This window comes from Prorops nasuta, unplaced genomic scaffold (genome assembly GCF_024137725.1).
Source record: "Prorops nasuta isolate Cenicafe-Biocafe unplaced genomic scaffold, Cenicafe_Pnas_1.2 PNAS00022, whole genome shotgun sequence".
Taxonomy (NCBI): domain Eukaryota; kingdom Metazoa; phylum Arthropoda; class Insecta; order Hymenoptera; family Bethylidae; genus Prorops; species Prorops nasuta.
In genome coordinates this window covers 2,691,048-2,763,136 of record NW_027116819.1, presented here as the reverse complement: position 1 = coordinate 2,763,136, position 72,089 = coordinate 2,691,048, and the positions used below count along the sequence as shown (strand labels likewise).

At 37.1% G+C, this 72,089-nt stretch overlaps 1 protein-coding gene across 1 annotated transcript; it reads left to right on the top strand.

Moving 5' to 3' along the window:
- Positions 1-45,615: 45,615 nt before the first annotated feature.
- Positions 45,616-48,368, top strand: LOC136781307 (uncharacterized). Its single transcript, XM_066740158.1, has 4 exons — positions 45,616-45,815; positions 46,177-47,425; positions 47,498-47,724; positions 47,810-48,368. The coding sequence occupies exons 1-4, from the start codon at positions 45,616-45,618 to the stop codon at positions 48,366-48,368; spliced, it is 2,235 nt and encodes a 744-aa protein (XP_066596255.1).
- The last annotated feature ends 23,721 nt before the right edge of the window (positions 48,369-72,089 follow it).

Here is a 72,089-nt window from a genome sequence, read left to right as displayed (position 1 = left end):
CGAGAATGCATTTCGTAAAGCAACCATTAAGTATCAATATCTCTAATACCGATTATCACACTGCCACCGTTAGTGATATGAAACGCCATGGAACTCTGCTACCGTCAACTATACGCTGTATAGTTTGCGGACCCTCAAATTGTGGGAAAACAAATGTATTGCTAAGTCTTATTGAGAGTCCTCACGGTGTAAGATTTGACAACCTGTACGTTTACTCGAAATCGTTACAGCAACCGAAGTACCGTTACTTGGAACAGCTATTGACAGATATGGAGGAAATTGGTTATCATCAATTTTCAAATAATAGTGAGGTTATAAATGTGACAGATGCATTACCAAATTCAATCTTTATATTTGATGATGTGGCAAGCGATAAGCAGGACAATATAAGAGACTACTTTTCAATGGGTCGGCACTCGAGCATCGATTGCTTCTATCTTTGTCAGACCTATACCAATATCCCAAAACATCTGATTCGTGACAATGCAAGTATGATAATCATTTTTAAGCAGGATGGGACTAACTTGAAGCATGTTTACAAAGATCACGTAAACACTGATATGACATTTGAAAAATTTTGTAAATTGTGTTCAAAGTGTTGGCAGGAATATTATGGATTTTTAGTAATTGATAAGGACAGTGGTATGCAAAATGGTCGATATCGGAAGGGATTCGATGAGTATGCAACCATCGAGTAGCATAAAGCATCATATCAGTGCTGGAAAGTGTTAGTTTAACGTAGAGCATTGAACAGTGTAAAGCTTTTAATTACATAAAACGGACCGGTTACATTATTAAGCAAACCATTAAACAGATAAACGGGTCACTTGAATCGGTAAACCGGTCGGTCGAATCGTTAAAGAGGTCGGTTAACCGCTAAACCGATTGATTGAACCGCTAAACAGATCGGTCGAACCACTAAACTGGTCAGGTGAACCGTTGAACCGGTCGATTGACCCGCTAAACAGGTCGGTTGAACCGCTGAACAGCTCGATTGAACCGCTAAACAGTTCGATTGAACCGCTAAACAGGTCGGTTGAACAGCTAAACAGCTCAATTGAACCGCTGAACCGGTCGGTCGAACCGCTAAACCGGTCAGGTGAACCGTTGAACAGGTCGGTCGAACCGCTAAACCGGTCAATCGAACCGCTGAACAGCTCGATTGAACCGCTAAACAGCTCGATTGAACCGCTAAACAGGTCGGTTGAACCGCTAAACAGCTCAATTGAATCGCTGAACCGGTCGGTCGAACCGCTAAGCCAGTCAGGTGAACCGTTGAACTGGTCGGTCGAACCGCTAAACCGGTCAATCGAACCGCTGAACAGCTCAATTGAACCGCTAAACAGGTCGGTTGAACCGCTAAATAGCTTGATTGAACCGCTAAACAGGTCGGTTGAACCGCTAAACCGGTCAATCGAACCGCTGAACAGCTCAATTGAACCGCTAAACAGGTCGGTTGAACCGCTAAACAGCTCGATTGAACCGCTAAACAGGTCGGTTGAACCGCTAAACCGGTCAGGTGAACCGTTGAACCGGTCGGTCGAACCGCTAAACCGGTCAATCGAACCCCTGAACAGCTCGATTGAACCGCTAAACAGATCGGTTGAACCGCTGAACCTGTCGGTCGAACTACTATACTAGTTGATTGAATAGTTTTAAAGATCGATTGAACTAGGACATTGACTGCTTAAACAATTAAAAGTTTACAATAAAAAATGGATGAAAAGTCACTACTTAAGAAGATTGCTGAAACGAGTGAGGTGATTCGTGAAAAACATCGCGCATTGAAATCGGAAAGATGAATGGTGGAAAGTAGATTGAATGAAACTTTTAAACCAATAGTTGATCCACTGAAAAAACTAGTTATGCAAACAGATAATAGCAAAGAAGAATCTTATGACTTAAACATTGATATAAATCATGACAAGAAGCAGAAGCGTTATCATACTTCAACCCCCAATGAGTATATTATCAAGAAAAAAAAGAAATTACATAAAAATGACGGTACTCTTACAAATAAATCATTGATGATCTATGATAATGATAATGATGAAAAATCTACTTTTGATAAATCAATATTACCAATGAAATCAATGCCAGAATCTACATCATTACATTCAGAGCCTGGACAAGAGTCTGCATCATCACATTTAACATCAAGACAGGAAACCTTAGGATTGCTCAAAAAACAAATAAATCATTCCATAGATTGGAGATCATTTCCACCTATTGCACGTCATTATATGCAGTTGTTCCTTTTCGGTAGTAAAGATCAAATCGATCATGGTTTCGGAGTTACATTAGATGAAAGGAACCAATATGTGATGGGAAGATGTACATTTGATATTAGTCATGAAGGTGATATTTTAATTGATAAAAAGCGCTATATTGGTACGAGAGGTCTTTTTGAATTAATCTTCATGTAAGAGCCTGATAGAAAACTCTACAGCATTGATTACAAGATCATATATAAGCAAATCCTTGAACAAACTAAATCATATAAAAGAGCAAATGATAGTTACCAACAGGTTCAAGGGAATAAGGGTCCAAAGTATAAGAAAATTATTCAACCACTAATTTACAATAAAGTACCATCACAACAAGCGATAGCTGGTAGTGGATTTATGCGTGTTACTGATGAGCCTACAAACTATATACATTGGAACGATCCTAATGAATTAATTGATCGATTGCGACTTTTAATTGCATCAACCACCGCAGGTCATACAAACCACCATAATGAAATACAGTCAATAATAGAAGAGTTGCGTGAAGAGGATCTTATTCTATAAAAGGGTACAGTTTATAAAAGTTTCTTCAGTTGCGTACCACACGTCAATATGTCAATTAACAAATTTGGTAGTGGTTTTAACGTAAGGAAAGAATTTAATATTGGTACATTAAATGTGACTAAAAGAGCACTGGATTTGAATAATAAAAAAATAGTAAATTTAACTATTGATTCTGATAATAATACATGTGCTGTGAATATAAAGTTCTTGCAACACAGTTTAGCTAAATTGGAAGAGAAAATTGAAGAGAGAATAAATAAAAAAATACAGTAGATTGAGGCAAAACTTTTGCATACAAACAGCAAGATTAATGATGGATCCAAAAAGTGAATGTTTAGGATGCATCATACATTTTATACTCATGATAATCGATTGCTTTCGAAAGAAAAAGAATCATGAGTGAAGAAAAGAAACAGAAATTATATGTGCCTGGGGGAAAGGTTGTAAAAAGAGAATCAGGGAAAATCGTGAGTGAAGAAAAGAAACAACTGGTGCAAGAGTTACATGTCCCTGCGAGAAAAAATTTTCCACGACGAAAAGTCATAATACGTGGTTTCGATGATCTCTGGCAGGCTGACTTGGTAGACATGCGTTCTTATGCTGACACTGGTTACCACTATATTCTGACAGTGATTGATACCTTATCGAAGTATGGTTGGGCAATAGCTCTTAAGACAAAAAGCGGTAAGAAAGTGACCACAGCTATGGGAAAAATCTTAAAGAGTGGAAGATGTCCCGAAAGTTTGCAAACTGATAACGGTAAAGAATTTTACAACAGCGAGTTTCAATTGCTTATGAAAAAACGGGGAATAAATCATTACTCCACGTATAGCACGTTAAAAGCGTCAATAGTCGAGCGTTGGAATCGAACGTTAAAAACCGAGATGTGGAAACGTTTTACACTGGACGGTAGTTACAAATGGCGAAATATACTGCAACGGCTGGTGGATGAATATAACGCGCGAAGACATCGTACTGTAGGAATGCGACCCGTTGACGTGAAACCTGAGCATGCTGAGCATCTGCTTGCTACTGTATATAGCAACATTAAGATCGTTGGACGTACCAAGTTCAAGGCTGGTGATTTCGTGCGAATCAGTAAATACAAAAATGCGTTTGCTAAAGGTTACACACCGAACTGGACTACTGAAATATTTCAAATTACAAAAGTGCAAAGGACAAATCCTGCCACGTATCTACTTAGAGATTCTCGTGGTACAGACATACATGGTGGATTTTATGAATATGAACTTTTAAAAACAGCTAATCCTGACGTATACATGGTAGAGAAGATATTGAGTAAGAAAGGGAATAAGGTATTTGTAAAATGGTTAGGAATGGATAAAACGCATAATTCGTGGATAAATAAGAATAATGTTTTGTAATAATAATAATAATAATTTATGTAATATAATATAATACAATAAATACAGCTATTAAAATCTAGTCTTTTAACCTATGATGTCCCTAAGGTAGAGTCGCTACGCAACCGGGTGTTATGTGACGCTTATCGTAATACGGACTGAGAGCAATTTTTCGCTGAGTAGTGGAAAACACCTTGTGCAATTTCGAACGAATTAAATTTTGGTTACGGGACTGTACGGTGAAATTATCCAAACAATCCTTGTAGTCGTCAAAGGTTATGTTTCTATCGATAACATAACCTTTGACCCCCTTAGCCTTTTTGGTAATTTTCGTACAGTCCTGCACCTTAAAGGTATACATTTTCGCTCTCAGTCCAACGAACTCGGTCATGATCTTTCCATTGTTCTCGTCCTTCATTAGCCCAGGCACTTTTTTATTGACTCGAGGTAAGCCGTACCGATTATCAGCAGGGTAATCGCTGGTGTCGAATTTGACCAGATCACGTTTCATGACCGAGTAAACATCATCACACTCGATACTGTACACTAGACTGTCCGTGTCGGTATACATCGCTTTACATTTACTGCCGAATGTAGGAAGCATATAATCGTAATGGAATTCATACAGACAGGTGTTTGAAATATCTAAAATGCTCATGCCTACGTACACGGGCTTATCAAACTTCGCGGATAATTTCGACAATTTAATAGCGACCAAATTCTCTTTAAATATCGCACGACTGTGAAAATTCGGTTGGGAAATCAACGCTTCCGCCCCGTATCTTCCCTCCCACTTGGTTACGAGCCTCACGTCAACTCTATTCCTAACATTTTCCATAGTCTTACCATATACTGCGTTGTTCATTAGCTTGAAGAGATTGTTCTCGAAATCGTTTTTTGAGGCTGTCCGCAAGCGTGTATTTAATTCGATATACGACTTCAGCCAGGTGGACTCCTGGAACTTTAAACCTCGATAAATGCGTTTTAAGACGATACCGTTACGTATACACTGCTGTAGAGCACGGTAGTGTATCACATAACGCGTCTTATCGTCGACGGTTGCGAGCAGTTTCTCCTGGTGTGAACCTGGCGGCTTCTCACGCACCGGGCAGAATGGTAGATCGGAGTGTTTGTCGTGAAGCTCGCGTGGATATTCCAAGTCCACCTCCAAAATATAACCTTCGGACGAATCCTCGGACACATTAAGGATGTCGAGTTTGGCAGCGTCATCGATCCGTTGGAAACCGTGGGTAGGCAACGGTTGACACATTGCCCATCCATATAGATTATTAACGTCGTAATACATCAAGTATTTCGACGGTTCCGCCGGATCGTAGTTTCGCATGTACCGATTGTTGGCTTTCTCGTAGCAGTGGGAGCACTGGCTCAAACCACCGCGTATACCGCGTTCAACAAAAAGCAACATGTCCACGTCTGTGAAGAGTTCCAGACGGATTCCCGTATGCTTGAGCATCGCGTCCCAAGTGAAGCCTGGAAGCGTATAATAGTGAGCGGGATCTAAACTATAATTTTTCATGCAGCTATCTCGAAAACTCTCGAAAACATCGGTCAACAATAGGACATATGTCTTTAAATAAAGATCGCTGTACTCCCCGAGTGTTGTCACAGAGAATTTGGTCCATACCTCTTTGGCATGATTATATGCTTCTTCCGTGATTTCGCTATCGGACAGTCTATTGTAGAACAACTCTCGTGCAGGTAAAACCGTTTCTTCCAAGCGAGTAATGTTATCCACATAATCGTAAGGAAAAATACCTTTTCTCGTAAGCAGGCTGAACTGTTCAATACTTAATTCCGAAAATTGTGACTCTAAATTTTTCAGCTGAGATCTATTCAGATATGAACTCAATTTATCCAAACTGGATGCCATAAATTTGAACGAGTCGATGAATCTTAGCTGTATATTATACTTTCGCAGATATTTACTAAATGAAGTGTATTTTTCCTTATTTACAGGCAGCAAATTTACCGATCCCTCAAGCGTATTCACGATCGCCTCAAAAATAAAATGTGAATCATAGCCAGATAAATTACGGAATATTACGTGAATAACATGCGAGTCTTTAAAGTTTATGTTGCAATTATTATGAGCCGGTCCTCTATATCTACCAGTTAGGTGATCATGATCGCGAATACGCACTTGATTTGGAAGAAACGGTTTTCCACAAATGTGACAATTAGGTTCACTGTAGTGCCGCGAAATTTCAACCTCACTAAGAGTATTCATCGGTATTACAGTCTTCAATTTTTCGCTGACGATGCGTGCAATGCTCTCGAGCTCGCATACGAACCATTCGATGCAATTAGCACCTCGATGTGAATTATAAAATGAAAGTGACGCATCACGAGCACTTTTTAAATAGTACCCTACACTAAAAGGTACATGTTTCTGATAATCGTAACTATTTTTACTACTGCTATTACTACTATGGTCAGTTTTCTGTAGTAAACATTCAAAGTCCGCATAGACGACAAACGGCACTCTTTCACTGTTCTTCTGGTTCTTAAAAGATACCCAACAGTCTTCTGCATTCTTTGGCAGTATGACACGGATATTGTCATTAAGCTGCACACAATCCCTCCCATGAACCTGAAGTTTATCTGCCGTATGAAAATAGTGTAGACAGCTAAACAAAAAATGAATATGATTTTAGTATAAATATAATATTTATGTATACATATATTTGTACATCCATTACAAACCGTTCACAAATATGAATAGTATGTCACCTTTTATTTGTCTGGTTGCTTATTAATCTAGAAAGATTTCGTATACATAGAAAGTGTGCATTTCCTTGGTCATCTGTGATAAGAAGGAGGTTAACATGTCTCGATCGCTTCTTCTTCGTTAGCTGAAGAGGTGTGATGTTTATTTCAGTTTTGCTTTCATTTTCCTCCTCCTCCATTGTGAACACATTGACTGAAATGTCATTATCCGATTCAAATTTCTGGATCTGTTTCAGAGTGGTTGGAAAGGTTAAGCTTCCAACGTCTAAAACAGACCGATAATGTGGATAGGAGGATGTGCGGTAGGTTTTGGCAGGTGGTTTTGCAGGAAAAAGCGCTACCGTCACAGCCCATGCAAAACATGCACTATCCTCATTATCAATGTTTATCACAGCTCTTTTATGTATTATACTGGGGGGTAGTTTGACTCCACATCCAGCACGCAGTGGATTATAATGATTTATATTAACTATCAAGTTCAATATTCTTTCCAAAGTCCATCCACTATCGCGTTCTTGAAACTCACTCAAGTCATTCAATATTGTCTCTACAATATTTTGCCTATACCAATCGCTAAAATTATCAGTTTTATATAAAACAGTATTTTTTGTATTAATGTTCTTATCATCACTAATATCCTTACTCATAAATTGACCATTTAACACACAGTTTATTTTTACACAATTTACACTACAGAATACTTTATTTACACGGGTATGTACAATTTCTTGTGCATTTAACAGAAAATCACGTGGTTCTATATAATTTGAGTTTATCACCATACCACTGCATATTCGACTATTAAACGCTGATTCAAGCTCCTCCCAAATGAGTCCTTCCGCAGCATTTGAGCCAGAACCAAATTTAATGAAACTCTTATCCTTTGCCGATCGGAGGAGGAGGCATTTAATGCTCGCGATCTCGGCAAAGTGTTTCTGTCGCGTACCTACTGAAGCATTTCGATCAATGTTTCTTAATTCCTGAATATAATCATGATATTCGCGAACCCATGTAGAGTATTCATCCTCTGTTCTAATTGAGCTAAACTTTTTTCGAAGTTCGGTATACATTTTGTAAATGTATGATCACTGGAAGATCTCTGATAAGTTGCTTCGTGTCCAACAATAAATCGCTGGGTGAAACTATAATGAAACTTTTCACCCGCGATGAATCTTTTTATAATTCGTATGAAGATGAAATTTGATATACTTAGTCATCTATTTATGTGTATGTGTGTATGTTAAAATCGTTTGAAAATGGAAAAAAATCTGGTATCAGATATCCCATATGCTGATTCTTCATTTTAAACACGTGCCGTGAATCAGAACAATAAGAATACTGCAGGAGTTTGATACAATAATGCAAATTGAATTTTCAAGCTGATTTATTTATTCCTTCTTTTTCTCATACATAAATTTCATATAATAAACATTCCTCAACGCACACATAATATTATGGTTTAGACATGTAGGTAGGTGTGTATTGCTATTACTATCTTTCAGTCTAAAATCACCCCACTCATATTCATCGATATCGCTTATAACAAAATCGCAGATATTACTAAGCCAATTCTTCTTTTCGAGTCCCTTCACGAAAATCTCTTCATCCTCATTTGAACTCACATATTTCCTTATAACCTCTTTGTATCTATAGTAAGGCGAATAACCATCCATCCAATTTAAACCGTGATGATTATAATATAACCAGCTAGATCGAATGAAAAACAAGAAACTTATCACTTAAAAAGATATATATTTGGAAAATCAATTATACTTACTTTGATTGCTTTATCTCCGCCTCATTTAACCATGTATATGGAAACGGTGGTGAAAATAAAATGTGAAACACTTTTCCATCGCGTAAGACTGCAAATTCCTTCACTATGAATGATTTATCTTTCAATCGAAAACCTTGAAAATCCACAAATGTTGGAGCCATCGTTTCAATCTTCAGGATTTTTTGGACAAATTGTGTTAAACTGTTGTCCCTGCTCCCTCAACAGATTTATTTACTCGAGAGAGAGTACTGGACAGTAAGTTGCACCCCGAGCACTCAATGAATAAATCAAATATTTGCACATGCTATTATATATTAGTTTAAAAATTGCTGAGCTATGGAAAAAAAGCAACACACTCAGCAACATTTAGGGTAAAGGGGGCTCAGCGGGGTCAGTAATATGCTGCAAAGATTCAAGGTTATGCGAGCGAAAAAATCAACGGAGGGGGAATCTGTTTTACCATCTAGGAAACTGCATTTACCAACTGGGGCCTGAAGTCAGAGGAGTGGGGGTGTGACGTCAAAATGCTGCAAGTATGCTCCCGCAACCCTCTCGCCTCTACCTGCTGCGAGGTCACGTGGAGCCTCCGATTTCCCCCACCACCACCACTTAGCACTTCTTGGCTCCCCCCACTACCTCGCAACCAGGCTCATCCGAGTGGACAGGAGTGGGGGGGGGGGGGCTAGAATCGGCATAGTATGTCTACTATTACGTTTAACGTAAGCGACCCAATGTGTTCCAGGACCTTGTTCGTCATCAAGATTCACAATTGCGCACTCATTGCGTTGCGCATTTTGAGGTAGAGATGTACGCATAAAGACTCCCCGAAAATGCGGTATTTTACGGCAGACGTTTGATAATTGCATATTACTAGTAGGTCCAGATTTAGGAAGTCCATTTATTTTCTTTTCCTTTTCCTTTTCACTCCCTCTCCTATTCGACTGTATGGTGCGAGGTATAAACCTTGTCCCCGTCTCGCTTCCATTAAGCGATTGTGTCGATGCATTTCTTCCAATTGCTTTTGGCTGCTTTGTTGTCGTTTACAGCCTTTGCTATACCTGCCGCACCGCCAGCAAATGCGCCCACCGCACTCAGCAGCGGAAGCAATGGTAATAAACCCCCCGTTTTGTTTTAGTAAGTGACTTTTTTCTCAATAAACCACCTCGTTTTTTCGGTACACGAATTTTTCTTTTCTTCGTACTTTTTCTAGACACTCGCAGTCCTAAGCCGAGTTTCCGTTTTGTATTCATTGATGCCCAGACAGCAGTCGCTGTCGCTCGTTCACCTACGGATGAGTCACTAGCTATGATACGTTGTCGTGCAAGGCGTGTAAGTACTTTATCAGCATGATGACGCGAGGGCAGGTCCTTATATACTGAATATGCGATATCATGATCACGGCAAGCATCATCCAGAGGGTTTATTCCTCGATCACCACGTGCTAACCGTTCATGAAGGCGAGTACCTGGACCGCAATAATTGTAGCCAGGTACATGCAGCTCGAAGGGTAGTTTATTTAGCAGAGTAGTGGTAGCTAGGGGGTTCCTGTGACACGGTGGTGAGGGAAGTGCGGGTGTACGGGGGGAAGTGTCTTGGGTTCCTGTGACATGGGGTGAGGGGGGTGCGGGTGTGCGGGGGGAAGTGTCTTAACAGAGCTGGGGTATATTGGGTGATGAGGGGGAGTGCGGGTGTGCGGGGGGGAAGTGTCTTCTTCAGAGCTAGGGTTCATTGGGATGATGAGGAGGGTGCGGGTGTGCGGAGGAAATGCTTTGGCTGTGGGGAGTGAGAGAGAGAGAGAGAGATCCCTCTCACCCTCTCTTTCTCTCTTAGTCTCTCACCCCTCTCCCATCAGTCTAGGGACCGGATGGTTAATTATCCTACGGGTCCACTAGTTCCCTAAGGCTTACCCCCTCTCCCATGACCCTAGGACCCGGATGGTTAGTTATCCTACGGGTCCACTAGTTCCCTAAGGGTTACCCCTCTCCCATCACCCTAGGGCCCGGATGGTTACTTACCCTGGCAGTTACCCAGAGAACTTTTTTTGTATTTTAGTTGGTGGAGGAAAAAGTTTCATTTTTCTCCACTAGGTGGCGATCACGAAAATTACTGGGTACAGCTACACCGATAGGGGTCCTGAGCATCTTACGGACTGCCATTTTTTTCTTCTTAGACCTGCCCTCGAAGGGTCTTTTCTCCCTCCACATACTTATCCTAGAACCTCCCACTATTTTCCTACTATAGGCCCGCCATTTAACTTGATTTCAAATTTTCTTAAACCTTGAGCACTAGGTAGATTTTTTTCTTTTACACAAGTTAGTAATAATTGAAAAAATATGCAAGTTAGCATTGCTATTATTTTAGGACGTCCAACGGACAGTATATTACAGGAAATGCTTGAATTGTTTCATTTGAATTTCTTTGAAATAAATGAGCGAGAGCCAGAAGATGTGTTGGATATAGATGGTAAGTTATTATAGATGACCACATTATTCATTTTTTTTTTTTTTTGAAAATCTTCTAATTTTTTTGTTTTTATCAACAGTGTTATGCTTCTTACAAATGTTTTTAAGACGTATCAGGGAAATTGAGGAAGGAGGACTTACGATTGACGATGCGTATACGTGATCGGAGGAGGAAGAGGAATAGATTCATATGTTAACAAAAATTTAATTGAATGAGATATAATGTTACAACTTGTAAATAATGAAACAAGTGAATATATTAAAATTTTGTTTAAAACTAAAGTCAATGTTCTTCTTGAAAACTTCCCTAATATTCTTCAACCATTTTTCTCCCCTCTCAAACGACCTCTACGCTATTGAAGGGTCTTTTTCCCTCCACATACCAATTCTAGACCCACCTACTATTTTCCTCCTATGGGTCCTTCTTTTAATTTCACATTATACCTTTCTTGAACCTTGGATACAGATTCCTTTTTTCTTATACAAGCTGTCGATAAATATAAAGTGAAAAAATATGCAGTATCAAGGGATTATTAATTTAGCGTATAGACAGAATTCTCCAGTAATTCATATAATTACAAGAATAATAGATGAAATTATGCAAAATTTATCACGAGCGGTAAATGAAGAAACAATCGAGACGCATGGAATGGAGTATGAAAATAGTAAGTTATTATGAATGAGATTGCATCATACATTTTTCTAAAATCTGATGATTTTTTACAGTAACACGCTGTATACAACTGTTGATGAGAGGTATCAGAATGATTGAGATAGAGACAGGGATAATTCCGCAGGAAGAGGAGAAGGAGCAGGAGGAGGAGGAGGATGAGGAGGAGACAACGATGGAGGTAGCAAGGGCAGAAGAATAGCTTCATATTTTAAAATATTATATGTTAAAACTCTTTTTAGATATATATATATATATATCTTTTTTTTCCTTTTTAATCGAGCTTAACTTATTAATTGTAATGTAAATATTTAAGACTTGATTTTGATATATATAAAATATATAAATTTTTTTTTTTTTTATAAGGTATTAAGTCTGTAATATAAAAATATTGTAAAGTTGATTATTGAATTTTAGTGGTAATTATGAAATAAAATTGTAGTAGGAAGTAGATTAGGGTGATGGGGAAAGGAGATGAGAGAGGATGGTATGTGTGGGTGGTTGAGTCGGTAACTACACGTGATAAGGCTTTAGCCTATTGACGTGGGTTACGATTTTCTTTTTACCCACTGCTAATTCATAATTTAATTCGCTTAGTTTTGCGGTTATGGTATAGGGACCGTCGTATAGGGGTTCTAATTTCTTCGGTCTTCCAGCGCGAATCATTTCTCTCTTCAACAATACTTGGTCTCCTACTTCGTAATTTGATACTTGCGTATTGTGATCATAATAAACCTTCGATTTTTCCTTTTCCAATATTAATTGGTCTTTCATGACGTTACCTGTCGAGCGAATTCTTTCGCGAAGCTCGTTATAGTAATCTTCGAATGTATACGTAGGTTGCGGAGAATATTTGAGCGTAGTCGGTAATTCAACCTCGCATCCAAATAGCAATGAAAAAGGCGTTCGGCCTGTAGCTGTGTGTGGCGTAGTGTTATAGGTGAACATGGTGTAGGGTAACCATTCGTCCCAGTTATCTAAATCTTCGTTGACAAAGTTTTTTAAGTATGACGCCAATGTTCGGTGCGACCTTTCCAGCGTACCATTCGACTGTGGGTGGTATGCCGTGGTCTGTATCTTGTCAATTTTTAATAGCTTACAGACGTCCTTAAAGAGGTTACTTAGAAAGTTAGTGCCCTGGTCAGTTAAAACCTTTTGGGGTAACCCGTAAGAAAAAATGATCCTTTCAACGAACAGTCGCGCCACAGTAGGGGCTGACTGGTCTTGAATTGGTAAGGCTATACTGTATCTTGTAAAAAGGTCTTGAAAGGTCAAGGCGTACTTGTTTCCTTGTTGGGTCGCAGGGTATGGTCCTATTATATTTAGGGCGACCTTTTCGAAGGGTTCTACTGGCGTGTCTGTTATCTGCATTGGTGCACGTCTCACGTTGCCTGTTTTATTGCGTTGGCACTTGTCACATTTTTTTATGTATTCTTCAATATTTTTTTTCATATTTGGCCAGACGTGTTTAATTTTAATTCTTTGCAGGGTTCTATTTATGCCTTCATGTCCTCCGAAAGGAGTATCGTGATACTCGTAAAGGATTTGGCTTATCATTGCGGGAGTATAGGTCGATGATTTCTCATCAGCTGTTTCTTCCTCGGCGTCGGAATTAGCTAAGGTTGCATCTTCGTTTGAGTCGGTTGGCCTTGGGGCGGCTTGCCGTGCTCTTGAGCGCGTGGTCACGTATATACGACTTAGCGCATCTGCGTTTGTATTCTGAGTACCTGGTTTGTATCTAATCTCGTAATCGTTATCGGCTAATTTTAATCCCACAAAAAACAAGCTTCGCTTGTAAAAAATGGACGGCAAGTAAATAAGTCGTATCTAGCATGATTAATATATAATAATATAAAATATTTTAATTAAAAAAAATAGTGAAATCCTAATGTTAGGCAAGTATAAATTTTTACCTTGGCGAAAATTGAAATTTGGAAAAAAGTAAATAGCAATACAAAAATTACTTGCCGGGCCCGTTGTGTGCAGTCGTATTAAATAGCCACATTTATAACTTACGAGAAGCAACGCTTATATAGCAAGATAACGATTTAAACATGGATATTACGGGCCCGGCAAGTAATTTTTGTATTGCTATTTACTTTTTTCCAAATTTCAATTTATGCCATGGTAAAAATTTATACTTGCCTAACATTTGGATTTCACTATTTTTTTTAATTAAAATACTTTATATTATTATATATTAATCATGCTAGATACGACTTATGTACTTGCCGTCCATTTTTTACAAGCGAAGCTTGTTTTTTGTGGGATCTTATAACGTTTTGTAAGAATATAGGAATTAAAACTAAAAAATTGTTTTAACTAATTCAATCTTACAAACATTTTCCAATGTTGTGATCGTTCCATAATGTAACGCTTCAATTCGAGATATTAATTTATTAATCTAATAAGTAAAATACAAAATACTACAATAATGAGTTCTTATCATAATTACACTTTTAGATGCATTTAACATAGGATTCAATGACTGTTTGAATTATATTTTCAACATCTTATAACCAAAATCACCTTAAAGCCTCTCGCTTTCAAAAATTTATTTCTAAATTTACCTTTAAATCCACCTTTTTCTTAGTTGTTGCTCTCCTTATCACCTTTGCATTATGGCTCTTTCCCTGATAAACTAGTGACATTTATATATTCTTTTCATTAATATAATCTGTAAAATATGTACCAGTTAATGTAATGGAAGCCTATGATTTTTAGGTATACTGCTTTCAGTTTCCTGAAGTTACACATCGTATGCTCTATTACATGTGAAATATTGAAATCCTGAATTATTTTTATATTTACACATCTACATGATTTTATTATAATTTTCATCAACTATTGTGATTTCTAATTCCAAAGTTGTATGCCCAAAATCACCTGCAAGTTTTTCCCTCTCAAGGATTTTCTTATGAATTGACTTATTTTTCCACCTTTTTCTTAGCTGTCACTCTCAATATCAACTTTGCATTATGGCACTTTCTCCATCACATTAATGCCATTTATATTTTCCTTTCATTAATATAAACTAGGAAACACACCAACTCCTGCAATGGATGCCTCTCTTCTTTAGATATATAGTTTTCAGCTTCCTAAATTTATTCACTGTATGCCCCATCACATGTTAAATATTGCAATCATGAATTCTTTTCATATTTACAGATCTACATGATTTTGTTATAATTTTCATCAAGCATGTGATTTTTAATTCCAAAATTGTATACCCAAAATCATCTACAAGCCCTTCACTTTTAAGGATTTGCTTAGAAATTCATCTCTTTTTCTTAACTGTTACTCCCAATATCAGCTATGAATCAGGGCTCTTTTTCAAGCAAAATAGTGCCATTTGTATTTTCTTTTCATCAATATAAACTCGAAAATACACAAATTAATGCAATGGAAGCCTCTATTTTAGATATACTGCTTTCATTTTCCCAAATTTATTCACTATATGTTCTATCCTTATAACATTTCCTGTGCCAGAGTCCTCAGATGTTCGTTTCGCTAATTTCTATACACTGTTGAAACTGGTCGGACTTCTGGTGCTACAAAATGGAGTAGAAACCATTAATTTTTGGACTGACTTTCAATTGAGAATAAACATTACATTTTTTTATCCATACCAATGACCAGTATACTGCCTTTGGCTTAGAATACTAACATAGGTAACAGAGGAAAACAATTAATAGTTATTAACTCAATTTTTCAGAATTTCATCCAATGGGTCTCATCCTTTAATTATGGCTGAGCAATTGATGACGTTTTTCTGAATATTGGCTTATTCTTACTTTGCCAATCTTTCCATGCTTTCATCTTTGCCTGTTTCAAGTACCAGAATACAGGAGTGAAAAGCCCAGTTGTTGATTCAACTCCAATAGTCAGTATGTGAGCGAACCTTCTTCCTTGGATTTTTAACTCTATTGTACCAAATGTATTTATGTCAAAGCACAAGTATTACCATTTGCTATAAGAAACTTCCACAGTGACTGTAAAATACTAAATGATAACACTATGAGTAAGCCTGAAATCAAATTCATCATTTAACAATCTTAATCTTCAAAGAAAATAAATATTTGAAGCAACATGAAGCATCTCAGTTACTTACCAGTATTTGATTTTGCCCCATCTCCATTTTCTTTATTGCTTGTTTACCTAACTTCTGTAATATTTGGTTGTCTTCGCATCTTTTGTAAACATCTACTATCGTATAATTTGTTCAAATCCAAATACTGGTCAACTTGTATTTTACGTAAATGAAGATTCTTTAGAATGTTTCATATCTTTCAAATTAGCATTGCCATAATTTAATCTGAAATATTTGTTCGTATATATATGATATAACCTATCGGAAAGTTACAATCAATATCAGTTTAAAGAAAACAAAAAGCAAAACATGCATTTGATTAATGATTTCAATACCTGAAAGTTTAGCATATGATTACCTTAACAATTTCTTTCAATTAATATCCTCCTGATAATGACCGATGCACATTAATGTTGAAAGTATACTTCTCATAGGCACAGAGTTGTAAATATTAATCTTATTTAATCCAGTCAGCTCTATCCTCATCAATGAATATGAAAATGTTCTGTCTTAATTTAATCTGAAAAAGAAATACCACAAAATACCACAAAGTATACTACATCCTGTATTGTAAAATATACTGTTATACTTATCTAATTCGCGAATCCTTCAGTCACTGTTAATTGAATTATTTGTGATTGTAGAAATTAACAGATGCAATATCGCAACACGATGAATAACCTCACTGCATTAAATAAAAATAACCTCACATTACAATTTACACAGTTCAATATAGTCGCCGAATTGACAGTTCACAACCATATAGTTTGATCGTTGAGTATATTATGTTGGAAGCGTTGTGAAAATGACGTCATTTTTCTTAGCGACCAACTTCAGCCCGAGACATACATACATTCTGGCTGGAGAAGAAGAAGATGAAGGAAAATTTTATTTTCGATATATTTATAGCTAACAGAGTATGAGATCTCTGGACTGCGTGAACCGATTTTGATGTTATTAGGCGCAAATGAAAGCTTTTTCAAAACCATTTTAAAAAAAGCTTTACTTAAATAATGGCAATGGATTATTCACGGAGAAAAATCGGTTTGAAAATTGGGACGCCTCAACTAGCTGTATAAGAGAGTAGTGCCTCGACGGCGGTATAGGCATGACTTTTTCTACTTTTATGTACTTGCCGTCGAGACACTACTGTAAGCTCTCACTACTATCCTAAGCTTCTTATGTTGTAAGTCAGAGGGTACAGGAAGATCTTTAAGTTATGAGGAACACATTCTCTTTAGTTTTTCTGAAGTTCTGAACTGTATTTTATTGCTGGGATCTCTTTTCCCTTTTCTGTTACAAGAGTTTACACACCGAGACGTTCTCTTCTCAATCTCTCTCCTTACTGCCTACTCCTTTGCTCTCCTTCTCGCTACATCCCCTCCCCAACGCTATCAGCTAATCAAGAAGGGGATCACTCATCACACTTTTCTGGCTTGAGAAGGAGCGTTCACAAATTCGCTTACAGATTCGGCCATTCTGACAAGAGTGTTCGTCCTCGAACACTTACAATATAATTAGAGCAATACTTGATTACATTTTCGGTCACAAAACAGTGAAGAAGTAAAGAATACAAATTCCTATCTAAGCCGACACCAAGAATACAGTATTGAAACTTATATGATAACGTTACTATTTACAATAATATTACAGATGGCCAACAGCCTGTTATAGTATACTCGAGTTACATTCAACCCCCTTTTCTTGCCAATTATATTTCTTATACTTATCACTTTGGGTTCATCTGCGGTACTTATTCCGATATCGGAGGGGGGTCTCCGACCTTGATCCAGGGCTTGATTTTGTCTGCGGACACTATCGTATTCATAGGTTTTTGCGTCACATTAAATCCAGGAACATCGACTATCACCCACCTATTTTTATTTAATGCAGCCTTTATCATATAGGGACCCCTGTACTTGGGTTTTAATTTGGAGTTTGTTCCCACCTTTTGCTGGAGAATTTTAAGCAACACCAAGTCTCCTACTTTATATTTGGATACTTTCTTATGATTCTGATCATACACCTTTTTATTATATGTTTGTAGCTTGGAGTTTACCTCACGAGCTATTTCTCGAGCTTCCTGTCTACTAGTTGGCAGATCCAAGGCATCCTGTGTACACTCCTGCAGTAGTTTGACCAAAGCTTCATCACCCTTCCCTTTTTGACTATAACCCAGGAGTAATTGACTAGGAGTGGTGTTAATGGACTTATTGAGAGTGTTATTGATAATATATTGCACCTGTTCTAAGCGCTCCTTCCAGTCATCCAGACGATTCACTACTTTAGTTAAGGTCGATTTCAAAAATCGGTTCACTCGCTCTACAGGCCCATTGGCCCAAGGGGAAGCTACAGCAGTCAGCACATGCTTTACACTATATTTTTTCATAAATTCAGCAAAAGTGTGCGCTGTAAATGCTGTTCCTCGGTCGCTAACGATTTGATATGGTTCTCCAAACATTGCAAAAAGACACTTAAGGTGCTCCATTACTTCATTGGTGCCTGTTCATTTGGTTGGGAAGAGCCAGGTAAACTTAGTAAATGAATCTACTACCAGGAAGACATACTTAAATTTATCCTTTGTCTCTTCTAGTGGCCCAAAATGATCGATGTAAAGGCAATAGAAAGGTATCGGAGTTTTATCCACGATCTGCATTTCCCCCTCTGTTTTCCCTGGTGCAATTGTGCTGGACAGGCAGGTGATACAATGATCAATATATTGTCTTGTTTTGAGTTTAAGACATGGAAACCAGTAATGTCGAGTAATTCCATATAAGGTTTTATCAATACCCACATGTCCCACCTCGTCGTGATACAATCTTAGTAGAGAATGTATCATATTGTCAGGGACTACAAATAAATCTCTGTCCTGATATCTATAGAAAAGTAGCCCATTGATTAAAGAGAATTTCTTATCCCCCTGTGTTTCAACCCTTTCAGCTATTTCTTTTAATTTAGTATCCGATAGCTGTTTGAACATGACCTCATCCTCAACAGTGATTGCGTTTACCTCCAGGGATTGTCGACTTAAGAAATCGACGTGTGCCATTTTCCCTCCCGCTCGATGGACTAATTCCACTTGGTAATTCTGAATAGACAGTGTCCATCTGGCTATGCGAGGGTTTATATTCACCTTTTTAATAGCCAAAGCTAGAGCATTGCAGTCCGTGACCACCTTAAAAGGTATGCCCTGCAGATAAAAATGAAATCGCTCGATTGCCCGGACGATGGCCAACGTCTCGAGCTCAAATCTGTGATACCGCTTCTCCGCATCCGAGGTGCATTTACTATAGTAGGCAATTGGAGCCATAGATCCGTCATTCTGGCGCTGCAGCAGAATCGCTCCTAGCCCCAAACTGCTTGCGTCTGTGTGAAGCTCGGTATGAGCTAGGGGATTGGATATGTGTAGTACCGGCGGCGTAGTCATAGCCTCCTTCAATTTACTAAAAGCGTCCAGGTATTCTTTGCTAAAATGATATCCCACCTGCTTGCGAGTCAATTCATGCAAAGGACGGGCGATGAGGGCATAATTAGAGATGAACTTCCTGAAGTATCCTGTGAGTCCCAGAAAACCCCGTAGTTCACGGAGGTTATTCGGGGGTCCATAATCTGTAATAGCCCGAATATGCTTAGGGTTAATGGAGATCCCTTGCGCCGATATTAAAAGCCTAGGTATTCCACTTCATTTTTTAAAGACAAACACTTTGCCCAATTCAACTCCAATTTGTATTTCTTGAGTATAATGAGTACTTCCTTCAGAACTAATAGGTTTTCCTGCACTGACGTAGAGGCAATTAAGGTGTCGTCCATGTACAATAATATTTTCGCTTTTGAAATCAAGGGCTTCAAAATAAAAGCCAATCGCTACGCAAATTCGGCGGGAGCCTCTGAATACCCGAAGGGCATCCTTACAAACTCGAATTGGCCTTCCGGCGTGGCGAACGCAAAATATTTAGTGTCGTTTGGGTCAATTTCCAGCTGGTGGAACCCATCTCGCAAATCTAACTTTGTGAATATTTTCTTGCCGTACAATTGGTCGATTTGGTCCTCGATAATTGGGAAAGGATACTTTTGAGGTTGTATACGTTGGTTAAGGGGTCTTAAGTCGACACACATTCTTTTTGACCCGTTACTCTTATTGACAAGCACGACCCGAGAGCAATATGGGGATATGCTATCTCGTATAATTCCTCGATTAAGTAAGTCGTCGGTAATCGCTTTTAATTCTCTCTTCTCAGTAAAAGAAAATCGCCGTGGCGCATATCTAAACAAGGAGGCATCCTTAAGATGTATCTTAATTCTATAGTTATCTTCTACGTGTTCCACCCGCAGCTCATCCACTTCCTGCAGCAATCTAAACAAGCGATCCCGGCTCGTGGGGTTTAAATCCAGATTTTCCATTACTAACCGGTACTTGTCCTGACTCTCAATCACATCTATCGTTAATATCGGATTGATCCATAAGACACTTGGATTCGGCAACAACAATTCGAGGTGACCTTTACAATATGTAAAATTAAGTTGAGAATCACGCAGGAAATCCCGGCCTAACAACATATCGAATGAGATGGTATTATTATCAACTACAAACAAGGTTACCTTGAACCAATGATCCGGTAAACATTCAAAACAAATTTCGTCGTATACTCTTCCATGAGTGTGAATAATCGAACTATTAACGCCTTTCAGACAAACTCTTGAACTTACTGGGAATAGCCGAGTATTTTGGAAATTTTTAGCGTACGCCGCCTTCGTTACCAGGCTTACAGGGCTGCCAGTATCAAGAGACACGGTAGTGTCTCGACGGCAAGTACATAAAAGTAGGTATAGACATGTCTATACCGCCGTCGAGGCACTACTGTATCTTATACAGCAAGTTTGGCTGTCTCAATTTTTAAATAGATTTTTCTCCGTAAATGAAACACTGTCATGATTTCAGTAAAGCTTTTCTTGAAATGGTTTGGAACAAGCTTTTATTTGAGCCCATAAACATCAAAATTGGTTCACGCAATCCAGAGATCTCATAATCTGTTAGCTATATATATAACGAATTTAATTTCTTTCCGTCATCTTCTTCTTCTCCAGCCAGAATGTATGTCTCGGGCTGAAGTTAATCGCTAAAGAAAATGACGTAATTTTTACAAATGCGACGTTTAAATAATCGATATAATCGATAACTAATATGGCGACTACTGTTAGCTGTCAATTGAATGTCAATTGAATTGTAAGGTTTACCGGTATAACCTTAATATTTTTATAAAAATGAATTGGCTGTAATGATAGTGTAATAGTGTAATATAATCAAAACTACGGATAATTTAAGGAGAAACATGAAGGAGCCAGCAAGATTATCAGATAAGTCACATTGTATTCAAAAATATGTATAAAATTTAATGTTCGGTGGTACTTTGTGGGATTTTTTGTATTGCAGGTTATATAATATTCCTTATATGCATATTCCTTGTATGCAGCTCTGATTTGAAGTCCTACCAATGCCAAATACTCTAACAATTCTTGGAAATATCCTGTTATTGAAGAATGTAGATTGAGGAAGATTGTAAATGAAACAGAGAAGGATGAGGTTGTTACGTTAACTCATAATCAAGACACATGGTAGTGTCTCAACAGCAATTAACATAAACGTTTTTCAGTAAAGTAAGTGCATTGTAAAAAAAATTTGTTTTATTAAAACAAAGTTATATATAAGGCACCATTTCATAGTTTGCAGTTTGATGCCAAACCAGTGCCAAATAATGTAACAATTCTTGGAAATACCCTGATATTGGAAAATGCAGATTAACGAAGATTGTAAATGAAACAAATAACGTAACAATTCTTGGAAATACCCTGTTATTGGAGAATGGAGATTAAGGAAGGTTGTAAATGAAACAGAGAAGGATGAGGTTGTTACGTTCACTCATAATCAAGACACATGGTATTGTCTCAACAGCAATTAACATAAACTTTTTTAAGTAAAGTAAGTGCATTGTAAAAAAAATTTGTTTTATTAAAATAAAGTTATATATAAGGCACCATTTCATAGTTTGCAGTATGATGCCAAACCAGTGCCAAATAATGTATCAAATCTTGGAAATACCCTGTTATTGGAGGATGCAGATTAAGGAAGATTTTAAATAAAACAAATATCATATATGCGTACAAATATTTCAGACTAAATTATAGTAATGCTTGTTTGGAAAATATGAAGCATTCCGATGGACCTTCATTTACGTAGAGTACCAGTTGACTAGTGTTTGGATTTAAGCTAATTATACAATAATAGATATTTACAAAAGACGCAAAGACACCCAAATATTACAGATCTTTAGTCTCAAGGAAGTTAAGTCACCAAGCACTAAAGAAAATGGAGATGGAGCAACATCAAATACTGGTAAGTAACTGAGATGCTTCATGTTTCTTCAAAAATTTATTTTCTTTGAAGATTGAGATTGTTAAATGATGAATTTGATTTTAGGTTTACTCGTAGTGTCAACATTTATTATTTTACAGTCACTGTGCAAGTGTATTATAGCAAATAGTAATACTTGTGCTTTGACTTAAATACATTTGGTACAATTGAATTAAATATCCAAGGAGGAAGGTTCGCATACATACTGGCTATTGGAGTTGAATCAACAATTGTGCTTTTCACTCCTGCATTCTGGTACTTGAAACAGGCAAAGATGAAAGCATTGAAAGATTGGCAAAGTAAGAATAAGCCAATATTCAGAAAAATGTCATCCATTGCACAGTCATAATTTAAGGATGAGACTCATTGGATGAAATTCTGTAAAATTGAGTTAATAACTGTTGATTGTTTTCCTCTGTTACCTATACTAGTATTCTGCGCCAAAGGTAGTATACTGGTCATTGGTATGGATGAAAAAATGAACGTTTATTCTCAATTGAAGCAAAGTCTAAAAATTAATGGTTTTCACTCCATTTTGTAGCACCAGAAATCCGACCAGTTTCAAAAGTGCGTAGAAATTTGCGAAATGAACATCTGAGGACTCTGGCACAGGAAATGTTATAAGGACGACTCGCCAATGTATCTCCCATGCCACCTTTGTCAAGAGTTAGCAGCATAAATCTAACAATGATTGGTGTTAAAAAGAAACGTGGTATACAAAACGACAATGTCTGCTTTGATTATATGCTTAATTGTAGCTTATTCAAAACTTTGCGAATTGCTTGTCCAGCCTTGCCCCAGTATCATCTCAAGCAGTTGATGAAACTAGTGAAGTCTAGCAAAGTCAGATGGTGATAGAAAGTCAAATGTCGGTAAGCAAATAAGATGCTTCATGTACCTTCAAATATTTATTTTCTTTGAGGAATTATAATTCTTAAATGATGAATTTGATTTCAGGCTTACTCATAGTGTTATCATTTAGTATTTTACAGTCACTGTGCAAGTGTATTATAGCAAACAGTAATACTTGTGCTTTGACTTAAATACTTTTGGTACAATTCAATTAAAAATCCAATGAGGATTTTTCGCACACATACTGACTATTGGAGTTGGATCAAAGATTATGCTTTTCGCTCCTGTATTCTGAGACTTGAAATAGGCAAATATAAAAAGTATTGAAAGATTGGCAAAGTAAGAATAAGCCAATTTTCAGATAAACGTCGTCCATTGCTCAGCCACAATTTAAGTATGAGATTTATTGGATGAAATGATATAAAATGCAGTTAATAGCTGCTGATTGTTTTTCTCCATTACCTATGCAAGTAATCAAGACGAGAGGCAGTATACTGGTCATTGGTATGGATGAAAAAATGCACGTTTATTCTCAATGGAAAAAAACTCAGTCTAAAAATTAGTTGTTTCGACTGCATTTTGCAGCACCAGAAATCAGACCAGTTTCAAGTGTATAGAAATTTACGAAACGAAAATTTGAGGACTTTGGCACAGGAAATGTTATAAGGACGACTTGCCAATGTATCTCTCATGTCACCTTTGTCAAGTGTTAGCAGCATAAAGGTGACAATGATTGGTGCTAAAAAGAAACGGCGTATGCAAAACGACAATGCCAACTTCGATTATATGCTTCATTGTATCTTATTTGAAGATTTACGAATTGCTTTTCCTGTATTGCCCCTGTATCACCTAAAGCAGCTGAGGGAGTTACTGAAGTTTGGCAAAGTTAGATGTTGGTAAAAAGTCAAATGTTGATAAACAGAAAATGTAAATTAATTAAAATATATACATTTTATTTCATTATTTTTATATGTTGAAAGTATGTTTATTGATTATGAAAAATTCCAGTCTTGCCCCTGTATCACCTGAAGCAGCTGAGGGAGTTACTGAAGTTTGGCAAAGTTAGATGTTGGTAACAAGTCAAATGTTCATAAACAGAAAATGTAAATTAATTAAAATATATACATTTTATTTCATTATTTTTATATGTTGAAAGTATGTTTATTGATTATGAAAAATTCCAGTCTTGCCCCTGTATCACCTGAAGCAGCTGAGGGAGTTACTGAAGTTTGGCAAAGTTAGATGTTGGTAAAAAGTCAAATGTTGATAAACAGAAAATGTAAATTAATTAAAATATATACATTTTATTTCATTATTTTTATATGTTGAAAGTATGTTTATTGATTATGAAAAATTCCAGTCTTGCCCCTGTATCACCTGAAGCAGCTGAGGGAGTTACTGAAGTTTGGCAAAGTTAGATGTTGGTAACAAGTCAAATGTTCATAAACAGAAAATGTAAATTAATTAAAATATATACATTTTATTTCATTATTTTTATATGTTGAAAGTATGTTTATTGATTATGAAAAATTTAATCATAGTTTTATTATGGTGAAACTGAAAACATTAAAAAACTAGCCTAAGCATTAATTATAAAGTTCATTTATACAAAATACATTACAAATATCAATAAAATCAATGTGTTGACTGCGATATTTTTTCAATATAAATATATATATTTTTATTAGTTAAGCGCTGCTGTTTCAAAACATGAGAAGGGTGGAGATTTTCTTTAAAATCTGTAGAAATTAAAAGAATAATTTAATTTTTTAAATATTATACTCTTACAAAACGTTATGAAATCCCACAAAAAACAGACTTCGCCTGTAAAAAAAGGCGGCAAGTACATAAACCATCTAGCATAAATAATATAGTAAAATTATTTAATTAAAAAAAGTAGTGAAATCCAAATATTAGGCAAGTATATTTTTTCACCTTACCAAAGTTAAATTTTCGAAAAAAAAGGAACAAAAAAGTTACTTGCCGGGCCCGTAATATCCATGCACAGTGAGAAATAGAATCGTATGTGGATCGGCTAACTTCACTCTGTATTTTAACATGACATTTGCTATACTACGCTATAGCTGAATCTCACACACGATTCAATTTCCCACTGTGCATGGACATTACGGGCCCGGCAAGTAACTGTTTTGTTCCTTTTTTTTCGAAAATTTAACTTTGGTAAGGTGAAAAAATATACTTGCCTAATATTTGGATTTCACTACTTTTTTTAATTAGATAATTTTACTATATTATTTATGCTAGATGGTTTATGTACTTGCCGCCTTTTTTTACAGGCGAAGTCTGTTTTTTGTGGGATCTATTAATGCTCGAGTCGCGAATTCCTCCTGCTGGGATACTTTCACCTGCATGTAAGGGGCTAGCGCCTCCACCATATAAACTCCTCCTGAGGTAGACTCCTGCTGATCCGGCTCCCCGGGTGTATCCTCAGTTCCTACATCCTCTTGCTCCCGAGTAAGGTAGTTCAACGATGCCCCTGAAGTAGGTTTCTTCTTAGGGCAAGATGCACTAAAATGGCCCGTAGTTCCACACGAAAAACACGTTGTCTTCGCTGACAGGCATTCTGCCAGGGTGTGCCCTTTTCTTTGGCAATGAGAGCAGACTTTACTTGGGTTACCCACTGACGCCTGAGTTGGGCGATCTGTGCTCGGACCTGCCCGCCTTGTACATGTTACATCCTCTGTTATACGCCTCATGTGCTCTATAAAATCCGAGACCGATGTAGCTCGGCTATCCAGGGCAAATTTCCTCAATAGAGTATCTTTAACCCCATCAGCCAATAATTCGATCTGCTCCTTCTCCGTCAACGAAAGCACCTGCATTAGTCTCAGCTTATCTTCTGCATACACCACAAACCTTTCCGAGAAAGATTTCCAAATCCGACTATTTACACGTGTTAACACTGAAGTTACAGACTCCTTTCTTCCGAAATAGGCTTCAATATGCTTTTTAAAACCCACCCATGATGCCACCTCTTGGACAGGCTGCCGATTGTACCATCCTAGAGCTCTACCGCCTAGTTGGTTAATCACTGCTAACACCAAAACTTCTGGAGGCACCTGATGGATTTGGGCTACCTTACTGATTCGTTCTAACCACTTTGTTACATCTTCATCTTCGTCCGCTGTAAACTTTGGGATGAGTTTTGAAATAAATTTGATTGGTCCCCAACTGTTAAAGAGGCCAACCGTAGATCCCCCTGACCGGCTTCCATCCGACTCCGATAAGGTCCCTCTTGGCAAGTTGCCCTCCCCCGAACGTCCTGACCAGGCCTGCAATACTGCTTGGACCACCGTTTCTATGTTTCTTTGAGACAACCCAAGAGCTTCCTCCGGTACCGGAGTTGTCCTTCCTCGTTCACTCACTCCACTCGTCCCTGCTCCAGTTTCCATCCCCGCGACTCTTGCCTGAGAGTCTAACGTCAACTCATTCCTCGCGTCTTCTCCCACATCGACTAATGCTTCCGGATTCGAACATCCAATTTCTTGATAGCGACTCATTAGTCTATATAAAAGGGTTGCTCGCGGCCCTGAAGAATCTACCTCCAGTTCTCTCGCCACCTTCCGCAGACCTTCAATTTTTAAAAGCTCCAACTTGATCCGTTGCCCACCATGTGCCATGAGGCCCGCACTTCCCAATTCTATGGCCCTTTATCCCACTTCTCAAACAAATCCTGTAAGCTCTCACTACTATCCTAAGCTTCTTATGTTGTAAGTCAGAGGGTACAGGAAGATCTTTAAATTATGAGGAACACATTCTCTTTAGTTTTTCTGAAGTTCTGAACTGTATTTTATTGCTGGGATCTATTTTCCCTTTTCTGTTACAAGAGTTTACACACCGAGACTTTCTCTTCTCAATCTCTTTCCTTACTGCCTACTCCTTTGCTCTCCTTCTCACTACATCCCCTCCCCAACGCTATCAACTAATCAAGAAGGGGATCACTCATCACACTTTTCTGGCTTGAGAAGGAGCGTTCACAAATTCGCTTACACTACCGTGTCTCTTGATCTCCAACGCATCAATCTGGAGCCTGGGTTTTCTACATTGAAAAGCCAAGTGAGTGGTTGATGATCTGTGATGATGGTAAATCTAGTACCATATAAGTAAGGTCGAAAATGTTGTACAGCCCAAACTATAGCTGCTAATTCTTTTTCCGTGGTGCTGTAATTTACTTCGGCCTTGTTAAGCGTTCTGCTGGCGTAAGCAACGGGGAGGTCTTTGCCTACCTCGCCTTGCGATAACACGGCTCCTATTGCTTTATTGGAGGCGTCCGTGGTCAAAATGAAAGGAAGATGAAAGTCTGGGTATTGCAAAAGTGGTGCAATAATTAATCTTTCCTTTAGGTTTTCAAATGACGATTGTTCGAGGGAGATCCAATTGAACTTCACTCCTTTCTTTAATAGGTTCGTCATGGGTTTTGACAGGTCAGCAAAATGATCAATGAACCTTCGGTAATAGCCTGCTAGGCCTAAAAAGGATTGCACGTCCTTTACGCTCTTGGGTGCGGGAAAATTTTTTACAGCTTCTATTTTAGTTGGGTCTGGAGAGATGCCTTTGTCTGTAATTATATGACCCAAGTAGCAAGTTTCCTTGCGAAGGAAACGGCATTTTTCCGGTTGCAGCTTAAGAGTATTTTCACGCAGTCGAATGAACACTTGTTTCAGTCTTTTATTGTGTTCTATTAGAGTAGGGGCGTGAATTACTATATCATCTAGGTAGACGAAATATTGGATTCCTTGGAGTCCGGATAATACGGTGTTCATTAAGCGTTGAAATGTAGCTGGTGCGTTTTTCAATCCAAAGGGCATGCGGTTGTATTCGTAGTGCCCTAGGGGTGTGGAGAAGGCTGTTTTTTCCTTGTCTTCTTCGGCCATGCCTATTTGGTGAAATCCAGAGGCTAGGTCAAGGGTGGTGAAATATTTCGAGTGGCCTAGTTGGTCCAATATTTCGGTGATGTTCGGCAATGGATAGGCATCACCTATAGTAGCTTCATTTAGTTTGCGAAAATCTACGACGATGCGCATTTTTATATTTCCTTGAGCATCGGGTTTCTTGGGTACCACGAGCAGTAGCGCGTTCCACTGGCTTCGGCTCGGCCGTACTATTCCGTCAGCTTCTAGCTGAGAAATTTGTCTATCAATTTCCTGTTTATGCTTTTCAGGTAACCTATAGGGTTTTTTAAAGATAGGTTTGGTATTTTCTACCAAAGTAATGGTATGTTTTACCGCTTCAGTAGTGAGGAGTTTGTCACCTTCTAAATGAAATATATCATTGTATTCCTCACCGAGTTCTGTTAGAGTGCGCAATTCTTCCTGATTTAAATGATTTAGTTCTAATTGAGACTTCAGCCGGGCGAGTCGATCGCTGGCGCAATTATTTACAGCGTATACGGTTATCGGAACCGAAGGGTCGTCGCCCTGAGTCGGTGGACTCGGTATATCTTCTAACACGACTGTAGGCAAGGTTATCTCGAGTTCTTTCTCCGTGATGTTCAAAATGTTGACGCAGCAGGTAGAATTGGTTGGCCTAGTGGCACAGTTACCTATATACACTCCAGGTAGTATTTGGTGTCCGTTTACAATGCCGTCTTGTTTGCTATCCGTTAACGCGGCTACTAATGTTTGGGATATCGGTTTTAGTGACACCGTACGTGGTACTACTTGTTTCATTGGCCAGGTGACTCCCAGCATCGTCAAAGACACGTCCTTTTCATAATGGAAGCTGTTTCTTTTCCAGAAATCCATACCGATTAGTCCGTCGGCTATTAGCGAAAAGGTGTCTGGTACTATTTGAAATTTATGGGTTATAGTGTATTTTCCGACTTTTATGTGTAGGTAAACTGATCCTAGTGTCTTCACAGGTGTTCCACTTATTCCTGTTAGCGTAATCAGAGTTTTGTCAGCTATTGTTTCTTTGCGCAGGACTCTTATTTTACTTATGGAGACATCGGCTCCAGTGTCGAAGAGTAAGGTTGCTGGTCGAATGAATTCAGCGGCTTGTACTTCGATCAAATTTTTTATAGGAGTACATAATACCATATTAGCGGTTAGATTTCCTACAGGTGTTGGTCGATTTATATTTTCGTTAATTGGCTGTTCTGAGTCATTTGCATTTTGTTGAGCCTCTCTTTCTCGCTTTGCTTTTAGGGTGCGGCACTCTTGGACGGTGTGTCCTGGTTTTCTACAGTAATTGCAAGAGGTAGATACCTTGTTAACGGAAGATGAGTGACTCTGAGTCCGTTTAGCGTTGCTAAGTCGCGCGTAGCATTTTTCGGCTACATGTCCTTTCCTATCGCAGCGTTTGCAATGGAGGTGCGAATTATTCCGTTGTCCTGAGGGTCGTTGTTGTCCTTGGTTATCGCGTCTGCAATGGGTCGAGCCCTGTTGAGTTCTGTACTCTTCGTCGGAGCGAGTCAAGGATTCACGATCGATAGCGATAGCAATTGATTCTCTGAGAGTTGCGCGTTCGCAAGATGCTACCATAACTTGGAGTTTAAAATTCAATCCTTTTATGAATTGATGTTTTGCTTGTTGCGTTAACAGTTCTTCTATGGCTTCGTTTTTAGCCGAGTCATTTGCTGGCGTGATGCATCTTTCCTTCAAACCTGATAATATGTCTTCTAGTCGAGAAGCATAGGATCGTACCGATTCATCTTTTCCTTGTCGGCATCGATTTAAACTATTTTGGAGGGTCGCGGTAGACCGTCGGGGTTTGAACGCTTCTTCTAATTCTCGTATTAGTTGCTCGATATTTTCGATTACTTTGTGCTTGGTTTCAGTATAAGCTTTGCCTCTTAGTATTGTGAATCTAACCTGCCGTAGAAATTCTTCTCTATCTAACGGGTGTAGATTTTGATTTGCCATAACTATAGAATTCACAAACGGTTCTAGCTCGTCTGGGTCTCCTTTATACTTTGGAATTCTTCCGAGAGTTACATGTAGGGAAGCATATCCGTGATGAGGTTCTTCTTCTTCCTCATCGTCTAAATCTGGCACGTATCGAGGTCTTTCGCAAGGAGTCACATAGGATGTTCGTTGTGCCGGTCTTGCCGTGGAGGTCCTCGCGGGGAGCCTATTAAAATTTTGGCGTAGTCTGGAGAGTTCGTCTCTCAGTCTCGCGTTTTCTTCTTCAATGCGCTAATTTCGCGGGGCCTTATGCTGTTGTGTAATCTTCTAATTTCAGCATCTATGGCGCTAGGAGGGACGCTTTCGTCATGAGGAATCGTGTTTGTTGGTGCTTCTTCTATTCTGATAGGCAGACGTTCTGCGGTGTAACTATGGTCTAATTCTGGGGCGTCGTTGTTCGCGTTGCCACGGTGAGCCATAGTTAGTCTATTCCGTCTTCGCGTATTTACGTTTCGAAATGGGGTTCCTTCGTCAGTTTCTCTAAGAGTACGTAAGGTTCTATTCCCTAAATGAGAGATGCAACTATCTATCTCTCGGGTGATTGAAACACGATTTGGTCAAGGTACACTATGTATCGCGGGAGTTAAACTAGGTTCAGATTGAGTTCGGTCTAAATTATCGGGATTACGGTACATGGAAGAAATTTATTACTACGAACGCTATGGGCTCGCGGTTACAATGTTCACAAATAAAATTGCTACTGATATGATTGGTACCGTACTCACCAAAAGCTCATTTTCACTGGTTGGCTGGCTGCAAGTTCTGCTGGTTTCCAGTCGTTGATTTCTTGTAGTCGTGAGGTAGTATGCGGGGTGAACCTCGAAGTTGTGGGTTTGTCGCTCCGTTGCTTAAGAAAGGCGAAGTTGGCGAATGTCTCGTTGAGTATCGATGATCATCCACGTTAGTTCGTCCTTGTAGAGGTTGGTCGATCGAGGAAATAAAATTTTCCTGATTTTCCTTAGGATGAAGATTTATGTAGGTTTGATCTTCACCAGTCAACGGATCCCACCGCTGCCACCAGTTTGTTGTGGATCAATCGCTGATTCACGACAAACTTGAAATTCTTTTGTATAATAAGATTTATTGAGATTTGTTTACAATGTTTCTTCTTTATACAAGTTAATAACCAGAGCTATGAGCTAGTTAATAGTGTACTTAATTGGCAAAGGATTGCCTAGAGAAGTCTAAGAGGCAGGAAGACTGAAGGTCCTAAAAGATTCGACTGGTTCTTCTTAGATGTAGACTCGAACTCATTTTTGGGGCTGCACGTTTGGGGCTCTAACCCTCAAAGTGCAGCGTCAAACATTACCTTATATGGTAACATTTGCGGGTCCCAATGGTCAAATGCGTCGTTGTTCTAGAACATTCGACTGCCGTCGAAGTGCATTTGCCACGTGTCGGGACTTAGCCTTGGCGACAGTGTGAACGAGCTGCGTCTGTCGCTTTGTATTACACTCAGGAATTTGTCGCTATTAGGAGTATTTCTCCTTTACAATGAGGCTATTGGTATTTTAGTATAACTATGATAGATTTAGATTTATTAATTATGTCTTCAAATGATAATAATATTAATAATATTAATTATATTGATTATATAATGCTTATTGTAGCAATGAGTTATGTATGTTTATTCTATGTACATAACAAATACAAATAGCTTTAACAAAAATATTAATAAAGAGGAAAAGATAATAATACATGAAATAAATAAAGAGGAAGATGAAAACCATTCTACATTTACTCTTGATTTCATAAAAAAGAACACAAATAAATCTAATTAAAATAATTTATTCAAAGAAAATCCTTCAAATATACGAAATCCAAGCAAATATAAAACGAATGAAAATAATGCAGAGATTAAATTTAATGTACCTGCTACGTATTGGAGAGAATATATTATATTGAAGGAAAATAAAATGAGATTAAAACAAGGTTGGACTGATGAATTTAACTTGTATTGTGAAAAATTTTATCCTATATGTGTGTTAAAATTTTTATGGCAAAAGTTCTACATAGGTAAGAAAGGCAAAACTTTTCAAGCAAAAGCTGTTTGCAAAAACTCAGAATGTCAGATTGAATTAGAATTCATAGCTTTAGAGCCAATCAATGTTGAATCAAATATTAATATTTTCGTACATGCGAATAAAAGTGTGCAACATAAGAAAGGTGAAAATAATGGACGTTTTATAAGGAAAAAACGAAGAAATGAAATAAGGGATGAAATAAGAGGAAAAGAGCCCTGTGCCTATGTACTCGAAAAATTAAGGGAAACTCCAGATCTTTTATTGGAATGGGGAAATTTAAATAAAACTCTAAATTTACAATTGATTCAAAAGATCAAAAGTGAAGGGAATAACCGTTTCAATTTAGATAAAAATGACATAATTGCTTTAATGCAATTAAAAGAAAAACTGAAAGATGAATGGCAAGGAGTTAAATTTAGTGGATACATTCAAGATATATCCTTAGATCCTTTGAGGGTAATCTTATTTTCGGAAAAGGTACTAAGATATATGATATCTTTACCACAGCATCAAACTAAATGTTATTTAGATGCTACGGGATCGATAATTATGCATCCTAGTAATCAAAAAAGTATTAAGGATGTTTTCACAGATAGAGGATGCAAACCTGTATATTATTATGCTTTCATTTTTGCAGGTTTTAATGGATGTGGCCCCATACCGGTAGCTGAATGTATTACTGATAGCCACACTGTACCATCTATATCACATTTCTTAAATACCTTTCAACAAGGTATAAGAGAAATAACAGCTAGAAAAGTCGTGATAAAGAAAATAGAAACAGATTTTAGTTTAGCATTGATTCGATCATGCACAAACATTTAATAATATTGAACTATCACGATATTTAAAATTAGCTTATAGTTATATCTTGAGAAATAGAACAAAGTTATTTACAGAAAGATACACTGTTTTGCACATTTGCTCTGTACATCTATTAAATACAGTTTTAAGAAAAATTACGAGAAGTAAAGACTGTAGAATTTTAGCAGGGATTGCTATAACAAAATTATTACATGCAACTAGCATGGAAGAGGCTGAAGTTATCTTTAATAATGTTATTCTTGTTTTTTGTCGCAAACATGTCATGAATAAAAAACAATGCGACATTAAAAATATAGATTTCGGACGAAAAATTAACAAGAAAAATAAGAAATCTTCAACAGGAATAGATAAACAAATTTTAAATAAATGCTTGAAATTTAACAAGATGAATAACTGGAAAAGCTTAACAAACAGTTCTCCATTCTATCATTTATTCAAAAATATACATGATAGGAAAATAAAAAACCACACTACATTAAATAACAGGAGAAAAAGAAGTGCAATGTTAAGAAAAAGAAAAATGTTTCCAATTATAAATCCATTCTACTGTCCAGAATTTGTTAATAAATATTTAATAAGGTACATAATGCCGTATTATCCACTATGGTCAGCTGTAATATTAACCCATTAACGCCCAAAATGTCAAAATTTCTTGCACGTTTTCAAAGTGATTTTTTCCTATGTAATTGGCGTTGAAAAAATTCTTGAACCACATATTCTGATGTAAAATTGCATGCTCTTTCAGAATCCGTTGCCAGAATCATGATAAAACTCACAGGAAAAGAGATATGCTCGATTGAAACATAAAAAACACCTAAATTTTCGAAAAAAAAAATTTTTAGGATTTTTTTTCGAAGTGTTACGGTGAAGATATCACCTTGCGACCATGATCAAAGGTGATCATGGGAGTTGAAGTTTAACAGGGAATTTTTTTGTTGACCTTGAACCATCGCTTCTTTACAAAATGGCGGAAAAAACGAATTTTTTTTTTTCAATCTTCATCAACTTTTTTCTCGAAATCTATGGTCTTTAGAAAAAAATTCATAAAAACAAAAATGCCTTAGAATCGCTCGAGGAACATTCTCAAATTTTTTCAGAATTTTTTGAGACAATTTTTGATTTTCCGGGAAACTTGTGAAATGGAATTTTCAAAAATGTCTCCAAAAATTCTGAACAAATTTTAGGATGTTTCTCGAGTGCTTCTAAGACATTTTTGTTCTTATGAATTTTTTTCTAAAGTCCATAGATTTCGAGAAAAAAATTGATAAAGTTGAAAAAATAAAAATTCGTTTCGGCCGATGTTTTGAAAACCTATTGGTAAAAAAACGTTCTGTCTACGAAAACTCGGAAAAAATTTTACAATATTGCTCGAATGATTCTAACTTATTTTCATTCTTTTTTCAAAGACTTATAGATTCCGACAAAAATTTCATCCTTTATTTCCATTTCATTTCGGCAGATAAGCGTAATTTTTGGTCTCATGTATTCATGAATATTCGTCTTTTTTTGTTCTCTTCTTTCGTATTTTTGTACATACGGATGAGTGATAAATAAACGAAATCATTAATTTCATACATTATGTCGCGGAAACGTGTAAGATCTTCTGAATATGAATCAGATTCTTCAGATAGTGATTCAGAACGCAACGTATTGATTCCGGATCCTGACTATTCAGGTTGCGATGATTCTGGTTCCGAGTTTGATTCAGATTGCGAACATGAAATACCCAATATCACTTACAATAAAGCTCGTGCAAAATATTCTGAAAAACAAGATAAACTTGAAAAAGGTCATGAATTCACTTGGATTGAGGGTGAAAAGTTACACCCTGATTCTTGTGAAGATAAAGTATTATTGTCCGAATCGCAAAAAAAGAAAATACGTAGGAGCGAACCTTTTCAATTGTGTGAAACCTTTTTTTCTATTGAAATGAAAAAATATATTATTGATGCGCGTAAAGACAATGGTTATGATCTGAAATTGAAAGATCTTGATACTTTTATTGGAATAGTTATTTTTTCTACATTCAATCCCAGAAAATCACAGAGAGATTACTGGTCATCTGATCCGTATTTATCTAATGAAGTAGTTTCTTCTGCAATGTCTCGCCAACAATTTGAAATCACAAAATCTAAATTGAAGTTTTCAAAAAACAAAGACAAAGATTCAAATGATCGAGGATGGCGCGTTCGTTCTCTACTGAAACTTTTTCAAAATAACATCATGAAATTCGGAATATGGAGAACTGCTCTATCCGTTGATGAGATGATGGCCAAATCCTATGCAAAAACTGTTTTGAAACAATTTATTTGAGGAAAACCGATAAGATTTGGTTTGAAATTTTGGGGCTTGTGTACTTCGGACGGCTATCTACTGAATTTGGATCTTTATTGCGGCAAGAATTCTCAAATTGGAGATAAGTTATCTAAATGTGCTTTAGGTTCACTAGTAGTATTATATTTATTACAACCATTTTTTCAAATAATAAGTTATAACAAAATTTCTCAATTTCATCTGTACTTTGACAACTTCTTCACGAACATGGATTTGGTATTACATTTGAAGAAATTGCGTTTGAAGTGCACTGGTACTATCAGAGATAATCGTGTCAAAGAAAAAAATGTGCTTGATAAGAAAGCTCCAAGAGGGACATATGTGGTGAAGCACGACGTAAACAGTGGCATAAATTTCATTACTATCATGGATTCGAAGCCCGTCTCAATAGCTTCAACTGCAGCAGGTGTCAATCCTCTATCTATTTCAAAAAGATACAGCGCAGAGGCTAAATCTAAAATTGAAATACCTTTTCCGCAAGCTTTTCACCTATATAACAAATTCATGGGAGGTGTTGACCTGCATGACGGACATTGCAATGACATACTCCCAAGTATACGATCAAAAAAATGGACATGGGTAGTTTTTATGAGACTTATACAGGCGTCTATTACTAATTCTCTTGTAATTTTCAATGCTGCTAACGATGGAAAGAAAAAAGTTGGAATAAAAGAGTTCACTATTTCGATTGCCAAATACTACTTACAAAAAAGTAGTCGCAAAAGTAAAGCACATGGACGATCTAATAGTGACAAATTGAGGATTTGTTCGAATGGAAACTGTCCAATAAGAACAAGAATTTTCTGCAAAACATGTAATTTAAATATTTGCAATAAAAGTTGGCTAAAAAAGCACACCTAAAAGTATGAATAAGTGAGAGGCAAGGGGACTCACGGAAAACAAGCACCCCGAGACGTGAGAGGCAAGGGGACTCACGGGAAAAAAGCACCCCAAAGGAGACAGAATTTTACCACGTCCACGCCGTAGTCTCTGGGTAACGCTAAGAGTAAAAAAATCTTCCTAAAATTTGCACAGAAATCGTTTTTTACCAATAGGTTTTTAGAACATAGCGGCCGAAACGAATTTTTATTTTTTCAACTTTATCAATTTTTTTCTCGAAATCTATGGACTTTAGAAAAAAATTCATAAGAACAAAAATGTCTTAGAAGCACTCGAGAAACATCCTAAAATTTTTTTAGAATTTTTGGAGACATTTTTGAAAATTCCATTTCACAAGTTTCCCGGAAAATCAAAAATTGTCTCAAAAAATTCTGAAAAAATTTGAGAATGTTCCTCGAGCGATTCTAAGGCATTTTTGTTTTTATGAATTTTTTTCTAAAGACCATAGATTTCGAGAAAAAAGTTGATGAAGATTGAAAAAAAAAATTCGTTTTTTCCGCCATTTTGTAAAGAAGCGATGGTTCAAGGTCAACAAAAAAATTCCCTGTTAAACTTCAACTCCCATGATCACCTTTGATCACGGTCGCAAGGTGATATCTTCACCGTAACACTTCGAAAAAAAATCCTAAAAATTTTTTTTTTCGAAAATTTAGGTGTTTTTTATGTTTCAATCGAGCATATCTCTTTTCCTGTGAGTTTTATCATGATTCTGGCAACGGATTCTGAAAGAGCATGCAATTTTACATCAGAATATGTGGTTCAAGAATTTTTTCAACGCCAATTACATAGGAAAAAATCACTTTGAAAACGTGCAAGAAATTTTGACATTTTGGACGTTAATGGGTTAAAAGAATTTCATGTAAAGAGAGACAGCAATGCAGTAGTGGAAAATTGGTTCAAAATTTTAAAAACTCATATTTTCAACAAAAAATTAAGATTGTCTATTATAAAGTTTATTCAAGAAATGCCTAAAATTATAAGCGGTAAGTACAAAGAACGAAAATATGATTTAAAGACGGAAAGGCAAAGATCTCGTCAGGAAAAAAGAAAATATGCCCCAGACTTAATAAAGGAAAAGTGGGTAGATAAAAAAGTAAAACCGAAATATAACAAAGCAAAGCCGATATTTTTCAATGAAAAACGGAATATTGATAACGCAGAAGTTAAAGAACTATGTCATGCGGACGATATTTTCGAGGACATAACAGAGTCTATTCTTGAAACAAATACAAATTCTTTAACAAACCCAAATAATAATGAAGTTGATTTATTTAATACGACTAAAATTAAAATTATGCAAGATGTTGAAGAAGAAATTGTGACAGTAAATGATGAATTAAACAAAGAAAAAAATGATAATATAAAATTTAATTTAAAACCGTGGCTAGCAATAAAATATTCTCCTGATACTAGCAATGAGTCTCATTTAAATATATGTAATATCACTTTGGATCAACATAGTTTAGATACTTTGAAGCCAAATAATTCAATTGAAGATAATATTATAGACTCATTTCTAAATGTTTTAATTAAGGAGACAAATAATACAAACGTTTTATGTTTTGACTCACATTTCTCTCAGTGGATTTTTGATCCAAAAACGATACGTTGCGGATTTGTGAAATGGGCTGCTTCAGTTAAAGCATGGACTTTTCAAATATGGCTGATACCAGTTTTCAAAAATAGTCACTGGACGTTATTAGTCGTTGACTTTATTAATAAATATTACGTCTACTTAGATTCTATGCACGGAGAACCACCAAAAAATTTAATACAAAATTTAAGCAGCTTCATTGAAAGATTATTTATGAGAAAATATATACCATTTCATTGGAATACATGGACTCTGTGTATTCCAAATGATAATTTACACCAAGGAAATACTTTAAATTGTGGAGTACATATAATGTTATGGTCATATATTATATTGAATGGCCAAGAGTTAGAATTTTCAAATGAGGAAATGGATAGCATTAGAAAATGGATTCATTTTAAGTTAGTTAATGCTAACATGGTTTACACGAACGAAAAAAAAACAAAGTGTATATTTACTTTGCTACCAGATAATATTGCTAAAAAATCAGAAATTGACAAAATGCAAAAATATAAATATATCCCTCTACCAAATGTACCCGATTGTCAATTACAAACAATGTATTACTGCAGAAATATTGTCAAGTCAATAAAAGAAAAGTATATATTATAAATCAAAAATTACCTAACTGTGACCAAAACAAAATACATAATTAAAAAAAATGCAAATAATAATTAAAATATTATTATTATATGAAAAAAATTAAAAAGACAAAACGCTCATGCGATGAACGCATTGTTGGAGCTGTAATATTCAAAAAGTATTACGCTCGTCCAATGCGGGAGCAGGAGCAGTATTAAGAAATAAAAAGACGAAACGCTCATGCGATGAACGCATTGTTGGAGCTGTAATATTGAAAAAAGTATTACGCTCGTCCAATGCGGGAGCAGGAGCAGTATTAAGAAATAAAAAGACGAAACGCTCATGCGATGAACGCATTGTTGGAGCTGTAATATTGAAAAAAGTATTATGCTCGTTCAATGCGGGAGCAGGAGCAGTATTAAAAAATAAAAAGACGAAACGCTCATGCGATGAAAGCATTGTTGGAGCTGTAATATTGAAAAAAGTATTACGCTCGTCCAATGCGGGAGCAGGAGCAGTATTAAAAAAAAAAGACGAAACGTTCATGCGATGAACGCATTGTTTGAGCTGTAAGATTGAAAAAAGTATTACGCTCGTCCAGTGCGGGAGCAGGAGCAGTATTCCAACTTGAAAAAGCAAATGCGTTCATATTATTAAAATAGTATTTGAGCTTCATTACTGGGAAAACCATGATTGTCAAGGAGAGCTATCGGATGACATTAAACAGTATAAAATAGGTAAGTAATTTCTAATTTAAATGGCACAGTGAAATATTTATTCGTAATTATATAAACTATATATTTTTTCAGAAGAATACGAAAATAAATAGCAATGCAATTGCTTCTCTCATTTCTTCTCCATCAAGGGCGTTACAACATATTAGCAGCCTGTTAAAATACAAAATTCTAAAAAAAGGTAAAGCAGATAAAAACACAATATTTTTATTTTAAATGTTAATTTTATTAATAGTAGAATATGCAAAATTTTGAGAGCCAAGTATCTTTATAACAAGTGTTAAGTTTTTCATAATAAATTCCCAATAATTAGCTATAAGGGTTAAAAGGAAAAACTCGTCTGTGTTGGACTTAAGGGTAATCTGTATATCGACATTATAGAGCAAAATTTGCGCCAAAGGAAACGGCCTCATTTCTTAACCGATTATAACGTTTATAGACCTTTTTGGAAACGCCAGAAGATTATCTAGCGATCTTCGTTGGCAGATTTTTAAGAAAATGAAAAACTTAAATAAAAAAAAGTGAAATTTGAAAAATCAACCAAAGTAAATCGCTAAATAATCTTCTGGCATTTCCAAAAAGGTGCATAAACGTTAAAATCGGTTAAGAAATAAGGCCGTTTCGTTTGGCGCAAATTTCGCTCTATAATGTCGATATACAGATTACCCTTAACGGGATACCTCAAGCATCTCTTAAGTCGGAAACTTGAGAAAATAGTACGGTGTTATTTTTGAACCGATTCTTGTTATTCTGCTTTATTACAGACGCCACAATCTGATAATTGTCTTAAGAACATTCTTCTTTCAAGCAAGCAAAAACCTATCATTAAAAAACATTTATATTTTGATTTAACAAAAATCGAATTTCGTCAAGAAAAAGATCAGATCACGGCGTCACTGATAGGTGTTATGGCTGCGGCGTTGAATTTGGGTTTAGTCGCTGCCACCAGTTAATTTTTCATAAAATTAACAAAATTTAATTGTTTAATGTGTGGAGGTCGATCGGTCGAGGCATTCTTGGTAGAATCGCCAACCTTGGCTATAGCTCGGAGATGCTCGTGACGTGTTAATTCTGCTCTGACCGTTTGCTCTGAACAACCAGCCTTACGCAATAGACCTTCAATGGAAACACAACCGTGTAATGCTGTGGCCAGAATATTGTCTTCACATTCCTTGTTCTTCTTTCCTCCTCTCTTTCTCTTCCCCAGAACATGGGTCCGTAGAATGTTTTTAAGTCTGAGCTGTTCCTTTCGAATTAATGCCAAAGGAAACCCAGCGTTATAAAATAATTGATAGGTAACAGAGTCCATAGCATATATATATTTATATCGTTTATTTAACAACACTGTAATTTATAAACTAGATAATGATCTAACTCAGTAGGTTCACAAAGTCAGTAATAACAATGAACTTATAAAACAGTAGTACTGTTATGTATCAAAATAGCTTAAACTTATGTGTCGATAAAAAATATATTATTCGCAGAGAACATATCAAAATATACAATAAACCTTACTATGTCTTTGCGCGATATATATATATAGTTCAATACCCTACTTCAAAATAGCTTAATAAGCATTTAGGAAAAGTGACTTGAATGAGGATATGTCCTTGAGAACCATACATACAATATGTCGATATTCTATTTCGAATAAAGAACCTGAACATATATAAATATTTTATCTTGAATAAACGACTAGAATATGTAGTTCAATAGTCTACTAAAGAAAATACAAATTTTTATGTCAGATGAAGACTTGAATATATATATATAGGGATACGTCCCTCTAAAACAATTATGTAACTTAAGAGAATATATTAATGTTTTATTTCAAAAATAATTTGAAAGTATCGAAATTTTATACCACACAAACAATTGAATTATCAAACCATACTTCCTATTTATTCACATAAATATAGAGTCGACGATTTTTCACGATAACAATAATCGGAAGTTTTTCCATAGAAAATGTCTATTGAACGTTACTCTATAATTTATGCGAACAAGAGAATTCTAAATGATACGTTACACGTAAATCGTAATAATATTTACAAGGTCCTTTGACAGGTTATTTATTTAACAAAATAAAATCTGTACATGATTAGGAAACCGACATTAGATATCGAGTAATATATTCACGCTGCTTACCATACGTGAACCTAAAATGGGGTCCTATCCTAACCTATCTAAAGTCCTAACCCAATACAGAGCTCAGAAGCTACAATGCACGGGCCATACTGCTTCATAGCAGAGTCCCTAAGCTAACCTAACTTCTACCCTACGTCTCTCCTTTTCCTATAGGGAACCGAGCTCAGAAGCTAACAGGTTCCTTTAGGACTGCTCCAGAGCAGTCCGAGAGAACGACTGAGCTCCTCTGGGCCGTGCAGCTACCTAAATAGGTACTCTAGTTACATTTTCGGCCGCTAGAGGCGCTGTGACTTTAAGGCGGTTTTACAAGATTTGGACAAATTTTCATGAAACCTTAACCATTTGGATTTTTACTGTAGTACGTTACTGTTTTAGCTTTGTTTTATCATGTTTTAAATGTTTTATTAATTAATTATTATAAACAATGAAATTTTGTCCAATAATTTGGACAAGTTTTAGATTTGTCCAGCCTTAAGCCTGGTTCACAAGGATTGGACAAGTTTCTAGGTTTGTCCAGCCTTAAGCCTGGTTCACAAGAATTGGACAAGTTTCTAGTTTTGTCCAGCCTTAAGCCTGGTTCACAAGAATTGGACAAGTTTCTGGGTTTGTCCAGCTTTAAGCCTAGTTCACAAGAATTGGACAAGTTTTCGGATTTGTCCAGCTTAAGGCGCGTTCACATGAGTCTGGACAAGTTTTATTATTTACATCCCGATTTCGTCGGGAATTGGAAAGGAAGCTTATTTTAAGCTTAGATTACCTCTTTTATAGAGATTTAACAATAATAATAAAGAAAATCTTAAATTTGTCCAGCTTAAGGCGCGTTCGCATGAGTTGGACAAGTTTTACTATTTACATCCCGATTTTTGTCGGGAACTGGAAGGAAAGCTTATATTAAGCTTAGATTACCTCTTTTATAGAGATTCAACAATAATAATAAAGAAAATCTTAAATTTGTCCAGCTTAAGGCGCGTTCGCATGAGTTGGACAAGTTTTACTATTTACATCCCGATTTTTGTCGGGAACTGGAAGGAAAGCTTATATTAAGCTTAGATTACCTCTTTTATAGAGATTCAACAATAATAATAAAGAAAATCTTAAATTTGTCCAGCTTAAGGCGCGTTCGCATGAGTTGGGCAAGTTTTACTGTAACACAATAAAATTTTGAGCCATAATTGGATAACAGTCTTCCTTTGGCTTTAACAACAATGAATATGGCCGTTGACTGATCTTCAATTCAAATTTTGTCCATTTTACCTGATTTTTACTTAAAGTTCGTCTAAAAGGCAAAAATTTGCCCCGGAATTTGGTGAGGTCATAACATAGGGTATAATAACATAGGAAATGGTATTCAAATAACATCATGACGTTATTCCGCAATTTACGATCAAAAAAGTGCTTTGGCGATCCCGATAATATATTATGTAACAATAAAAGTAGCTTGATTTGTGATATAGGGCTAGCATATGTATAGATCCCGATTTCCGTATTCTCTCTTTGAGCAAGTCCGAGAAACAGTTACTCATCGTATGTGTTTAAAATGAGTATGTAAAATGTCTACCTCCAATATGCTAGCTTTGCATTAGAAGTTAATCTACATACATAGAAAATTAACATGATTTTTCCGTATGTGTTAATGCATTTTCAAAATTTTCAGATAACGCAGCATGTGAAGAAAATTTAAATGGATCTTAGCCTCTTCAAAATGTATACGAGAAATCGTTGATCTTCTGCCTTCGATTATTTTGGAGCTTTACAAATTACGGAGAGAAATGAGGTAAATTGAGTATCCTTTTCTAATTTCAATTTATAGTAAATAATACATAAATAAGTAAATAGAAACTGCACTGTGCACTGAGTAACCTTTCGTTATAAAGTGTCTTTTGAGAAGAGAAAAAATATGTATTAATATTTTTACAGAAAAAAAACAATTGGAAAAAGGAAAACCATAATTTGCATTTTTGCGTGGATTAAAGTGGGTCATGCGTATTCAATACAACGTTTAAAAAAATATTTTAAAAACGTTAATTCGTAATGAAAGAGACAAAATTAAAATTTTGTTATGAGTTTTCGGAGTTTTTAAAGTATTTACTTAAAAAGAAAAAATTATTTTAGTTATTTTTATACAATTTTAATATCGCATTGGTTTACGTAGTATTCAAGTAGAAGTAAAGTTGGCAACGTCGCATTGCGCAATATGTATGTCGTGCTCGTGATTCAAATTCTGATTTCTGATGGCATGTGCGTTTGGGCCGTTGGTGATTTGTTTTTGTTTAAAATAAAGGAGATATTTTTTATACATAAAATGTCGCCAAACTCCAACCATATTACAAGAAGAATACGAGGAAAAAGAAAAGGCCAATACGCAAAGAAAACTGTAATCGCAAAGAGAACAAAGATTTTGAAGCGTGTAACGGAAAGTAGACAATTAAAGGTAAGTAACCTAACTTGTAATTTGTTTTTGAATATAATAATTATTTCAATTTTACTCATAATCAGTCTACAATACACAATATAATAACATATATGAATAACTTTATGTAAGTTGATGTTAATGATAATCTATTTTTATCCACTGTTTATTAATTTTTTAGCAACAAACTCCATCATATAGCAAAGTAGAATCTGCAGAAAAATGTAGGATTGTAGATTTAACAACATTGGCCAAGAAGCTGTGGTGTGAAAAATGTGAATTACCTTTATCTCTGAGGAACATTGTTAACGAGAGGCAACATGGTTTGGCTAGTGTCTTAACAATAAAGTGTATGCAATGTCAAATATTATATAAGATTCCCACTAACAAAGAAGAAAATTCATCTGGAAAATTCGAGATTAATTATAAAGCTGTTCTAGGTATGATGGATATAAATGTTATTCAGTTTGTTTATTATTAATATATAAGTCAATTATACTTAATACTATATGTTTTGTAACGCTACTGGCTATCCTTGGGGATAGTATAGAAGGGGAGGGAGGAGTGATCCCTCACCGATCGCGTTCGCGTCCCAATAGGCGACTTCCTACTAGACCCGGGCGCCTTCGATGTACTTCTGATAATACCCGAATATTTATTTATGCAGAGGGGGTTCTAACCCTCGTACGCGACTATCGGGGATGGGGTGCTAATACAATGAATCGCTAATTTCGGTTAGACTCTCTTTATTACAATATCACTAATCAATACAGTATCCGGTTCGCGTTACACGGTATTGGGGAGTTGCGTTAGGTCCTACGTGTGGACGCGGCCTAAGTGGTGCGAACGCGGCTGGAGTCCCGATGACGTACTAGCTAGCCTCGCGCTCGAGCCACTAGTTGGCGTTCGCGGCGGCCCCACCGAGTCGCGCGGTACTCGCGCGCCACCGGCGGATCCCTAGGCTAACTACTCCTCGACGCTACGCGGATAAGTCCCTCTTTCCGCGCGTGCGCGTCCCGCGACGGTTACCCGCACTCGCTCCGTTCCCGCGTACTTAAACACAACAACGACCCGGAGTGTTTACTTCTGTAAGCCTGAGGTCGCGAGTCCTCACGATAATGATACTAAGTCCGCGGCCTTGAAATGACTGAAGGGAACGTCCCAGTCAACGGTCGAACTCAAAACGAGTCAATGTAATCGCGAACACTTTGGCTAATTCGCGATTCTACACGATGTGACATGCGTTACAGGTCCAATGGAATGACCACTCCGCTAAGTTACCCGCTTACCCGTGACAGGTGAGCAGGGCCAGCGGTTCCCTATAAAACCGTTCGGTGCTACGAGCCCTAAAGCCCTAGCACACCCCGGGACGTCACAGGACTTATTCACAGAACGAATAATCACCCTACTTTCTGCTTACTCTAGGCTGGCTCTCTTCTCTCGCTTTCTCTCTCTCCCTTTCTCTCGCTTTCGCCTCTCTCTCTCTCTCTCTCTCTCTCTCTCGTTCTCGCTCTCGCTCTCGCTCTCGCTCTCGTCTCTCTCTTTCTTCCTCTTGCCCTTGACACTGGCCCAAAGGGCTGGTATTCTCCGCTGTCCGGTATGGGTTCGCGGCCGGGCTGCAGTCGCTGCAATATCACTTGCACCTTTTTTGTACTAGGCAGCGGCTGTAGCCTTGGTCGCGGAGTTATCGGCGGCGGGGAAGGATCCGGGCACTGTGTCACCTTTGACTTCTAAACTACGTGTGTCGGGGCAGTCCGCGGGAGCAGGTAAGGCCCTGCGCCTGTCCCGCCGCTGTCCCGCTACACCCATCGCGCGGCACTAGGGAGCCGACAAGTTATCGATCCTAGATCAATACTTATCGGTTGATGACTCCCTAGTTCGTACGCGACCCGCCTATCTAGCGCTTGAGATTAGCAAAGCGCTAGATGGCAGCTATAGTAACGTTGCGAGAACGCAACGTTACAGTTTATAGGAATGATTGATGGCGGATTGGGCGAAACACACTTAAATAGTTTATTGTCTGCAATGAATATTCCTGCGGTATCAGATACTACGGTTAAAAAATATGAGCGGTTAGTTGGACCTGCAATTGAGAAAGTGGCTGTCGAATCATGCGTTGAATCTATTAGAATAGAAAAAGCATTGACACTTAATGCATTGAAAGACAAGGATCAGTAAGTTTTATTTCTGACAGTAAAGTTAACATTTATAATATGTACCTTTTGAGTTTTTAGAACTTAGTGAACTTACATTTGTTCAAATTGTATATTTAATTATATCTATAGTTAAAGTTTTTTATTTTAATATGAAAAGTATTATTAAAAATCATGTATTTCACACATTTATAAGAAATTTATTTTGATTATCTAATTAATTAATAAGTAATATACATTATTATTATGTACTCCAAAATAGTAATAAAAATAAATCAATAAATTTCACAATTTTCGGTATTCCTAATATTTCTAATAATACTTTCATCACTTTATATTGTGTTTGAATCTAATATGCGTTTATATAAACTTGTATGTTTAGAATGGTAGAAAATGTAATTTTGAGTGATTCTACACAAGAGAGGAGTGAAGAATCTGATGGAACTTGTAAATTAATAGCATCTTATGATGCTGGTTGGCAGAAAAGAGGAACTGGAAGATCCTACAATAGCTTGTCCGGCCATGGAACATTAATCGGATATTATTCTGGTAAAATAATATCTTATGCAATACGTTGTTCCTCATGTCGTAAATGTAGTCTTGGCTATTCTAAAGATTCGCATGATTGCCGGCAGAACTATCAATGTTCTGCAAAAGGAATGGAGCCTAATATGGCAATAGACCTTATAAATAATAATGTATTATTTAAACAAGAAGGAGTCACTATAACCACGTTAATAGGCGATGACGATTCAAGCACCATATCAGCTGTTCGAAGATTATCACCGCATTTAATTACTAAATGGTCAGACTATAATCATACGCATAAAGCATTAACAAGTTGTTTATATGCAATAAAACTGCCATTTAAACTTCTACAATATTTCTCACACTGTTTTTCACATGCAGTAAAACAGAACAAAGGCAATGCAAGTAAAATTGAAGCGGCTTTACGAAGTATCGTTCCTCATGCTTACGGAGATCATGTATTATGTGGCGATTGGTGCGAAGGTAAAACTTCACCAAATCAATACGTACATCAAAACTTGCCGAGCGGGAAACCATTACAAGATATAAATTTACAATTTGCTTTGACTAAAATATTTACACGTTATGTTGAGAATGCAGAGAAAATTGCTTATTGTGCTTCAACGCAAGGAAATGAATCCACGAATAGTCTAATTGCCAGCAAAAGTCCTAAAGCAAGGCACTATAGTGGATCAGAGTCACTGAGCTTTCGTATTGCTGCAGCCGTATGTCAAAAGAATCTTGGCTGTCAATATATTTTAAACGTTTTGAAAAAAATGCAATTGCACGAAGGCTACGAAATTAATAAATACAGAAATCAAAAGGACATCAAAAGAAAAAATAAATCGATTTCTAATAGAAGGATTTTAACAAAAAAGCGAAGATTACAGTTAAAAAAATTGAGATTGTCTAAAACTGCTACTTCTTTTAGAAAAGAGGGAATAACCTACGAAAGCGGCGTTTCTTTCCTAAATGTTTCAGCAGCTATGCCTGTTATGATTTCACAAAACAATAACAGGCCATTTAATGATTTAAATATTTTTAAAACCATAGTGTTTGATTTAGAAACAAAAGGATTTAGTAAATCCGATGAAATATGTCAGGTTATTGATTTATTTATAATTAGCATTAAAATTATTAACATTTTATACATAAAAATGTAAAATTTTTTGCAGATTGCTGCATGCACTGATGAGACATCATTTGAAAATTACATAATTTCTTCCAGAATTATATCAAAACAAGCATCTCTTGTAACAGGTTTGAAAATGATAAACGGTGATCTATATTACAAAGAAGAAAAAGTAGAAGCATTCCCAGCTAGAGTTGCTGTTATCCAGTTTTGGGATTATTTAAATAGTTTCAAATGTCCCATTATTTTATTAGCACATAATGCTTTTAGGTAGTATAAGAGTATAATTATCATGAGATTTGTATATATCAGCAATTATAATTTGATTTTTAATTATTTAATGATTTTTTAACAGCTTCGATATGCCTAGGATGTTAAACTTAGTTTTTAATTTAGGATTAATGGATAGATTCAAGTTTGTAGTATACGGTTTTACGGATTCATTGATTATATTCAAGAAAATGTTACCAGAGAGACGAAAAATGAAGGAAAAATTTTCCATGGAGGCTCTAATTAAAGAATTTCTTCTAAATAAGAATATTGAAAATTTACATAATGCTGTAACTGACGTTCAACTTCTGTTGAAACTTATACATAAAGTAGGAATTACAGATAATACTGTGAAGATGAATACAAAAACCATCGATCAAATAGTACAAGCAAAGGAAATTGAAAATGCAATATTATTAAACAAAGCTTCTTTGCAACAATATAAAAATAAAATTTCTCAGCCTATTATAAACAAAATGGCTAAGGTTGGAATCAATGATCATATTTTACAGGAAACGTTCCATAAAAATGATGAACAAGGAATTAGAATATTGCTTCAAGAAAATTTTAATGACAAGCCGAGAGTAACCACTAATAACAATATTTTTAAAAAAATTTGTGAATTATTTTCAAACGATAAATAATACTTGTTGCATTATGTGAATTCATGCAGTATTTTATTGATTAAAAAAGTTATATATACTATTTTGTGTATCAGTTCTGTTTTCAAATTATAAAATTATATGTTATGCAATAAATTGAATTTATTTATAAATCATACATTTATTATTCTTATTTATTTAATTATGTATTTATGGTTATGATATTTACACATCCACATATAATAAAGTATTGCGGTAAAGATTTAAATTGCGCGCTAAATCGAATATTGGTGCGACGTTGCCATGTTTCCATGAATAATATGGTGCAAATTGGTAACCACATTCACACATTTAACATTAAATATCTTTTTAATTAGTTCGGCTTGCAATAATTTTTTTCCCTTACTCGAAAGTACTGAATATATGCTGTATTGTCTTTAATTTTTATATTTGTCTAAAGTAATTCTTAAACGTTTATTGATTATTATCGTCTTGGACATAACGCTGACCTGTATAGATCAACGTAAAAAGCTTCGTTTTTAAATAAATATTGCAAACGCATTTATTCGGTAACCTATATAAAAAAAAATATAGACATATTTACTATATTTTGAAGAATAAGTTGTAATTTTATGAAAATATTCCTAAGTACTTTGAAATTCACAGGAACCACCTTAAGAAGTTTTCTGCAAAAATGAAGGAAATATAAATCGAAAGCTACAATCATTGATCACGCACTAAAATACCCATGATCAATAACAAAGCTCTTAGGAGGCAAATAGTCGAAATGGTAGCTATGTATAAACCTATCACTGAGAGGTTAGCTTTTATCAATAATATGTGCATAAATTAAATTTTTTACGCACTCATTTTGTAAATAATGTTATTTTTTAGGAACAACATTCCTGTTTACAACTACTACTGCGAGTAATTCAACATATGCAGAACAAATTAATAAATTGAATGTATAATGTATACAATTTGTAAACTATATTTTCAATATTTACTGTTAATATCACTAGAATTAAAAGTATATATGTTTTTGTATATATTTAATATTAAAGCGACTCGAAGATAATATTGTTCTAATGTTATCAGTCTTTTCTCAAAATCAATTTTATAGGGAAGCTCTGGAGCATCTGATCTACCAATAGCAATCGTCAGAAAAGTGGGACCTGGGTCTTATCAGTCATGAAAACACTGTGAAATTCCAAGGTCGCCGATTTTTCTATGTTTGGCATTTGCTGCTGCATTAACGCCACATAATAAATATTTCAAAATATTTGGGGAAGCTCTGGAGCATCTGATCTACCAATTCCATTCGTCAGAAGAGTGGGACCTGGGTCTTTTCAGTCATGAAAACGCTTTGAAATTCCAAGGTCGTCGATTTTTCTATGTTTGGCATTTGCTGCTGCATTAACGCCACATAATAAAAATCTAAATAAAATTGGGGAAGCTCTGGAGCATCTGATCTACCAATTCCATTCGTCAGAAAAGTGGAACCTATGTCTTTTTAGTCATGAAAACGCTTTGAAATTCCAATGTCGTTAGTAGTGGTAGCTAGGCGGTTCCTGTGACACGGTGGTGGGGGAGTGCGGGTGTGCGGGAGGAAGTGTCTCTGTGACATGGTGGTGAGGGGAGTGCGGGTGTGCGGGGGGGGGGGGGGAAGTGTCTCTGTGACATGATGGTGAGGGAGGTGCGGGTGTGCGGAGGAAGTGCCTTGGCTGTGGGGAGTGTGTGAGAGAGAGAGAGAGATCCCTCTCACCCTCTCTTTCTCTCTTAGTCACTTACCCCTCTCCCATTACCCTAGGGCCCGGATGGTTAATTATCCTACGGGTCCACTAGTTCCCTAAGGCGTACCCCTTCTCCCATGACTCTTCGGCCCGGATGGTTAGTTATCCTACGGGTCGACTAGTTTCATAAGGGTTACCCCTCTCCCATCACTATAGCGTCAGGATGGTTAGTTATCCTGACAGTTACCCAGAGAACTTTTTTTTTGTATTTTAGTTAGTGAAGGAAAAAGTTCCAATTTTCTCCACTAGATGGTGATCACGAAAATTACTGGGGCAGCTACACCGCTAGGGGTCCTCACCATCTTACAGACTACCATTTTTTCTTAGGCCTGCCCTCTCGGAGGGGCTTTTCTCCCTCCACATACTTATCTTAGACCCTCCCACTATTTTCCTACTGTGGACCCGCCATTTAATTTGATTTCACATTTTCTTAAACCGTGAACACTAGGTACATTTTTTTTCTTTTATGAGTTAGTAATAATTATAAAGTGCTTCTTTCTTTTTTTTCTTTTTTTTCTTGTTTTTCTTGTTTTTCTTTTTTTTCTTTTACGGATTAAATTAAGGGAAATAGGAGTAGGGGAAAAGAAAGAGACTTTTAAATAACATTTATCATATAATTAAAAACGAACATGAAACTTATATAAAAAACTAATAGAATTGAAACTTATATAAAAACGAATATACAATAATATTTAGCCCATTCAGCTAATAACAGCTTCTGAAACATAAAAAAAAATTATTAATATCAAGTAAATTGCGAACTTAATTTTTAATATTTACCTTTCATTTGTTTCCGCACCCACTTTGCGAAAACATCTACCTCCTGTTTCACACAGTGGACAGGCTTTTGTGTTTTTCGCGTAATTTTAATTTTATGCAGCTCAGAAGGAATAATGTCTGTTTTTATATATTCAATTAAGCAATCGAATTTTGGACAATTAAAATTTTCTAAATTGACATTATTAATATTCATTATATTTAATAAGTCACGTTCGAAGTGTCCACCTTTATATGCAACCACTGGTTGCACACTGTCACATTCAATGATTTTTAGCAAATCATATATTTCATTTTGTGAATATCTTTCATTTCCCGTATTTCCATATGCAATTCCGTGCACATTATTAAACACAAAAGATGCAGTTTTCCGGTCAGCAATACTTAAAGTATTCATTGATCCACTAACTTTAAACGCACCATAATGTGTTAAATTAGAGTATATATTTTTAATAGCCACTTCTTTGTACTCTATCTTCTTATTAACGATAAATCCATCCACATATATTATGTGCGTGATATCTCTTAAATGATGCATAATGTCAGAGTACCTGAAGATTCTGTGACTAAAACTGAACTGAAGATTCTGTGGCTTAAACTGAACTGAAGACTACCCTACACGCTTCTCAAGATTTTTTAAATGCTGTAAGGGATGTGAAAAATTTGAACTGTGATGGGAGGTGACTAACCAGACACTCTTAGAAACACCATTGGTCCAAAGAAAGAATAGTTAAGAATAGTGGGAGAATTGAAATACTTGGTTTGAAGAGAAGGGAAAAACTTTAGGGAAACAAAAAAAGAATATATTTAAAATAAAGGCAAAGTGTAATAAATTTAGTATAAAAAACGCTAACATGATGATCCCAACGTTCGTCGATTTTCAAGGATTCTATTTAATGGATAAGACATTTATAGTTAAAGAATTTGCAGTTTTATAAGAACTAAAAGTGCATCATATTTTATTTTCACCCCCCTTTCCACATACTTGTTTAAGTGAAGAGGAGAGAAAGAAAACAGAGTAAGTATATTTTATAACAAACAATAACGAATTAGTATTTTCAATGAATAAGGAATTTCTTTTTCAGTTCAATCTTTTTCAATCATCATGGCTTAAATTGGATGGATTGTTATTCACCATATTATAAATATAAAGATATTATAAAAAAATATGTATATGAGGATACGGTTTTTGTAAAAGGGGTGGAAAAGTTAAATTGGTTAAGGAGTATTTGTGATTTAGAAATTAGTAATGTAGATGAATATGTGTGGGGAAATTATAATTTAGAAGATGGTTTATATAATTCACAACTTCCTATTTGCATGAATCATGAGGGTATATGCGCACTGAGAAATGTATATTATATGAAATATATGTATGAATCAAAAATCTAGCATATATGTATATTTTAAATTTGAATGCATTCTTTTTACTTCAACGCGCAACCTGATCCGTAAAATATTTATATTACTGACGTGTCTCGGAGACTGATTATTTGAAGGACTCTCCATCTAAGATTTTTCATTAGTTTCACGCTGATCATTTAAACGGAAAGAACTACGATGTCGCTTCTAAATAGAGTTTTAAATAGTCAGGATGAATAACGTGAGTGGGTACGTGATTGTCGTGATTACATTGAAAAATTGAGAGTTGCTAGCCACAATGCCGTATAGGGGTAAGGCAGAAAATTTTTACGGAAATTGCTCAGATACAGTGCCTATTAATCAGAGCAGCAAGAGAAAAAAATTATTCTTCAAATCACGCTCTTAAGAATCCCGATTTAAGAACTCAGCATGATTATCGCGAGTGGGTTTGCAAGTGTCATGATTATATTCGAAATTTGAGAGAATCCAACCGGAATGCAACTCCAGATACTGTACAGAAAAATCTTGCAGAAATAAAATGTATTCAAAAGTTACTTCTCCATGTGGCAAAAAATAAAAATTCAATTGGAACGGGCATTAATGTGAAAAAGCTTATTTGGAAAGATCTTGATTCATCATTTAAAAGTCGAATGTGTAGTGGTATGATAGTAAACACTAATTATATCGAACCATATGAATTTCTATTGGCAGCATCAGATATGCTGCAATCTTACATGAACAAAGTATTCAGTAAAGTAAGTGCTGTTAAGATAAATATGGTATTCAACGGAAAATTTATTTGCAAGGAAATTAGTGATATCAAACATATTTCCACAAAAAATGTGATTTTATTCAAGACTGATACTTTTAGTGATTGGTATAAAACAAACGTCATAGATAAAATTTTAACAAAATTAGGTGAATTTCAAGAGCGTGATAGTGGGTGGGCTTTGGAAAAAATATTAAATTTAATTGTGAATATAAATCATTATAATCCACTATATGCAGGCTGTAGAATCGACCTTCCAAAATATATTAAGAACAAACATGCAGTGATAAACATACAGAGTGATGATAATATATGTTTTGCATGGGCTGTAACGGCTGCACTCTATCCGGCTATTTCAACTAAACACCCACAACGACAATCTTCATACCCCCATTTTAAATCTGTTTTCAACGTTAGAAGTATAACATTTCCAACCACATTAAGGCAGATACCTAAATTTAAAGAAGATAATGATGTGTCGATTAATGTTTTCACCATGGTGGATGAGCAGGAAGGGCAGGAGAATAAAATTATTGCACCTCTTCAACTCACAAAATGTGAGAAATCAAGCATGCGAATCTTCTTCTTCTCGAACATCAAGGTGCAGCACATTTTTTATGTATCACGAATCTTTCTCGCTTGCTAAATAAACAACTGACTCGAAAAAAACGATCTCATCTTATTTGTAATCGGTATGTTATACTGTTTATATTTTAATATAATTTTATTTAATGTTTATATACTAATATGATTTTTTCTCTTAGATGTTTACACTATTTCTTCAATGAGGATAAACTTCAATCTCATAAACGTGATTGCAGTGAGCTCAATATAAACGTCCGTATTCTGCTACCTGAAGAGGACCGTTGGGTGTCCTTTAAAAATGACAAGAACAGTGAGAGGACCCCATTCGTTGTATATGCAGACATTGAATGTTTGTTAGAAAAAGTGAATGAAACGAGCGGTAGTAGTAGTATCTATCAAAAGCATTTACCCTTTAGTGTAGGATATTATTTTAAAAGCGTTCGTGATTAATCGCTCTCAACTTATAAATCATATCGTGGACTCGAGTGTATAGAATGGTTTGTGCGAGAACTCGATAAAATTGCTAGCATAGCGAGCGAAAAACTAAAGACTGTAGTGCCTATGAGAACGCTAAGTATTAGTGAAAATTTTCGTCATAACAATGACCCCGACTGTCATATATGTAAAAAGCCATTTCTCCCGTATCAAATACGTGTTCGCGATCATGATCATTTAACAGGTAAATATAGAGGACCCGGTCACAACAATTGTAATTTAAACTATAAAGATTCGCACCTTATTCCAGTAATTTTTCATAATTTATCTAATTACGATGCACATTTCATCTTCAATGCGATCGCTAACATGTATGAGGGTTCAGTATACCTGCTACCTGTTGTGACCATGTACTATTTTAAGATAGTCCCTGTTCACTAAAAAGATATATATATATTTATATATATATCTCTACCTATAGAACAAGGAGACATATTATGGTCATATTATCAGGGCCCTAAAATCAGGCCATATACGGTTGGCCTACCTATCATCCGAAATATAGTATAAAGTTCGATGATTGATAGGTCATAAAGTAGAGTAACGATCGTGGTCCATAAGTCGTATGTTAACTGGGTCTAACGAACTACGGCCTTCCGCGGCTCCCGAATATTCAAGTTGAATTTTCGGAAGAAGTCGGACCTTGGATCTGATTGGTGGTACCAATAGCTTAATCGGCTCCGCCAATTAGATTTAGCGTTACGAAAGGTTGGGGATAGGGGACCAACAGCTCGTTGCTGGTGTCTCCCGATTTTTGCGACACTCGTTATCTAGTCCTGAAGAAGATCAGTCGCGATCTTAGCAACTCGAAAATTGAAGACTCGCATCGTAGCAAGTGAAAAGTGTGGAAGCTACTCGACTCCGCTCTGCCCTGCTCTGCTCTGCTCTGCTCTGCTCTGCTCTGCTCCGATCTGCTCTGTTCTGCTCATCTCGGCTCTGCTCTGCTCGGCTATACGTTGCTCGACGCTGCTCTGCCCTGCTCTGCTCTGCTCCAATCTGCCCTGCTCTGCTCCGACCGGCTCTGCTCTGCGCTTCTCTGCTCAACGCCGATCCGATCTGCTCTGCCCTGCTCCGATCTGCTCTGCTCTACTCAACGCCGCTCTGCTCTACCCCGCTCCGCTGTTTTCTCCAGCTTCAACGGAAAAGGTTAGCGGGAGTCCCAGCTCCTAGAAATCCTTGTATTACGAGTAGAACTTCGGAAAACGTGTGTAATAACCGTGGAATAGTCAAAAATCACGAATCACGAGTTAAACCGACTCCCAAGGTGCGTGAATTGGGAATAATAGAGACATTACATTAAGAATGGGAATAATAGTCTAATATCGAGAAAACTTTGAGATTCGCCATGAATTCAAGGACCAAGTCTTTCATGGGCTTTCGGATATGAAGTGTATATAGTTTTATATGTAACTTATTGTAAATGCTTTTATCGATTATCGTGAATATAGTGCCGTACTAAAGTCTTATAGTTTCCGGAAATTTGGATATGCGCTTACAGTATAGTTGATGGTCGAATTCGGTTGTACAGAGTGACCGGGATATTCGTCCAGTTTCGAGTTTCGGTTACGTTAGTATAGTTTTGTCGGGTTTAACCAGGGGTGCATCCCAAGGTCGAATTCTCCCCGAAAGGAGCTACCTTGTTCGATCACCTTGTGGTAATACAGTTCGTTTTTCTCGTTGGAAGAAACCCCGGAGGTGAATTCTCCCCGAAAGGAGCTACTCCGTTCGGTTCTCTTCGCGAGAGTATCGTTTCGTTTTCATTAAAAGGTCGCAGGAGAAACACCTGCCTCGAGTAGACCTTTATTTATTTAATTAGTTAGTTAGTTAGTAGAGAGATTCGTTGGATTAATCCCGAGCGCTCCAAAAAACCGTTTTCCAGACCATCCGTAGTTATAGTTTGGTTAAATATGAAGAACGATCTATGCGTTATGAAATTCGACATATACAGCGATGTCTTTACGGAAATATAGAGAATTTGTTATCGAATATTCTGTATAGTGATTTGACCCGAACTGCCAAATACGTCCATATTTTACGTTTCAGGAACTCACTCACTCTCCGCTTCCGCAATCCTACTCTTATATTCACTGAGCTAGTTGGCATTTTCATTTGACGATTACAGTATTTTGCGATTACTACAGTACAGTGGTTCTTTCGGGAACCTGGCGCCCAACTTTCGTTTTAGAGTTTGATTAATTTATCGTTTACGCATATCTTAGGGTCAGCCAAAATTTTTGTAGTGTAGCAAATTTTGGCGCCCAACGTGGGGCCCACAGAAGTTAGAATTTGATGAAATAGGCTTTCACAAATTCGACTTCAAATTATCGGGAGTAAAGTCTTATTTACCGCGAATCATAACACCCGCATAGGGCAAATATGAGCTAGACTTTGGTGAAATAGTCTTTCGCAAATTCGGCTAACAATTATTTTAATTCGAGTCATATTATTTTTCATATCCGTCTCCTTTCGAACTCCTATTATCTCCAATCCAAATCCTTTGTTTGGCAATTCGGAGTTATACAGTAGTTAGGCTTCCGAATCTCACGATTAATATTCAAATAATCGAATTTAATCGAAATTAACGTCTTCTCATATAGGATTATCGCAACGAGCATTAATGATTTATGCTCATATTATTTCATGTGTTTATAGCCTTTCTATATCTGTTATAAGATACGGATAATTCTAGTCGAATATTCCGGTCTTATTTCGAGCCGAAATAATCATCTTTAATTTCTAATACGGAAGATTTCGACATAGGAAATCTACGTGTAGAAAAATTATTGAGGGGGAAACTAGGGAGACACCGCGAATGCCCAGTCGCGCGGAACTAAGCCGATTAGCTCACGCTTCACTGACTTCCCATTGTCTCGACATAGGACTTACAATATTCGACTATTATATGTATATATCTATACATTCACAAAGCGAATTTAATTTTATTTCGATATCTTTACGAAATTACTTTAACATTTTTCCCTTTGTTTTTCGCGACTTTCAGGGGAGCTTGGATAACGGACACTTACGGAATATTGCGCCTGCTAATTAATAAATTAATTATTAATTATTAGTTATTAATTATTGATTATTAAATTATTTAATCGCGAATTACAATTAGTAATTTCATATTCAAGTTTATTTTGTTTTGTTTTGGGAAGGTTTGACTTCCGTACATTAGTCAGAGCTGCACTTCCGTAATCCTCCGAATATAAATAAAATCGCGAACATTGTCGTTTCGATTCCCAATTAGGATCTTATTTATTTCCGTATACCTTGCCTTTTCTTTTCAGGAATTACTAATGGTTTAAACTGTATTTTTCCCATTTATATGTATATTCCTTTTCGGTAACGCGTAATCGGGTATCCTTTTGTTGCTTTTCCTTCGGTTTTATTCGGGAAATAGACATTTTCTATTAATTCTTTTTCGGTTTTCGCGCTCATTTTAGTGATGGCTACCGCGACTTACGGTAATTTAGATTGGATCGAGGAATTGACAGAGGATGAGGCTCGAAAGATCCTCAATCAATATCGCTTGGACGATAAGGGCATATTACCCACCCTTCGTCAAAGGCTTCGGAAACATTTTTCGCGGGAAAAGAGTTCGGCATTACCGCGTACCCCTCCGGGTACCCAGTTACACCAGACTACGCGTGCAGTCATGGATACTTCACAGCTTTTGGGGAAAGCTGCTAGTATCATACAACCTTTAGAATTAATTGACGATATGCCGCATCCAACTCGGGTTACGCGACCAGCTACTCCTACGCCAATTTCACAGGAGATTTATACCTCCATTCGTGCCGGGACGCGTAGGAAAGAATATCAGGCACCTATCGAGTCTAGGGATGTCCGAGATCGGTCGCTCTCACCCCCACGAGGTTCGTCCACTCCCACTCGTGCAGATTTCGACGAGTTTAAACGGGACGTGCACGACATGATCGGTCAGCTGCGAGATGTGGTTTTGCAGATGCGTACTACATCCGCAGTCCCGACTGCTCCTGCTCCAAGGGAAGAGTACTTCCCCGAAGAGGAAGAGCCGAGGGAACTATACCGTCGCCCTAATAGAGGTCACTTTCAGACACTGCGTTTTCCTCGATCTCTCGCGAATAGGGACTATGCCGCGCAGTTCAACCAACTACATTCTACCTTGAAAAGAATGAACGTTTCGTTTAGCGGCAAATCCGGTGAAGATGTAGAGGCATTCCTAGCGCGTATTGCGGAAACTCGCATTATTTTCGATCTTCCAGATGCGGAATTATTAAAGTACCTTCCTTTGCTTTTATCAGAAATGGCTCTCCACTGGTTTCGTAGTCACCAACGAGATTGGGAGAATTGGGCACATTTTGAACGCGCCTTTCGTTCGCGTTTCGGGGCTCGTTCACTTCAGGTTTCCTTGAGGGTGGAAATAGCCCAACGGACACAAGCGGAAGATGAACCCGTAGACCATTACCTCACGTGTATCCGGGTATTATTAGAAAGAGTTTCACCTCCCATGTCGGGAGAAGAGTGGATCATTTGAGCGCATACGAACATGCTTCCACGAATCCAAGCACTTATCGATATTAACAACGTAGTATCTTTCGATGCGTTAGAATCTCGCGCTATCCAGATCGAGAGTAGCTTAGCTCGCCAAAGTCGGTATCGGGCACCGCCCTTACCAGAACATTCGCTTTTTCCGGATTTAGCTTTCGGACGACCTGCTCGGCGTACGCGTGCTAACCTGGCTGTTGAAGAACAACCAGTATTAGTCGCCCAGGAGAAATCTAATAAAACAAAAGCCCTGAAGGACATACCGTCACCGGCACCTTCCATACCGTCGAGTTCGGGAACTACTACTAATCCGTTCGTGTCGGAACCCATCGAACCACAGTCGTCCTTCGCTATAGATTTCGCGTGCTGGAATTGTCAGGAGCGTGGACATAGATATTCGGAATGTCCAAAGCCGCGTTCTCGTTATTTCTGCCATAAATGTGGTCGTGATGGAGTTACAGTACGCAATTGCCCTAAGTGTACGGGAAACGTACCCGGGACACGATAAATACCGGATCGTGTCCGAAAATAAATATACCGAACGTGCAGTTTCCAGCTGTGAAATTAAATTCATGTCGCCTTTCGCGAGAATTCTCGTTCGGTATCGAGAAAATATACTCGCTGACTACCGCCCTTTTGTACATAAAAATTAGAGTCCAGGGCCACTCTTTCTTAGCCTTAGTAGATAGTGGCGCATCGCGTACTTTTATTGGAAAATCCGGTCTCCTAAAAATTTCGTCGGCCGATGTTGATGCTTCTACGGTACCTCCGGTTACGATAGTGACTGCCGATTGGCATCGCGAAAACCTATCGCAATGTTACCCACTACAGTTTCACATAGAGGGTCGTAGCCAAGTCAATCCGACCCTATTCTTTCCGTCTCTAGCCGTACCCCTTATTTTTGGGATCGATGCTCTACAACAATTCGGGATTGTTATTAATTATCAGGAGCGCACCTGGAGTTACCGAGACGATCCTAATCACTATTACCGCTTCGTGGATGCTCAGGATAATTTTTCTAGCTGCAATGCTCTCCGTGGCCTCACCGATACTGAGTCAGAGCAGTTACGGATCTTCTTAGACGAACGAATCCCGATTTTGAAACGAGCACCGGGATTGACCCATCTAACTGAACATCGCATTATAGTAGAGACACCGACAGCCATTAAACAGCGATATTACCCCGTTTCACCGGTGATACAGCAAGCGATTAATCAAGAAGTAGATCGATTATTACACGAAGATATTATCGAGCCTTCCGACAGCGATTGGTCGTCTCCCATTGTTATGGTACGCAAGTCCAACGGTTCCTATCGATTCTGCTTAGATTTTCGCAAAGTTAATGAAGTCTCTCGCAAGGATGCCTATCCACTACCATTTATGAATGCTATTCTGGATAAGTTACGTTCAGCTAACTATATTTCCGCTCTGGATCTGAGTCAAGCCTATTTTCAAGTTCCGATGGAAGAATCTAGTAAATCCGTCACTGCGTTTACTGTGCCAGGTCGCGGACTCTTCCAATTTAAAAGGATGCCTTTCGGACTTACAGGCGCACCAGCGACCTTCCAGCGATTATTAGATAAAATCATTACACCGGATATGGAACCCCACGCCTTCGCTTATTTAGATGACATTATTATGGTCACGAAGACTTTTTCGGAACATCTCGAATGGTTAGATAAAATTTTTAAGCGAATTACTGCCGCCGGACTCTTGATCAATCCGGATAAGAGCGAATTTTGCAAGACCAGCGTTACGTATCTCGGTTTTATCGTTGATCATCGTGGCCTAAGTACGGACCCCGAGAAGATTAGGCCAATCATCGATTATCCCGCACCTCGGAATATCAAGGAGTTACGTCGTTTCCTTGGTATGGCATCGTGGTATCGTCGTTTCGTTCCCGATTTCGCAACGATTGTCGCTCCATTAAATCAGTTGCTCAAGAAGAATCAGGCTTGGGTTTGGACTACACCACAGTCCAACGCGTTTGATATGCTAAAGCGCAACCTAACTTCGACACCCACGTTAGCTTGTCCTGACTTCAATCGAGCCTTCTGCCTCCAAACCGATGCGAGTAATGTCGGACTCGGAGCCGTACTCACGCAAACTCATGAGCAAGGAGAATGCGTTATCGCGTATGCAAGTCGTACTCTCACCCCAGCCGAAATGAAGTATATCACTACCGAATTAGAGTGTCTTGCTGTTCTGTGGTCGATTAAAAAGTTTCGCGGTTATCTGGAGGGGTATAAGTTCACGGTGATGACGGATCACAATAGTCTACGATGGCTCAATAACTTAAAAGACCCCTCAGGTCGACTAGGGAGATGGGCATTAGAAATGATGCAATATGATTTCGATATCGTTTACCGTAAAGGTTCGCAAAATTTCGTACCCGATGCGCTTTCACGAACACCTAGTTCGGAGAAACTCGAATTTAGCGCTCTCGCGATTTCCATGAGTTACCCCACGGCGGGATGGGCCGAATCTACTGACTCCTGGTATACCGATCGTCGTAATTCTGTCAAAGCGACACCTTTTAAATTTCCCGACTGGAAAATTCAGGACGATCTCTTATATTATAAACGGGTTACCAGCCGGTATCACGACGAACTGGAGGATCTCGAGCCCTGGAAATTAGTCGTACCTAGCGAATTTCGAGAGGAAATCATGCACGAGTTTCATGATACGCCCATGTCAGGATATTTAGGCGTGGATAAAACCTACCACCGGATTAGTCGCTGTTTTTATTGGGTTGGAATGTATCGGTCTCTTCTAGAGTTCGTCCGAAAATGCGATATCTGTCAACGTACGAAAGTTTCCCAACAGCCACCGATCGGATTAATGGGTCGTAGGTTCGTGGAACAACCTTGGGATATAGTCGCGGTCGATGTTATAGGTCCACTACCGAAAAGCCTACGCCAAAATACTTATATCGTTGTTTTTCAAGACCTGTTCACGAAATGGGTTGAATGTCGGGCCGTACGTACAGTAAATGGTGCAAAAATTAAAGAACTCCTTCTCGATCTGGTGATCACCCGTTGGGGAACCCCTCGAGTACTCATCTCTGACAATGGAACTGAATTCGTCAATAAATTACTCGAGCAAGCTTGTCAGGAAAATAAGATTCACCATTCGACCACTCCAGTGTATCACCCACAGGCCAACCCGGTAGAACGTATTAACCGTGTCGTCAAAACCATGATCACTGCGTTCGTCAGTAAGAATCAACGGGAATGGGATGTACATCTATCCGAATTTAACTTCGCTTATAATACCGCCCACCACTCGGTCATCGAGTGTAGTCCTGCTTTCCTAAATTTCGGTCGGGAACTCAAGCCAGTTCCTCGCGAACTCGAAAAGACCGATAAAGCGCCGTTACTAGCGGATCACCTCGTCGTCAGTCCGTGGAAAGAACGAATGAAACGGATGAGAGATCTTCACGAGTGGGTCACTTCTAAATTAGAATCCGCATATCAACAACAGGCCGAAAAATACAATTTACGACGAAGAGAACGACCTTTGAAAATTAACGACTTAGTTCTCTTTCGATACCGACCTCTTTCATCGTCCGCAAATTTCTTCTCAGCAAAACTTGCCCACCGGTATCAAGGGCCGTATCGAGTCGTTCATTTCCGTTCTCCTACCGTCATCGAAATCGAACACGTCGAAGCTAAAACGCGTACCAAAACGCACGTCAACGATGTGAAATTGTATGTCCAGTAATATCGTCCTCAGTTCCGTTGTGGCTGTCTTTTCCTATCACCTATACGTCGGGATTCACCGCTATTATTTTTTTTAGCCACTGTAGGATGTCTCGTCCCGACTTTCGGCTTCCCCGCCGCGATGTGGTCGCCGAGACCAAAGGAGAGGTTCTCTCCTATATTAAGGAGATGCTGGACGTCTGGCCAGAGCTGGAGGCGGAGGTCCTCTCCTTCATTTATCGTGACCCCCCGCCCCCCGTGCAACGGGGATGCTTCAATTGTGGCTCTCCTAGCCACAATTACTCCCGCTGCCCTCGGCCTAGGACAAAGGCCTTCTGTTTCCGGTGTGGACGGCGGGGATACTCCACGCGGACCTGCCCGCGATGCAGTCCTCAGTACCAGCGCCCAACCCCATTGGAGGTCGACCTTTCGGGTGAACCAGGGCCTTTCCAGCGCCGATAAGGCCTCCCCTCCCTCTACCTATACGCCCCTGTATATATTATGCCCTGAGGTCCTTCGATAAATGTATCTGTGTTTTATATATCTTTGGCATTCCATTTTATTTTTGACGCTGACAGACACACCGACCTCTCGGAACATCACCAACCTCGGACTCATGCATCGGGAACTAATATCATTTTCTTCCCTACCGTAGCTACCGTTTACAGGTTTACCAGGGTCACGGGAATCTTAACTTGGGAATACGGTGATTTCGAGACATTAATTCTTCTTTTGGAGCTTCCTCCTTTCCTTTTTCGCGAGTACTCGAGATTCGATAGCGTAATTGCGTGAAATAGTATTTGCGACCAGTATATTATGTTGGTTACGTGTGGATTCTCGTATAGTTCTTTGTATATACTTTCTCTTCTTTAGGTTACGTTTTCTTACGATTCTGAGTTTCGGTGAACTCCGTATCGTATTACTTTAGTTTGCTTTTGTACAGATTTCGATTCGTATCGTGTATATCGCTACAGTTAGTACAGATTCAGTTTACGTTTGGTATGACGTATATTCTTTATCGTGTATGCCTTTTTCGATTCCGTACAGTACCGTGTAAATAATTTCGTCTAGTATAGAACCGTACAGTGCGTATCACGCTTATTTTGTACAGATATTTTGCAGTACCGTGTATACCGCTTAGTATTATGCTACCGTTATATTATCGTGTAAATAGCCCATATCGAATACAGCGTTTCTTTTCGCGTTTTTGAAAACGCCGACTTACGACTATTACAGATTCACGTAGCACTCGTGATAATGAGCTACAGATTCCGCCTCACGTTTACGTTGAGTCCAGTTAAGTCCTCGCGTATCGTCGTTTAGTGAGGTTTGAGGTGTGTTCGACCTCGATTCGGTCTCTTTTTCGTGGGAGGATAGAGTTGTGACCATGTACTATTTTAAGATAGTACCTGTTCACTAAAAAGATATATATATATATATATATATATATATATATATATATATCTCTACCTATAGAACAAGGAGACATATTATGGTCATATTATCAGGGCCCTAAAATCAGGCCATATACGGTTGGCCTACCTATCATCCGAAATATAGTATAAAGTTCGATGATTGATAGGTCATAAAGTAGAGTAACGATCGTGGCCCATAAGTCGTATGTTAACTGGGTCTAACGAACTACGGCCTTCCGCGGCTCCCGAATATTCAAGTTGAATTTTCGGAAGAAGTCGGACCTTGGATCTGATTGGTGGTACCAATAGCTTAATCGGCTCCGCCAATTAGATTTAGCGTTACGAAAGGTTGGGGATAGGGGACCAACAGCTCGTTGCTGGTGTCTCCCGATTTTTGCGACACTCGTTATCTAGTCCTGAAGAAGATCAGTCGCAATCTTAGCAACTCGGAAATTGAAGACTCGCATCGTAGCAAGTGAAAAGTGTGGAAGCTACTCGACTCCGCTCTGCTCAGCTCTGCCCTGCTCTGCTCTGCTCTGCTCCGATCTGCTCTGTTCTGCTCATCTCGGCTCTGCTCTGCTCGGCTCTACGTTGCTCGACGCTGCTCTGCCCTGCTCTGCTCTGCTCCAATCTGCTCTGCTCCAATCTGCTCTGCTCTGCTCCGACCGGCTCTGCTCTGCTCTACTCAACGCCGCTCTGCTCTACCCCGCTCCGCTGTTTTCTCCAGCTTCAACGGAAAAGGTTAGCGGGAGTCCCAGCTCCTAGAAATCCTTGTATTACGAGTAGAACTTCGGAAAACGTGTGTAATAGCCGTGGAATAGTCAAAAATCACGAATCACGAGTTAAACCGACTCCCAAGGTGCGTGAATTGGGAATAATAGAGACATTACATTAAGAATGGGAATAATAGTCTAATATCGAGAAAACTTTGAGATTCGCCATGAATTCAAGGACCAAGTCTTTCATGGGCTTTCGGATATGAAGTGTATATAGTTTTATATGTAACTTATTGTAAATGCTTTTATCGATTATCGTGAATATAGTGCCGTACTAAAGTCTTATAGTTTCCGGAAATTTGGTTATGCGCTTACAGTATAGTTGATGGTCGAATTCGGTTGTACAGAGTGACCGGGATATTCGTTCAGTTTCGAGTTTCGGTTACGTTAGTATAGTTTTGTCGGGTTTAACCAGGGGTGCATCCCAAGGTCGAATTCTCCCCGAAAGGAGCTACCTTGTTCGATCACCTTGTGGTAATACAGTTCGTTTTTCTCGTTGGAAGAAACCCCGGAGGTGAATTCTCCCCGAAAGGAGCTACTCCGTTCGGTTCTCTTCGCGAGAGTATCGTTTCGTTTTCGTTAAAAGGTCGCAGGAGAAACACCTGCCTCGAGTAGACCTTTATTTATTTAATTAGTTAGTTAGTTAGTAGAGAGATTCGTTGGATTAATCCCGAGCGCTCCGAAAAACCGTTTTCCAGACCATCCGTAGTTATAGTTTGATTAAATATGAAGAACGATCTATGCGTTATGAAATTCGACATATACAGCGATGTCTTTACGGAAATATAGAGAATTTGTTATCGAATATTCTGTATAGTGATTTGACCCGAACTGCCAAATACGTCCATATTTTACGTTTCAGGAACTCACCCACTCTCCGCTTCCGCAATCCTACTCTTATATTCACTGAGCTAGTTGGCATTTTCGTTTGACGATTACAGTATTTTGCGATTACTACAGTACAGTGGTTCTTTCGGGAACCTGGCGCCCAACTTTCGTTTTAGAGTTTGATTAATTTATCGTTTACGCATATCTTAGGGTCAGCCAAAATTTTTGTAGTGTAGCACTGTACATAAGGAAAAGTATACTTCATGTACAAAATACATACGGAAATATAATATTCAGCTCAGATTTATTGATTCATTTAAATTTCTAGCATCAAGTTTAGACAAATTGAGCTCATACTTGGAGAGATCTCAATTGAAAAACTTAGAGTCAGAATTTTCGAATTTAAATACGGAACAATTTAATCAACTAACAAGAAAAGGTATTTTTCCTTATGATTATGTAGATAATCTGAATCGTCTGGAAGAAAATGCTTTACCGCCTCGCGAGTTATTCTATAATAAATTAACTGACAGTGATATTAGTGAAGAGGCATATAATCATGCTAAGGAGGTATGGATCAATTTTCAAATACAAACACTTGGGGAGTACAGCGATCTCTATTTAAAAACTGACGTATTATTACTGACAGACGTTTTTGAACATTTTCGCGATAGCTGCATGGAAAATTATAATTTGGATCCTGCGCATTATTTTACACTCCCAGGCTTCACTTGGGATGCAATGCTTAAATATACTGGAATAAAATTGGAACTTTTCACTGATGTTGAAATGTTGCTTTTCGTAGAGCGTGGAATACGTGGCGGTTTGAGTCAGTGCTCTCACCGCTATGAAAAAGCAAACAATCGGTATATGAATGATTATGACTCAACAAAACCAAGCAAATATTTAATGTACTATGATGTAAATAATCTATATGGATGGGCAATGTGTCAAGCTCTACCTACTCATGGATTTCACTGGATTGAAGATACTAACAACTTTGATATCTCAAGCATACCTATAGATTCATCTGAGGGTTTTATTTTAGAGGTAGACTTGGAGTATCCAAGCGTACTTCATGATAATCACTCTGACTTGCCATTTTGTCCGGTACGTGAGGCTCCGCCCGGAGCACGACAGAAGAAGCTACTTGCAACTGTCGAAAATAAGGAGCGTTATGTTATACATTATCGGGCTTTACAACAATGTATTCGTCATGGAATGGTACTGAAACGTATCCATCGCGGATTAAGATTTCAGCAATCAGCATGGCTAAACAAATATATAGACTTAAACACACGTTTGCGAGCTGCATCTAAAAATGAGATTGAGAAAAACCTTTTCAAACTAATGAACAATGCAGTGTTTGGTAAGACGATGGAAAATGTAAGAAATAGAGTTGATGTGAGGCTTGTTAGTAAGTGGGGAGGAAGATATGGAGCAGAAGCATTGATATCCCAACCAAATTTTCACAGTAGCGCCATATTCAACGAAAATTTGGTTGCGATAGAATTAAAAAAATTAACGGCGAAATTTGATAAACCTATATATGTAGGTATGAGTATTCTAGTTATTTCAAAAACATGTTTATACGAATTCCATTATGATTATATGCTTCCAACGTTTGGTAGTAAATGTAGAGCATTGTATACCGATACAGATAGTTTGATATACAGTATCGAATGCGATGACATTTACACGATCATGAGAGAAAATCTTTCAAGATTCAATACTAGTGATTATTCGCCTATTAACCAGTATAATTTACCTCTAGTAAATAAAAAAGTGCCTGGTTTGATGAAAGATGAGAATAACGGGAGAATTATGACTGAGTTTATTGGACTGAGATCGAAAATATATACATTTAAAATACAAGATAAAATTTTTAAAAAAGCTAAGGGCGTTAAGAGTTGCATTATCGCTAGAAAAATAACGTTTGAAGATTATAAAGACTGCTTACAAAATTTTACTGTTCATATCCATAATCAAAATTTAATTCGTTCAAAATTGCATAACGTTTATTCAATTGTACAGCAAAAAATTACTCTCATTCCACATGACGATAAGCGCTATATTGTACAAGGTACTGTATCAACTCTACCATGGGGTCATTATAGGATAAATGAAATAGAATTAAGTAAAGTAGATTTAATTGAAGATTAAATAATTGCTTCTTTATTAATAAATTGTATATTACAAAATATTGTTTTTATTTATCCATGAATTATGTGTATTATCGAATCCTAACCACTTTACAAAGGCTTTGTCGCCCTTCTTACGTAATACCTTCTCAACTAGATATACATTAGGATTAGCAGTTTTTAAAAGTTCATATTCGTAGAATCCGCCATATATATCCGTACCACTAGAATCCCTTAGTAAATATGTAACAGGATTTGTTTTCTGCACTTTCATAATTTCAAATATTTCAGTTGTCCAATTTGCTGTGTAGCCTTTTGCAAATACATTCTTATATTTACTGATTCGTACAAAATCACCGACTTTGAACTTGACACGACCAACGATCTTTATATTACTGAATACTGTTGCTAAGAGCTTATTAGCATGTTCAGGTTTCACAGCGACTGGACGCATTCCTATAGTACGATGTTTTCTTGCATTGTATTCGTCAACCAGTTGTTGTAGCATAGCTCTCCACTTGTAATTTCCATTCAACGTAAATCCTTTCCACATTTCGGTCTTCAATGTTCGATTCCAACGCTCGACTATCGTTGCTTTCAATACACTGTATGTCGAGTAATAATTTACCCACAAAAAACAAGCTTCGCTTGTAAAAAATGGACGGCAAGTACATAAGTCGTATCTAGCATGATTAATATATAATAATATAAAATATTTTAATTAAAAAAAATAGTGAAATCCAAATGTTAGGCAAGTATAAATTTTTACCATGGCGAAAATTGAAATTTGGAAAAAAGTAAATAGCAATACAAAAATTACTTGCCGGGCCCGTTGTGTGCAGTCGTATTAAATAGCCACATTTATAACTTACGAGAAGCAACGCTTATATAGCAAGATAACGACTTACACATGGATATTACGGGCCCGGCAAGTAATTTTGGTATTGCTATTTACTTTTTTCCAAATTTCAATTTTCGCCATGGTAAAAATTTATACTTGCCTAACATTTGGATTTCACTATTATTTTTAATTAAAATATTTTATATTATTATATATTAATCATGCTAGATACGACTTATGTACTTGCCGTCCATTTTTTACAAGCGAAGCTTGTTTTTTGTGGGATCTTATAACGTTTTGTAAGAATATAGGAATTAAAACTAAAAAATTGTTTTAACTAATTCAATCTTACAAAACATTTTCCAATGTTGTGATCGTTCCATAATGTAACGCTTCAATTCGAGATATTAATTTATTAATCTAATAAGTAAAATACAAAATACTACAATGATGAGTTCTTATCATAATTACACTTTTAGATGCATTTAACATAGGATTCAATGACTGTTTGAATTATATTTTCAACATCTTATAACCAAAATCACCTTAAAGCCTCTCGCTTTCAAAAATTTATTTCTAAATTTACCTTTAAATCCACCTTTTTCTTAGTTGTTGCTCTCACTATCACCTTTGCATTATGGCTCTTTCCCTGATAAACTAGTGACATTTATATATTCTTTTCATTAATATAAACTGTAAAATATGTACCAGTTAATGTAATGGAAGCCTATGATTTTTAGGTATACTGCTTTCAGTTTCCTGAAGTTACACATCGTATGCTCTATTACATGTGAAATATTGAAATCCTGAATTACTTTTATATTTACACATCTACATGATTTTATTATAATTTTCATCAACTATGTGATTTCTAATTCCAAAGTTGTATGCCCAAAATCACCTGCAAGTTTTTCCCTCTCAAGGATTTTCTTATGAATTGACTCATTTTTCCACCTTTTTCTTAGCTGCCACTCTCAATATCAACTTTGCATTATGGCACTTTCTCTATCACATTAATGCCATTTATATTTTCCTTTCATTAATATACACTAGGAAATACACCAACTCCTGCAATGGATGCCTCTCTTCTTTAGATATATAGTTTTCAGCTTCCTAAATTTATTCACCGTATGCCCCATCATATGTTAAATATTGCAATCATGAATTCTTTCCATATTTACAGATCTACATGATTTTGTTATAATTTTCATCACGTATGTGATTTTTAATTCCAAAATTGTATACCCAAAATCATCTACAAGCCCTTCACTTTTAAGGATTTGGTTAGAAATTCATCTCTTTTTCTTAACTGTTACTCCCAATATCAACTATGAATCAGGGCTCTTTTTCAAGCAAAATAGTGCCATTTGTATTTTCTTTTCATCAATATAAACTCGAAAATACACAAATTAATGCAATGGAAGCCTCTATTTTAGATATACTGCTTTCATTTTCCCAAATTTATTCACTGTATGTTCTATCCTTATAACATTTCCTGTGCCAGAGTCCTCAGATGTTCGTTTCGCTAATTTCTATACACTGTTGAAACTGGTCGGACTTCTGGTGCTACAAAATGGAGTAGAAACCATTAATTTTTGGACTGACTTTCAATTGAGAATAAACATTGCATTTTTTCATCCATACCAATGACCAGTATACTGCCTTTGGCCTAGAATACTAGCATAGGTAACAGAGGAAAACAAATAATAGTTATTAACTCAATTTTTCAGAATTTCATCCAATGAGTCTCATCCTTAAATTATTGCTGAGCAATTGATGACGTTTTTCTGAATATTGGCTTATTCTTACTTTGCCAATCTTTCCATGCTTTCATCTTTGCCTGTTTCAAGTACCAGAATACAGGAGTGAAAAGCCCAGTTGTTGATTCAACTCCAATAGTCAGTATGTGAGCGAACCTTCTTCCTTGGATTTTTAACTCTATTGTACCAAATGTATTTATGTCAAAGCACAAGTATTACCATTTGCTATAAGACACTTCCACAGTGACTGTAAAATACTAAATGATAACACTATGAGTAAGCCTGAAATCAAATTCATCATTTAACAATCTTAATCTTCAAAGAAAATAAATAATTGAAGCAACATGAAGCATCTCAGTTACTTACCAGTATTTGATTTTGCCCCATCTCCATTTTCTTTATTGCTTGTTGACCTAACTTCTGTAATATTTGGTTGTCTTCGCATCTTTTGTAAACATCTACTATCGTATAATTTGTTCAAATCCAAATACTGGTTAACTTGTATTTTACGTAAATGAAGATTCTTTGGAATGTTTCATATCTTTAAAATAAGCATTGCCATAATTTAATCTGAAATATTTGTTCGTATATATATGATATAACCTATCGGATAGTTACAATCAATATCAGATTAAAGAAAACAAAAAGCAAAACATGCATTTGATTAATGATTTCAATACCTGAAAGTTTAGCATATGATTACCTTAACAATTTCTTTCAATTAATATCCTCCTGATAATGACCGATGCACATTAATGTTGAAAGTATACTTCTCATAGGCACAGAGTTGTAAATATTAATCTTATTTAATCCAGTCAGCTCTATCCTCATCAATGAATATGAAAATGTTCTGTCTTAATTTAATCTGAAAAAGAAATACCACAAAGTATACTACATCCTGTATTGTAAAATATATTGTTATATACTTATCTAATTCGCGAATCCTTCAGTCACTGTTAATTGAATTATTTGTGATTGTAGAAATTAACAGATGCAATATCGCTACACGATGAATAACCTCGCTGCATTAAATAAAAATAACCTCACATTACAATTTACACAGTTCAATATAGTCGCCGAATTGACAGTTCACAACCATATAGTTTGATCGTTGAGTATATTATGTTGGAAGCGTTGTGAAAATGACGTCATTTTTCTTAGCGACCAACTTCAGCCCGAGACATACATTCTGGCTGGAGAAGAAGAAGATTATGAAGGAAAATTTTATTTTCGATATATATATAGCTAACAGAGTATGAGATCTCTGGACTGCGTGTACCGATTTTGATGTTCTTAGGCGCAAATGAAAGCTTTTTCAAAACCATTTTAAAAAAAGTTTTACTTAAATAATGGCAATGGATTATTCACGTAGAAAAATCGGTTTGAAAATTGGGACGCCTCAACTAGCTGTATAAGAGAGTAGTGCCTCGACGGCGGTATAGGCATGACTTTTTCTACTTTTATGTACTTGCCGTCGAGACACTACCGTGTCTTTTGATTCCATGCTTTTTCATAAGCGATTGGAAGTCACTATTATAAAATTCCTTGCCATCGTCGGTCTGTAGATTTTTCGCACATCTCCTACTCTTCAGGATTTTCAGTAATCCAGCTGTCACTTCCTTGCCTGACTTGGTTTTCAAGGCTATTGCCCAGCCATATTTCGACAATGCATCAATAACTGTGAGAATGTAGTGGTAGCCTGCGTCTGGATAGTTTCTCATGTCTACCAGATCTGCTTGCCAGAGGTCATCGAAGCCTTGTATTATTACACGTCTACGTAAAAAATTCCGTCTGGCAGGCACATGCATCTCCTCAACCAATTGCTTCTTCTCCTCACTACTCATAATTATTCCACTACGTGTTATGTTTACAGCAGGTCTTCAAGCACTGGCGGTAGTATAAGTTTCTTCAGGGCATAATTTATATCGTCTTCTCTATTCTTCTCATTTGCAAAATCTTTTTTTGCGAGCTGATTAGAGAAATATTCTAC

What these genes read in the sequence shown, in the direction of transcription:
- LOC136781307 (XM_066740158.1), top strand. Translation starts at nt 45,616, where the DNA reads ATGATTGATGGCGGATTGGGCGAAACACACTTAAATAGTTTATTGTCT. An exon ending in GCATTGAAAGACAAGGATCA is followed by an intron (nt 45,816 to 46,176) that starts GTAAGTTTTATT and finishes TTGTATGTTTAG; the next exon opens with AATGGTAGAAAATGTAATTT. An exon ending in TTAGCACATAATGCTTTTAG is followed by an intron (nt 47,725 to 47,809) that starts GTAGTATAAGAG and finishes ATTTTTTAACAG; the next exon opens with CTTCGATATGCCTAGGATGT.